Source organism: Bubalus kerabau, chromosome 15, assembly GCF_029407905.1.
Source record: "Bubalus kerabau isolate K-KA32 ecotype Philippines breed swamp buffalo chromosome 15, PCC_UOA_SB_1v2, whole genome shotgun sequence".
Lineage (NCBI taxonomy): Eukaryota > Metazoa > Chordata > Mammalia > Artiodactyla > Bovidae > Bubalus > Bubalus kerabau.
In genome coordinates, this window is record NC_073638.1 from 47,842,137 (window position 1) to 47,897,389 (window position 55,253).

General features: G+C 40.4%; 1 protein-coding gene and 2 pseudogenes across 2 annotated transcripts; all 3 read right to left on the reverse strand.

Annotated features, from left to right (window-relative positions):
• Positions 1-4,652: 4,652 nt before the first annotated feature.
• LOC129629057 (tripartite motif-containing protein 5-like) lies at positions 4,653-23,386 on the reverse strand (annotated as a pseudogene).
• LOC129629055 (tripartite motif-containing protein 5-like) lies at positions 21,104-40,511 on the reverse strand. 2 transcript variants are annotated; one of them, XM_055548838.1, is made up of 8 exons: positions 40,359-40,511; positions 30,397-30,880; positions 29,730-29,825; positions 28,546-28,776; positions 25,024-25,046; positions 23,708-23,808; positions 23,400-23,426; positions 21,104-23,184 (listed from the first exon to the last, which is right to left on the reverse strand). In XM_055548838.1, the coding sequence occupies exons 2-8, from the start codon at positions 30,817-30,819 to the stop codon at positions 22,541-22,543; spliced, it is 1,545 nt and encodes a 514-aa protein (XP_055404813.1). In that variant the 5' UTR covers positions 30,820-30,880; positions 40,359-40,511; the 3' UTR covers positions 21,104-22,540. The 2 variants fall into 2 exon arrangements, with proteins under 2 accessions (XP_055404813.1, XP_055404814.1); XM_055548839.1 differs by having other exon boundaries at positions 23,069-23,184; positions 23,332-23,426.
• Positions 40,512-45,275: 4,764 nt separating this feature from the next.
• LOC129629058 (tripartite motif-containing protein 5-like) lies at positions 45,276-48,710 on the reverse strand (annotated as a pseudogene).
• Positions 48,711-55,253: the final 6,543 nt, after the last annotated feature.

Sequence of the window (55,253 nt, forward strand, 5' to 3'; positions counted from 1 at the left end):
CATCGTGATTATATGGGTAGTGAAGATCCAGTAAAGTAATGTAAAGTAATGCTCAATATTCTCCAAGCCAGGCTTCAGCAATATGTGAACCGTGAACTTCCTGATGTTCAAGCTGGTTTTAGAAAAGGCAGAGGAACCAGAGAACAAATTGTCAACATCTGCTGGATCATGGAAAAAGCAAGAGAGTTCCATAAAAACATCTATTTCTGCTTTATTGACTATGCCAAAGCCTTTGACTGTGTGGATCACAATCAACTGTGGAAAATTCTGAAAGAGAAGGGAATACCAGACCACCAGATCTGCCTCTTGAAAAATTTATATGCAGGTCAGGAAGCAACAGTTAGAACTGGACATTGAACAACAGACTGGATCCAAATAGGAAAAGGAGTACGTCAGGGCTATATATTGTCGCCCTGCTTATTTAACTTCTATGCAGAGTACATCATGAGAAACGCTGGACTGGAAGAAGCACAAGCTGGAATCAAGATTGCCGGGAGAAATATCAATAACCTCAGATATGCAGATGACACCACCCTTATGGCAGAAAGTGAAGAGGAACTCAAAAGCCTCTTGATGAAAGTGAAAGTGGAGAGTGAAAAAGTTGGCTTAAAGCTCAACATTCAGAAAACGAAGATCATGGCATCCGGTCCCACCACTTCATGGGAAATAGATGGGGAAACAGTGGAAACAGTGTCAGACTTTATTTTGGGGGGCTCCAAAATCACTACAGATGGTGACTGCAGCCATGAAATTAAAAGACGCTTACTCCTTGGAAGGACAGTTATGACCAACCTAGATAGCATATTCAAAAGCAGAGACATTACTTTGCCAACAAAGGTTCGTATAGTCAAAGCTATGGTTTTTCCTATGGTCGTGTATGGATATGAGAGTTGGACTGTGAAGAAGGCTGAGCGCCAAAGAATTGATGCTTTTGAACTGTGGTGTTGGAGAAGACTCTTGAGGGTCCCTTGGACTGCAAGGAGACCCAACCAGTCCATCCTGAAGGAGATCAGCCCTGGGATTTCTTTGGAAGGAATGATGCTGAAGCTGAAACTCCAGTACTTTGGCCACCTCATGCGAAGAGTTGACTCATTGGAAAAGACTCTGATGCTGGGAGGGATTGGGGGCAGGAGGAGAAGGGGACGGCATAGGATGAGATGGCTGGATGGTATCACTGACTCGATGGACGTGAGTCTGAGTGAACTCCGGGAGTTGGTGATGGACAGGGAGGCCTGGCGTGCTGCGATTCATGGGGTCGAAAAGAGTCAGACATGACTGAGCGAATGATCTGAACTGAACTGATACGTAATATGATATTAGTTTCAGGTGTAAAACCTAATGATTTAGTATATTTGTAGAAATACTCCTTTTAAAGTTATTTCTAAGTAATGCTATATAATATATTCTTACAGCTTATTTATTTTATGCATAGAAGTTTGTTTCTTTTAAACTCATATGTATCTTGTTTCTCCTCACTTACTTTTCCCCAGTTGCAAGCACTAATTTGTTTCCTATATCTGTGAATCTGTTTCTGTTTTGTTTCATAACTTTGTTTTATTTTTTTAGATTCCACATGTAAGTATCAATCTAGGGTACTTGATTTCCTCTGTCTGACTTACTTCATTAAGCATAATGCATTTTAGATCCATACATTCATTGCAAGTGAAAGAATTTCTTTCTTTTTTTTGGGCTAATATTCCATTTTGTATACTTACCACAACTTTTTTACCCATTCATCTATATGGACACAGATCGCTTCCGTATCTTCTTTATGTAGATAATGCTCTCATGAATGTTGGGGTGCAGGTATCTTTTCAAATTTTTGTTTCTGTTTTGCTTTCTTCAGATATATACCTAAGAGTGAAATTGCTAAATCATATGCTATTTGTACTTTCAGTTTTTAGAGAATTTTTCATATTGTTTTCATAGTGACTGCACCAATCTAAAAATCTCACCCACACTATGCTAGAACTCCCTTTTCTCCATAAACTCACCAATATTTGTTATTTGTGGTCTTTTTGATGATAACAATTTTGAAAGGTGTGAGATGTTATCTCATGGCAGGTGTGATTTGCTTTTCTCTGATGATTAGCAATGCTGAACATTTTTTCATGTGCCTGTCAAACGCTGTGTATTCTTTGGCAGAAGATATATTTTCAGGGCTTCTTCTCATTTTTAAATTGTTTTGTTTGTTTGTTTGTTTATATTGAGTTGTATGAACTGTTTCTAAATTTTGGGCATTAATTCTTTATTGCTCATATCATTTGCAAAAAATTTCTCCCTTTCAGTTGGTTGCCTTTTTGCTTTGTGGATAGCTTCCTTTGCTGTGCAAAAGCTTTTAAGTTTCATTAGGTCTCTTTGGTTTGGTTTTGCTTCAATTTTTTTTTTTTGCCTTAGGAGACAGATCCAAAAATACATTGCTGTGCTTTCTGTCAAAGAGTGATCTGCTATGTTTTCTTCTAGGAGTTATATGGTTTTAGGACCACCTGACCTGCCTCTTGAGAAACCTATATACAGGTCAGGAAGCAACAGTTAGAACTGGACATGGAACAACAGACTGGTTCCAAATAGGAAAAGGAGTACATCAAGGCTGTATATTGTCACCCTGCTTATTTAACTTCTATGCAGAGTACATCATGAGAAACACTGGGCTGGAAGAAGCATAAGCTGGAATCAAGATTGCTGGGAGAAATATCAAGAACCTCAGATATGCAGATGACACCACCCTTATGGCAGAAAGTGAAGAGGAACTAAAAGGCCTCTTGATAAAAGTGAAAGAGGAGAGTGAAAAAGTTGGCTTAAAGCTCAACATTCAGAAAACAAAGATCATGGCATCTGGTCTCATCACTTCATGGGAAATAGATGGGGAAACAGTGGAAACAGTGTCAGACTTTATTTTTTGGGACTCCAAAATCACTGCAGATGGTGACTGCAGCCATGAAATTAAAAGAGGCTTACTCCTTGGAAGGAAAGTTATGACCAACCTAGATAGCATATTGAAAAGCAGAGACATTACTTTGCCAACAAAGGTCCATCTAGTCAAGGCTATGGTTTTCCCAGTGGTCATGTATGGATGTGAGAGTTGGACTATAAAGAAAGCTGAGTGCCAAAGAATTGATGCTTTTGAACTGTGGTGTTGGAGAAGACGCTTGAGGGTCCCTTGGACTGCAAGAAGATCCAACCAGTCCATGCTAAAAGAGATCAGTCCTTGATGTTCATTGGAAGGACTGATGTTGAAGCTGAAACTCCAGTACTTTGGCCACCTCATGCGAAGAGTTGACTCATTGGAAAAGACCCTGATGCTGGGAGGGATTGGGGGCAGGAGGAGAAGGGGACGACAGAGGATGAGAGGGCTGGATGGCATCACCGACTCAATGAACATGAGTTTGAGTGAACTCCGGAAGTTGGTGATGGACAGGGAGGCCTGGCATGCTGTGATTCATGGGGTTGCAAAGAGTCGGATACGACTAAGCGACTGGACTGAACTGCACTGAACTGAGGACATACATTTAGGTCTTTAATCTGTTCTGAGTTTACTTATGTATATGGTGTGTAGCTGTCCAGTTTTCACAGCACCAATATTTGAAGAGATTCCAAAAACATTATTAGTCCCTTTACTGAGAAGAGACCCTATAATTGAGAGCAATGTATAGATTTCACATTATATTCAGCAGAGAGCTTTACTTCTGGGACCAGGAACCCCCCTTAGAAAGTGAAAGTCTTTCAGTGTGCAGATATTTTCTATTTTACTTTATATAAAAATTTTAGTTTTCATACTCTCATAACTAGGTACTTCATCCTGAACTGGAGGATCAGCTATTCCAGTGAATAAAAAGATGTCAGTTTCCCTAGAGAGTCATGTGTCAACAAACCAAGAGTATGATTTTTACTAGTGAGTCAGAGCCTCAGTCATCATAGCAATGGGGTGACAGGAAGACAGAGGTCAAAGGAAAAAGTTAGAAGATCAGTTTCCTTCAGTTTCCATAAATAAGTCCCAAGACATAGATGTATGTGTGCACATACATGCAGAAACTGGAAAATCCTCCTTGGAAATCCTTGACTCACCAAAGGGCTTCCAAAGGTAAAGAAGTAGAGAATTCTTAGGAATAAGCAGGGATAAAGCAGATACTTCTTCACCAAAAACCCACATTTTATTTTAAAACTCTGACTCTGTTGAAAGAGGTAGGCATAAAAATTACAAAGGACATGGGGATCCCACCAAGCCCTGGATGGATATCCATTGCAGGAATAATCCCTCCTATCTCAATGAAAGAAAGCAACAGACTTTTTTTTCTGACAGCTTTCACCTTATTGCAATAGTAAGTCTGATCAGAGCAGACAACACTTAGCTACAAAACCGGTGACAAATCCCACAATTACACTTCTGAGTCTTAACATATCACTGGGAATGATAAATTTTAAAAATTGGCAAAGTGACAAATCAAAATTCAATTTCAATGAGACAGATTTACTGCAGAAAAGTTTTTAAAAATAAGAAAAGGTGGGACTTCCCTGGCAGTCCAATGATTAAGACTTGGCATTTCCACTTGTAGGGGGAGTGCCAGTTTGATTCCTGCTCGGGAAACAAAGATGCCATGTGTTTCTTGGTGTTGCCAAAAAAAAAAAAAAAAGAAAGAAAAAATGCTATTTATACAGAGAAAGATTTATTTAAAAATTAGGTAAGATTGAAAGAAAAGTCTAATGTCTTAATCAGTGCATTCTGTTTCTTAAAACATAGAAATGGAAATAATTTTGAAAGTAAACATATATTCTTATGATTTCAGTCACAGTGAAAGGGAACCAAAGAAAGAACAGACACCCTATGGGACTACTCCCTTATGTGCTAGAAATTACAGGTATTGTTTCAAACATTGTATTGTTTAACTTTCACAATACTAATCAGGTAAATTTTGTATAATTTTTTTCCCTTACAAATGAGATCCTGAGTATCACAGAATCTAGTTTACTTGCTAAGAGCCAGTGTGTAGAAACACAAAACCTATAATAAAATTCTAACAATCTTTGACAGGGAGAGCTGGTTGGAGTAGTCTGGACAGAGGCATAAAGGTGTCTAGGATATGGAAAAAGAGAGGTCGATAAAAAATAAAACAAAACAGTATGCCCTGAAAGCACAAACCTGTTTAATAGGACACTGATAAAGGTTTTATTTTTCATTAATTAATAGATCAAATATTTAAGCGGAGACACTTAGATGCTTTACATTTAGTATCATTTATCTTCTCACAATGATCTTATGTATGGTGCAATTTTTATATCAAGATTACTTTAAGAAAATAAGCACAGTGTTTAGGGATGTTATTCAAGATTATACTGCTAATGTGTAGAGAGACAGGTCTTGAACTCAAATACTCTGGATACAAAACTTCTTCTCTTAGTACATATCATTTATGATATTTTCTCCTTAATTCCTTGATGAATAAGGGACATCAAAGATAAACAGAGACACTGCTCAGCACTCATTCTTAAGAGAATGACTCCTAAACTAGGTGTTTGACGGTGTGCAAAAGTTGTTGAAAACCTTTCCTTCTTCTTAGCAGTCAGTGGCAGAGGAAATGAGATTGTAAAAATTTGGCAGAGACATCCTTTCAATACTACTCTTTTTTTATGAGGCATCAGTCATTTTTCCTTAGGATAAGGGAATGGTGAATTAAAATTTTCTCGTAATGCAAAAATGATATTGGGAAAATATGACAAAAACAAGTCTTACACCCTATTGATGAATTGTTGTTGTTATTTAGTCTCTAACTCATGTCTGACTCTGTGACCCCATGAACTGTAGCCCACCAGTCTCCTCTGTCCATGGGATTTCCCAGCCAAGAATACTGGGGTAGGTAGCCCTTTCATTCTCCAGGAGATCTACTCGACCCAGAGATTGAACCCACCTGTATTGAATGTCTCCTGCATTGGTAGGCAGATTCTTTACCAATGAGTCACCAAGGAAGCCTTTGATGAATTAAGGACATTTAAATTGAAGAAGATGGAGGGGTGGGGCAACAGTAGATAAGCAAAGGTGTCTTAGATGCACAAATATCAAGAGACACTACAAAGAAGTGAGTGTGAATCTAAGAAAGTTCAAGAGTTTGGCCATCACAGAGTTATGGGAGCATTACATTTCCCAGGATTGAAATATGGAAACATTTTCCGAGTAAAGGAACATGAAGAGAGTTTATAGATGAGAATTCCTTGGTTTGTGACATTGACAAATAAGACATCAGTATTACAGTCTAGGAAAACTGCAATACAATGGGGAGGAATACTCAGGGAGAGGGTTAAGATCAAGGGACCTGAGGAAGAAGACTCATCAAAAGCATCATATTCAAACTGAACATATTTTTTAACCCTCTAATCCAGTAGCTATATTTAGGTTGGTATCTCCAGTAAACATATTGACCATTTCCCTTGTTTTCAAATAGAAACTTCATCGTATATTCATTCTGTTTTCCACCATATACTCCCAGGATCCAGGCAGGTTTTTCTGACACATCTGCCTCCCAGTGATATTTCTGTGATGCGATAACTGGGGATCCCAGGACACCATGATCTTCAAAATCATCATTCTTATATATATTGTTTGGTTCCAAATCGCTCATATATCTCAATTGCTTCTGGTCCTCAGAAATGGCAAGGTCCTAGCAAGAAGATTCAGGAACATGTGAACTGTGGAAAAATTACAGAGTTGGATTAGGGCTATGATGTAGGTTTATTTGTAACACTGTAAAAGGGATCTTTAAACTAACTTGAATGGAAAGGTAGTGTGTGCGTGTGTATTGGGAGCGGAAACGGACATCTTAAAATATGAGACATAATAGAAAATGAAAAAGTCTAAAAGATGATGAAAATAGGGTGGCTTGATAACATTGTGATGTTTCCTTACCCCAGTAGCGTTGCACATCTGTCAGCCCTGAAATAATGATAATAAACCTTAATGTTACATATAAACAAGGGAGTCAGCTCTGAAATCTATTTTTTCCAGATTAGGGGAAGGGCTGTGGTGAGGTACTGAACTGATGAAAGAGAAATGAACAAACACTTGGTCACTTCCCATAAATATGACCACATTGTCAGCACAGAGTATCTGGGCTTTGCTGTCTCTATCCACATCTAGAAATTGGAGGCTGCTCCCCATTTTACCCCATCACAAGAATTCCATAGACACCCACTTTGGTAGCACTCCTCACCATTATACACTCGCTGTACGTCTGTCAGATCAAGAGCTGAACACATTCTCCTTTGTCCCTTGGGGAGTGTTCTGGGCTTCTTCAGGGTTAAGGTTTCACTCCTAGGGAAGGAAAAGATTGACTCCCACACGATTGACTCCCACACGATTGACTTCTTGTTCCTCTAAAACCACTGACTTTCACTCCACTGATGCACTTGAACTGTCTTGGGAAAGGAGAGACTGGACACCTGACTTTGGCGCCAGAAGGAATGTGCTGATGTCCACCTTCCTAGTTACCCTCCATGTGACCTGGGACTCTACTGACCTGTCAGAGGACAGTTTCTTCCTTCTTTAGTGAAATCATTAACTTCTCCCTCTCTAGCTCCTAGAAAGCATATGAAATTATTTGAAATAATATTTTGGTACCATAAAAAATTAATTTGTGGAAAGATCCCTGCATAGATACATGTTCCAGGGAGGTGTCAGAAAGTTAGGTAGCAGGACCTGGCTCCCAGGTGTTTGAGACATACCAGGTATGAGAACACTGTCTAGAGAGTCCCCAGATCTTCAAAGTCTGCTCCCCAATACACAGGCTCTCAGAATACCCCGAGATCTCAGGTTCTCTGGGAATAACGACAAACCCTTGAGAAACAGGACATTAGGTATACTCAAGTAACAGTGGCTTAAATTTCATGTGTTTGTAAAAATCTTGATGCTACCATGTACATGTGGAAATTCAAACACAAGGATGCTAACTTTCCATTCTGCCTTGTAGAGTATATGAGCAAGATGGGCCAATTGTTTGCAGAACAGCCATAATAGTCTTTGATATTCAAGTCTGTTTTTGGAAATCTAATCAGAAAGGTATAGAAGGGCCAAGTCTCTTCTATACTCAAGGCAAAATTCAAATATAAAGGAGTTCTCTCCAATTTGGGTGCTTGGCCAAGAAAGAAAACATGACTCTCCCAAGGTAATTCAAGCACCTACTAAATATGAAAGCTGAGTTGCATAAAGACACCAAGTGTGAATTAAATATTTGGGGTCACAGAAGTCTGTCATTGCAACGTCTTATTCCTATTATGGCTACTGACTAAACTCTGTGACTTTCAATGACCGCAATTATCTATGGTAGAAGTTGGTCCATTCTTAATCATTAGGAAAAATTTAGCCTTGATTTGTGAACAGAAATTGAAGGCAAATCTATATAACGTTTTTTCTGCCTTGAGCATTATTTCCCTCTAATTGGCCACCAGATAAATCTAGTCAGTGATTTTAATTATTTTTATTCCATAAATGGACTATCTCTGGTCTCCCACACGTACCTTTTCATGATGTTGTTCACATCCTAGTGAGGAAAAAAACATGAGTCAAGGAGTAATAGGTCCTCCCACCTAGACATCTTCATTACATCCCCACCACCCCTGATTGTGTGAATAGGATTGTCTCAATGTGAGAGCAAAAGTAAAGACAAGAGCAAGGCCAATCATTCTAGAAGACTCTTGTGACGCTGTCACATTTTCAACAAAGGTGAAATAGCTTTGACACTTGTAAAAGCAGGAGGCTTTTAGTATGTGCTGATGAGAGAACATAAAAAACCAACATATTCACTTTCCTCCAAAGGCATAAAATGCCCCATGAGGCTATTTGAATATTTAATGGTTCTTTAATTTAGTCAACAAAAGTATCAAGTGTTATACTATTATTTGCCAAGCTTGAAGTCAAGCTTTGGAGAATCATCAAGGAATACATAATCCTAATATTCCTCAAGCTGTTTACATGGCTTTTATGAGGCTGGAAGTAAAAAATGTATTAATGTATGTGTTTTTCATGTCTCTCTAGCCTCATTTTACACACTATCAGTAATCTCTTTCACTCCCTTAAGTTCAGCATACACACGGGCAGTTGATTTCCAAATCTTTACTTTTACTCAGTTTTGTCTTTTCAGTTCAGTTCAGTCGCTCAGTCGTGTCCAACTCTTTGCAACCCCATGAATCAAGGCATGCCATGCCTCCCTGTCCATCACAAATTCCCAGTGTTCACTCAAACTCATATCCGTAGGGACGATGATGCCATCAAGCCATCTCATCCTCTTTTGTCCCCATCTCCTCCTGCCCCCAATCCCTCCCAGCATCAGAGACTTTTCCAATGAATCAACTCTTCACATGAGGTGGCCAAAGTACTGGAGTTTCAGCTTTAGCATCAGTCCTTCCAAAGAACACCCAGGACTGATCTCCTTTAGAATGGATTGGTTGGATCTCCTTGCAATCCAAGGGACCCTCAAGAGTCTTTTCCAACACCACACTTCAAAAGCATCAATTCTTTGGCACTCAGCTTTCTTCACAGTCCAACTCTCACATCCATACATGACCACTGGAAAAACCATAGCCTTGACTAGATGGGCCTTTGTTGGCAAAGTAATGTCTCTGCTTTTGAATATGCTATCTAGGTTGGTCATAACTTTGCTTCCAAGGAGCAAGCATCTTTTAATTTCATGGCTGCAATCACCCTCTGCAGTGATTTTGGAGCCCCAAAAAAGAAAGTCTGACACTGTTTCCACTGTTTCAGCATCTATTTTCCATGAAGTGATGGGACCAGATGCCATGATCTAGTTTTCTGAATGTAGAGCTTTAAGCCAATTTTTCACTCTCCACTTTCACTTTCAACAAGAGGATTTTTAGTTTCTCTTCACTTTCTGCCATAAGGGTGGTGTCATCTGCATATCTGAGGTTATTGCTATTTTTCCCAGCAATCTTTGTCTCTTAAATGCTTATTAATCTATTCAGTAAAAAATGAGTCACAAGAATCAGTAATACAGGATGTCTAATATGTAACTTACTATTCATCAACTAAACTGTCTCCTCTCTTGTATCCCATTTTCATAATGTTACCAATAAGGATTCAGTCACTGTCCAAAAACTAGAGCATTTATCTGCACTTTAGTTTGTGCTGAATCAGTTTTGTTCAAGTCCTTAAAAGTTTGTAGCCATCTAATCTTCTTAATCATCAGAGATGTTGTTTTCTTTGAGCAGATATTTATCAGTATATTTGCTGTCTTTAGTATTAGACTTATTTCCATGTTACCAAAAACTAGTACAACAGCTGGGTCCACACCCAAAAAAACAAAAAACAAAGTCTCTCTGTTGTTTTCTTTTATATGACAAAAATCAAAGAAAACTGCAATAAGTAGAAAATTTTGTGAATACAGTTACAACTTTAATCAATGCTTAATTTTGAAGCTCCAAACTCGTCATCAGAATCTGGTCTATGTCTTTCTGCAATTCTATTTACTCCATCTATGTTGACTTTTGGAGAAGGAAATGACATCCCACTCCAGTATTCTTGCCTGGAGAATTCCATGGACAGAGGAGTCTGTTGGGGTATAGTCCACGGGTTGCAAAGAGTCAGACACAACTGAGCAACTATCATTCATATTGACTTTATTCTCAGTTAATGAAGAAAACAAAAATCTCCTGACATAAACTCCAGAAGAAAAGAGAATTTTTCTTCCCATTATTCTGAAAAGTTCAGATGCTTGCAGGCATTAGCCTGTAGGATTGGGTGCAATATTAAAAGCATCATTGTGCTGTTGCTAGAACGAAATGAAGCAGTGGTACAGGAAGTTTCTGTTTTTACTGAAATGCACTTGGTGTTAGGAGTAGATCATGATGGGATAGGAAACATTCTAATCATTAGAGAAACTATTAGGAAAAAAGAAAAAATATACATAGTTAGAAAATAACAAAACAATATTTTATACCAGACATATTTAACACAAAAGAAGCAAGTTGAAGTGAAAGAGAAGAATGAAAACTAGCCGTACGATATGCAAATAAAAAATGATAAATTTAACCAGGTCAATGATTGCATTATTAAATGGCATTATATTAATACCCCCATTAAAAGGAAGATTTTTTGACTTGATAAAAAGCTACTATTGCTATCTATAAGACATATATTTTGCATTCAATGATACAAGAATGGTGAAGTTAAAAACATAGAAAGCTATATATCATACGAACAGTAATGTTCAAGTGTTCATATCACAGATTCTGGGGTTTCTTGCCCAGTGTTACCTGCAGCATTTCCATTGTTGACCCTTTCAAACGATGTTCCACATCTGAGATGAGATTTCTCACCAGCTGGCTCTGCTGAATCAGCACATGCTCAGAGTCTGCCAGGTTACGTAGACCAACTTCCTCCTTCCTCTTCAGTTTTTGCAGTTCCTTCCCCTTCTCATATTTAAGGTTCTTTCTCAGTTTCTGAAACACTGCCTTGACATTTTGTCTCTCACGTTGCATTTGATCCTTCAGGAGTATGAGAAAGAGAGAGAGGAAGACAGAGAGAGAGAAAGGAGGGAAGCAATGATTAGGGAAGCTCACATGACATTTCTTTTTTCTCTACATCACAATTCAAAATAATAGTTCCAAGTCTGCATTGTTGAAGACAACTCACAGCCAAATGGGACCCCTGGCTGTGACTCAGTCTTCACACAGATGTCCAGGATGCTCGTGCCTTCCTGTATTACTCTTGACTCCCTCCCACCACCTTCTGCTAAGGTTGAAAGCTGAGGACAGGTGTAAGTTGCTCAGTTATGTCTGACTGAACTATGAAAGTGTAAGTGAAAGTCACTCAGTTGTGTCCAACTCTTTGTGACCCCATGGACTATATAGTCCATGGAATTCTCCAGGCCAGAATACTGGAGTGGGTAGCCTATCCTTCTCCAGGGGATCTTCCCAACCAAGGAATCAAACCGGGGTCTCCTGCATTGAAGGCAGACTCTTGAACAGCTCAGCTACCAGGGAAGCCAGGACAGAGCTATGAGCCATTGCCAAATGTCTCAATCAGAAGAGTCAAGGACAAAAACATACAACAGGAATGGAATCTGAAGTTCCCTTGTTATCCTCATGAGAGATGCCCTCTGTATAAATACCTCCCTTCCAGGATCTATGTTCATCTGTGATATGTTCCCTTTTTAGCACCACCCCCTCAGGGATAGGATGAAGGAAAAGACTAATCAAATGACAACTGTCAGGGAACAAAGAGGAAGGCCGCTACTTGTGACCACCCAAGGTCCTGTCCAAGATATCTGTTTAAATCCCTCAGGAAGTGCCTTCTCCTACCTTCCAGGCAGCAATGTCTCCTCTGACTTTAACTTCCAACTCCTCGGCTTCCAGCTGCTTCTCCCTCAGCTTCTCTAGAGCTTCTTGGAGTTTCTTCTGTGAGAAAAGAACCACACAGAGTCAAGCTATGGGCTTTCTCAGCATCACTGTAGAGGATAAATGAGAGAGAAATGAGGCAGATTTCCAAAGAGAATCCACTTTACAAAAACTGTAGAGAACAGCTATTAGAATCTATGACCTGGGAGAAAACCTGAGGAGGGGAATGTATTCTTAAGACTCAAGAGATAGGAGCCAGCATTCTCTTTCCAAAGAAGAGTGGTCCTCTTTGTTCTAGAGAAACCTGATCCTGCAGCAGGGAAACAACACACCTCAATCCACCCAGTGTCCTCATTACCCTCCTGACCAAAATTATCATGAGAGCTTCTTTGGGCATCAGATCTCCACCTACTTCTGACTAAAAGTCTGTGTGTAGGATCATTACTTTGTAATTGGGGGAATTCACAGAAACATCCCTCACACATCAGAAGGTGGGCATAGGATGAAAAGAGATCACAGGCCTCAAGTCCATGGTGACCAGGTAAACAAAGTCCAATGCAAAGTGGAGATTTCCCCTCAAGTAACACTTTATGATCTGTCTTTCCTCCATTCTGCTCTCTTACCTGATAGTCCTGGGCAACCTCTTCCATGAGGAATGTGTGGTGACCATGGTGCTCCTGGGACCGCTCACAAAGCCAGCAAATGACTTCCCTGTCCTCCTCACAGAAGAGCATGAGTTTCTCTCCATGGCGCAGACAGAGATTTCTCTCTTGCTCCACCTCTGGGCTCAACTTGACCTCTCTGAGCCTCTGTACTATGTTGGCCACATGCCTATTAGGCCGCAGGTTTCGAGGCTCATAACTAATTCTGCACACAGGGCACCTTCTGTCCTCGTCTTGGTCATTCATGGACACCATGTTGTTTGCAGTGATGCAGGCTTGGCAGAAGCTGTGGCCACAGTCAAGGCTCAGGGGTTCTGTCAGAAGCTCCAGGCAAATGGGGCAGGTCACCTCCTGCTGTAGGTTCACCACAATTCCTGAAGCCATGAGAGTTGCTCAACTGCTCCAACTTGTCCTGACTTCTGAGGATTCTCTTTCTCAGAGATCCCTGAGTGTTGGAAAGTTTAAAAGGGGACTGAGTTAGAAAGATAGAAATGCAATATATTAGTTGTGAATAAATCAAGTATAGTCCAAGACCAGATTATTGAGGAACAAAAGTGAACCATGAAGATACAAGATAAGAAGCTTGGTGACCTGGCAAAAAGACATTTCATAATACTTTTAATTTATTTATTTATTTTTTTAATTGAAAGGGAATTTGCTGTATGACTCAGGGAACTCAAACCAGGACTCTATACCAACTAGAGGGGCGGGATGAGGAGGGTGGTGGGAGAGAGGTTCAAGAGGGAATGGACATATGTATATCTATAGCTGATTTAAGTTGATATTTGCTAGAAACCAAAGATCCATCTAGTCAAGGCTATGGTTTTTTCAGTGGTCCTGTATGGATGTGAGAGTTGGACTGTGAAGAAAGTTGAGTGCCGAAGAATTGATGCTTTTGAACCGTGGTGTTGGAGAAGACTCTTTAGAGTTCCTTGGACTGCAAGAAGATCCAACCAGTCCATTCTGAAGGAGATCAGCCCTGGGATTTCTTTGGAAGGAATGATGCTAAAGCTGAAACTCCAGTACTTTGGCCACCTCATGTGAAGAGTTGACTCATTGGAAAAGACTGTGATGCGGGGAGGGATTGGGGGCAGGAGGAGATGGGGGCAAAAGAGGATGAGATGGCTGGATGGCATCACTGACTCGATGGATGTGAGTCTGAGTGAACTCCGGGAGTTGGTGATGGACAGCGAGGCCTGGCGTGCTGCAATTCATGGGATAGCAAAGTCGGACACGGCTGAGCAACTGAACTGAACTGAATACAATTCTGTAAAGATATTTCATAATAATTTTAAATACTTTACTCTTGATTCATGTCACATGACAAATTCCATCCTTATCTGTGGAATTATTTTCATTATTTAATTTTACTAAACAAAAGGATGACCTGACACTTTTTCCACTAAGATCCTTATGTGACCCACCATCTTTCCATACCCCAAATATCCTCAGTATCAAAATATCAGTATGACTGTCTCTTGTACTTCAGTAAACTCTCCTTAAGTGTTCTCTTATCACATAGACCTGCTCTGAAGACTTAACACAATGTAATCATTGTCATCATCTGTTGGATGTTTACAATGATTTCCCTCATTGTCATGACATTATTTTACTATATGACAAGGATTCCCAGGTGGCTTAGTGGTCAAGAATCTGCCGGCCAATACTGGCGATGCAGGTGACTCGGGTTCAATTCCTGGGTCAGGAAGATCCTCTGGAGGAGGAAATGGCAACCCACTCCAGTAATCTTGCTGGGAAAATCCCATGGACAGAAGAGTCTGGCAGGCTTCAGTCCATGAGGTTGCAAAGAGTCTATCACAACTGAGCACATACATACAATATTTGACTGTGTGTGTCTGTACATGGTGAAAGCAAACCCATTATCAGATATGTAAAGAGAGATGGTGACTCACAGAGATCACGTATCTTCAATACACAGAGTGGAACTAAACCTAATGTATTAGCGGTCCTCCTTTAGGGGCCTGTCTCCTACCCATTGAGCTAATCAAAGACAAAGGCAAATTAATGGACTCAATTAATATCCAACGCAGTGGGGGTGTGGAAGTGAAGAAGGGAAGAGATACAGATCACTTGGGAGGTACTGGGAAGTCTTAGTGGGTAAACAGTGATTTCACCTTGGCCTGAAAATAGGTCAAGGATATTGATAGGAGCCCAGAGATGTGTGTGTGTAAGAGGATTATAGGGAGGGAGGTAGTATCAATATACTCAACCAATCACACAAGTCAGGTATTTGAAAACACATAAACACAGGAGAAATAAATGTACGTCTTGAGAAAAAAAAAAACTCTCAATATATTGGGCAAGATCATTCGACTAATTATCACTAATAAGTAACATATGTTAACAACTAAATTAATATCCATAAAAAGAAATATGAGTCTAAACAGAAGATTTAAACCACTATTAACTTGATATTCACCTTGAAATTAATAGTAAATAAAAATTCAGTCTTAGGTGCATATATATATATACTTGTATACATACAAAAGAACAAATGTGGAAAACATTACCAAAAAGATGCAGATGTTGTTTAGAAATCAAATAATTGGAGAAAATAAGGGCTATCCAAGAATTTCAGCTTGAAAATACAACAGTGAAAGTGCAAACTGAAGAAGATAAAGGAAACATGGAATGAGAAAGAAGAAAAAACGTTCCAGGTAGAGGAAATGAGTTGTATGTAGAAGACACATCATCTTGTATGAGTTTGAAAAGGCCAGCGTGGCTGGTGTACAGAAGACTGCGGGGCTTTCTGCATCACAAGAGGCTGCAGTGCCATTAAACATGACACTTCCCAAATTATATAACTTTCAGGGACCCATCTCCAAGAGTCAGGAGAAGTTATCAATGTTTTCCCATCAGAGAGGAGTAGGGGCATGACCAGCTGTGCCCTTGGGCTGTGAGATGTTGGATGGACCCAGTGTGGAATAGGGAGGATTAGGTAGGATGCAGGCACAGTTGCTCAGTGGAGAGATGATGATAGCTCGAGGGACAGGGTGATGAAGGAAATGCTGGGCAGCAGGTGAGAGTGGGAGATAAGAAGAGGTATAAGGACAAGATTGGGAGTTGGACTATATATGTGGGGACAAGGGGTAACACCAGTTCTGGAATCTTTCTTCCTGTAAAGGTAATATTGGCTTACTCTTCTAAGTTTTGCTGTTATTGTTGTTGTTTGTTTTGTGTTGTGTGTGTATGTGTGTGTGTTTTGTTCTTCTGGGAAGCCTACTGGGTTACAGTAAAGTGAAAAGTCAGCAGACTTTTGAGAAGGTAACAGGCAGAAAGGCCAGGGATCTCCAAACGGAGGAAATAGGCTGCAAGTGTCAGACATCTTTTATGTCTCCCTTAAGCGGCAGGAGGAAACAAGCTACCAGCGTCAGAATGTTTTCCTTCTTTATACAAAGTTAAAAGAAGGTTTCTCTTAAAATTCTGTGTTGTCATGATGACACCTGGTTCTGCATGAACTTAACTTTTCTCAAACCTTGAGTTTTTCTTATGGAAATGTTTTTCATAAGCTATGTTAATGAAACTATGTATTTGCTTTGGAATTTGCATTTCTTCCCTGGCTCAGAAAAAGCATCTGCCTACAATGTGGGAGGCCCAGGTTCGATCCCTGGGTCAGGAAGATCCCCTGGAGAAGGAAATGGCACCCCACTTCAGTACTCTTGCCTGGAAAAGCCCATGGACAGAGAAGCCTGGTAGGCTACAGTCCGTGGGGTCACAAAGAGTCAGACACGACGGAGTGACTTCACTTTCACTTTCACCTTGCCTTTCTTCAAAGTGGTTCCACCTAAGACTAAATTTTTTTCCTTTTCTCAAATCTTGGGCAGATAATGGCTCAACAAACCAGTATTCATATCAATTGTTTGATGGCTGGGGGATGATATACCTCATGCCATCCTATCTCAAAAATGCATATTGTGGGAGAGGGGCCTGGTGAAACTCCCTCAGCCTTGAGGTGTCTCTCTTATCTGATTAATAGCTTTCTAACAGACATAAAACAGCTTGCTAAAACTAGCAAGGGGGGCACTATTTCTTCCCCTTTCTGATGTCTATGTCAGAAGCTTTGTCTATCTCTTTTATACTTTAATAAAAATTTGTTAAACAAAAGCTCTGAGCGATCAAGCCTTGTCACTCACCCCAGATTGAATTCCTGTCCTCTGGAGGCCAAGAATCCTGGTGTCTTTCATGGCTCAGCAGCAACCTTTCACTTTAAGGCCACATTTTTGACAGTAAAACTAGTTTAGATGTATCAAGTGCATTTTGGCCGGCGCATAAGATAACACGTTAATGAATATCAAGGTCAGGGGTAGACATTATATCATTTTATGGCAAAAATATGGTGAGGGGCCTCCAATTATTTCTCATCCTATTCAAGATCCAGCTACTGCTGAGATGCATCAAGAGCCTATAAAGAAGGGAGGCACAGAGCATGCATTCAGACGTGAAATGGCAAAATGAATTTTCCTTGCAGTGCTCCAAGGATCTAATATCAAAGCAGCTAGATCCACAAGAGACATGAAGGAACTAGTTCTCATTCCTGAAGGATGACACCCCCACCACTGTCTAAGCAGTGATACAGGCTTCCCTCGGCAACAGGAAGATAGATGTGGGAACATGAGTGGCATCTGCCTGATGAAACCTCAAGTCATTTGACTCCCATAATGTCAGAAGCTTGATCCTTACCTTTGATCTTTTAACTTGGAGCTCATGAAAATACAAACTGAGAACACCTCAGTTACAACAGCCAAAGACAAGCATCAGTTCAGTCAGTTCAGTCAGTTCCGTCAGTTAAGTCGTTCAGTCATGTCCGACTCTTTGCAACCCCCTGAATTGCAGCACGCCAGGCCTCCCCGCTGCTTGTAATAGTTCCCCTCCCCAGACATATCTTCAGTCAGCACTCTCAGCAGGAAGTCTGCAAGTTGGGCTTTTCCCCCTTTAGAACAGCTTCCACACAACAAATAAAACTCACCCAAGAAGATTTAATTTTTTCTACTGTGTCTCTCAAACTCTGTCTTCTACAAACCACTCAGCTATCCTCAGACACCAGTGGAGAAGCTGTGATTCCTTGGAGAAGAGTGAAGGCAGGACCTGGGCAGATGTTTTCAGGATTCAGTCACCACATCAAAGGCCTGACCACCCCTGAAAAGATTCCTAGTAGAAGGTGAGGGGAAATGAAAGTTAAATTCAAGGGTGTGGAGTAAGGGCAGGAAAGGACAAGATAAACTGCAGACCAATAGAAGCTCTCCGTATAGGTTCTATGGGCAATGACAAGGCTTTTGTGCCTGAGCCTGGTGGGTCAGTGATAGTTATTTTCTATCTCAGCTCTTCTCCGGGAAACTGTTCGCCTGTCTATTCTCCTTTGGAAAACTAACCTTACAGAGCAAGTTAATTTCACAGACACCCAACTTGTCTTGTTTCCTTACTAATAAGCTGTCTGGAGGAAAGAGTAAAGTACCCCCCTTTACCCCAGTGAACACCCACACTGAGGATTTCCCTGAGGCAGCAACACTGCTGTGCTCTCCCCCGGCCCGTGTCCATAAGCGGAAGTAAGTGAATCTGGCCGGTCTATCCTGTTAGGTCATGTTAGAGGAAATGGCTCAACAAATCTCAAATCACTCAGATGGTCGGTCAGAGGGGCGATCACAGAGCAGTTGTTCACTGATGCCGACTTTCGGGAGATGGATGTCATATGACCAAATTGACACTTTTCCTAAATAGGCTGAAAAAAATGAAACTGTAGGAGTGTCATTTATTGGGCAATGTCATCTAATATTATTTAACATATAATCCTTATGATCTTAATATAATAATGATAAAGAAGGAAAATTAGTGAGATGGTTAATTTTATGTGTCAACAAGGGGCTTCCCAGGTAGCTCAGTGGTAAAGAATCTGTCTACCTATTCAGGAGACCCAGGAGACATAGGTTCAATCCCTGTATTGGGAAGATCCTCTGGAGTAGGAAATGGCAACCCACTCCAGTATTCTTGCCTGGAAAATTTCATGGACAGAAAAGTCTGGCAGGCTACCATCGAAGGGGTGGCAAAGAGTCAGACACAACTGAGCACACACGTCAGCAAGACTAGTCACTGGGTGCCCAGATTAGATACTCTTTCTGGGGTGTCTGTGAGTGTGTTGTTTACAGATGAGATGAGAAGTGCAGCTGAAGACTCAGTAGTTTGCTTTCCCCAAGTTGGTTGGACATCATCTAATTTGTTGAAGGAGTGAGAGCTAAGATATGAGTATGTGCATACACATACAGACACAGAAACCGGAAAAAAATCCTCCTGAGAATCTCTTGTCAAATCAAAGGTTGTCCAAAGTTAACAAAACTGGGAATTCTGGGGAACAAGTAGGGATGAGAGCAGATATTCCTGATCCACTTTATTTTTTTTTTAAACTTTGATTCTGTTGGAGTGTTTAAATATTAAGAAGAACCTCTGTAATGTTTCTATAAGGCCTACACCAATTAAAATTTTCATCAATACTGTACCAGTGTTCCGTTTTTCCTTCCTCCTCACCAACATTTGGTATTTGTGCTATTTATTTTCTCTTTGTATTTGTGCTGTTTTTGACGACAGTCATTTTGACAGATGTTAGGTGATATTTCTTTGTGGGTTTGATGAAAATCAAACCTGATGATTGGCAATGTTAAGAAATTTTTCATGTGCCTGTTAGAAATCTATGTCTTTTTTAGAAAAATGTCTATTCCAGGCTTCTATTGATTTGTTACTGGGGTCTTTGTTTTTTTGATGTTGAGTTCTATGAGCTATTCATAAATTTTGATATTAACCCCTAGTGGTCATATCATTTGCAAATATTTTCTCCCTTTCCATATGTTGTCTTTTCATTTGGCCAATTGTTTTGCTTGTTGTGCAGAAGCTTTTAATTAGGTCTCATTCTTTTTTTGTTTTTGTTTTTGCTTCTATTTCTTTTGCCTTAGGAGACAGATTCAAAAACATATTGCAATGATTTGTTATAAAAAACTGTCTCACCTACATTCTCTTTTAGGAGTTTTATGGTTTCAGGGCTTACATTTAGGGCTTTAATCCATTTTTAATTTACTTTTGTATGCGGTCTGAGGAGATGTTCAACTCTATTCTCTTACATATAACTGTCCAGTTTTCTCAGCATCAGTCATTGATGAAATTCCACGACACTTTCTTTAGTCTTTTCCTGAGAAGAGAATCTGTAACTGGGAGAAACATATAGATTTCTATTCTTTTCAGCAGGAGGTGGCTTCATTTCTGTGGTCAGGAACCTCTGTGAGAAAGTGAGTGCCACACGGTGAACCGATCTTTTCTTTTGTATGTAGATATTCAGATCTTCATTTTCTCATAACTAGGCACTTGATCCTGAACTGGAGAACGGAGCATTCCAGTAAAAGAAAAGGCATCAATGTCCCTGGACAGTCATTTGTCAATAATTCAAGAGTACAAAATTTTCCTAGTAAGTCCGAATTTTAGTCATAGTAGCAGTGGGCAGACAGGAAGGCAGAGGTCAAAGGGAAAATTTTAAAGCCCAATTATTTTCTGTTTTCAAGAATCAGTACTAAGATATTGAGTGTGCATACAAACACACACACACAAAGAGAAACACTGGAAAAGTCCTCCTTGATAACCCTTCTCTCATCAAAGGTCTTCCTAAAATGAGAAAGTTGAGAATTCCTGAGAACAAACAGGAATAAAAGCAGTGATAGCTTAAACAGATAATCCATTTTATTTCTTGAGAAAGAAAAAATGAACTATGATTTGGTTGGAGGAAGACTGGGGAAAAAATTCCAAAAGACATGGGGATTCCATCAGTCCCTGAAAGAATATTCATTTCAGAAATAATTCTTTCACTAATCTCACTGAAGGAAGATAGCAGACTTTTCTCTTCCTTCTTGTGGACTTTCACCTCAATGCAAAAGTCTGACCAGGGCTCAGAAAACATTTATCTGCACCACTGTTAAGAGATCCCATGACTACACTTTAGAGTATTAATGTACCACTGGGAATGTAATCACTGTGAATTTTTTAAAGCTGGATAAACAGACCATGGGTTTCTCTGGTGGCTCAGACAGAAAAGAATCAGCCTACAATGCAGGAGACCTGGGTTCGATCCCTGAGTCAAGAAGATCCCCTGGAGAAGGGCATGGCTACCCACTCCAGTATTCATTCCATGGTCAGAGGAGCCTGGCAGGCTATAGTCCATGGGGTCGCAAAGAGTTACATATAACTGAGCAACTTGCACTTTCAAACAGACCACAAAGTAAAAATCAACTTCAGTGAAATAACATTAATACAGAAAATGTTTAAAATGTGAGATAATGTGGCTATCCAAAAACATTTATTTAGCAATTAGGTAAGAATGAGAAAAAATTGCAATTCGTCAATCAATTTATTCTGTTTCTTAAAACAAAGAAATAATGTTGAAAATAAAGTAACATGCATTCTGAAATTGATTTATTTCAATCACAGTGAGAACGAAACAAAAAGGAATAGACATTTATACTGGGCTTCCCCTTATGGGCTTGAAACTACAGAAGTTATTGCAAATGTTGTATTGTTTAATTTTCACAATATTAATCAGGTGATTTTTTTATATGAGAAACTGAACTCCATAGAGTTTAGTTTACTTGATAAAAGCTATTATGTAGAAACATAAGAATTATAATAAAATTCTGTGATCACACACACACACACTTTTCTATGGCAGGAAGAGCTAGAGTAGTCTTGACGCAGCACAAAGGAATCTAGGATCTGAAAAATGAGACTTCAGTGAAAAGAACCATAGTATTCCTGAAGGAACAAATCTATTTAATGAGACACTGACATAGGTTCTTTGTTTAGTAATTAATAGATAAAATATTTATTATTGAGACAGTTAAATGCAACTTCACACTGAGTTGCATTTAATTTTTCACAATGATCTTGTGTATGGTACAATTTTATAAAAAGATTATTTTAAGAAAATAAATGTATCACTTAAATATGCTATTTAAGTTTACACTTCTAATATGTAGAGACAGGGCTTGAACTTAGACACTCTGAACACAAAACTTTCATTCTTAGTACATATCATGTATGATATTGTTTTCTCAATTTCTTAATGAACATGGGCATCATGGATAAACTGAGACACAGCTCAGCACTCACTCTTTAGTGAAGGACTCCTATACTAGGTCTAATATACAAACATTGTTGAAAAGCTTTCTTTCATTTTCTCAGTCAGTGGCAGAGCAAATGAGATTGTAAAATTTGGCAAAGGTGTTACATCAATACTGCTCTTTCTTTATGGGGCATCCATCATTTTACCATGGATTATGGAAAATTAATTAAGATTTCCTAACACATACATGATATTGGGGAAAATATGACACAAGGGAAGTTGTTCACCCTCCTAATGAATGAAGGATGTTCAAATGGAAAAAAAAGAGAGGCAGCAAGGAAAAAGGGTAAGAATGTTGCAGATAAGCACAGGTGTGTCAGATGCACTTACAGTAAGAGGCACTATAGAGGAGTGAGTGTGAATGTAAGAAGACTCAACAGCTTGGTGAGCACAGAGTCATGGGGGCATCACAGTTCATAGGATTGAAATATGGAACTATGTTCTGAGGAAAGGAGCATGAAGAGAATTTATAAATGGGAAACCCATGGTTGGTGACATTGAGAAATAAGACAGTGCGAGCCTCATAGTCTAGGAAAACCCCAACACGATGGGGAGAAACACTCAGGGAGAGGATTAAAATCTCAGGACCTGAGAAGAAAGACTCAAAGGCATTATATACAGAACCATGTTTTAACCCTATGACCCAATAGCCATTTTTAGGTTGATATCTTGAATAAACATTTTGAGAATTCCCACAATTTATATTTATAGGATTACCGAATGAAAAAACATTTGTATAACTTTTATTTTCATAATTTCCAAATTTTGATGATAGTATCATGGTATTTTCACATTCTTCACCACATACCCCCAGGATCCAGGCACTTTTCTTTGACACGTCTACCTCCCAGTAATGTCTCCCTGATGTGATAACTGGGGAGCCCAGGACACCAAAATATTCATAATTATCATTCCAATACGCATTAGAGCATTGGTCACTGGATGCATATCTCACTTGTCTCTGATCCGGAGAAATGACAACATTTGCACTCTTGGGAGAATTCAGGGTCACCTGAACTGTTGAAAAATATAGGCTTGGGTTAGGGTAATGATGTAGTTTTCTTGTGACATTTTGAAAGGGATCTTTAGAATGACTTGACTGGAAAAGTAATATGTTTGCATGTGTTGGGAGGGAAAACATGGGTCTTAAAACATGAGACCTACTAGAAAATGAAAACTTCTAAAAGATGATGAGAACAGGGTGGCTTGATTATACTGTGGTGTCTCCTTACCCCAGTAGCGTTGCACATCTGTCAGCTCTGAAATGAGAAAAAAAAATCCACAATATTAAATATAAGCAATAGAGTCAGCCCTGAAATCTATTTTCTTCCAGATGAGGGAAATGGCCATGATGAGGTAGTGAACTGGCGAAAGACAGGATGAACCAAGCCTGCGGTCACCCCCCATAAATATGACCACATCATTAGCACATAGCGTCTAGGCTTTGCTGTCTCCATCCACACATAGAAATTGGAGCCCCCTACCTATTTTCCCTTCGTCAAAGAAGCCCTCCTACACCCACTTGGGTAGCATTCCTCACCATTAAACACACGCAGTATCTCTCTTAGATCAGGAGCTCGAAACACTCTCCTCTGTTCCTTGGGGAAAGATTTTGGCTTCTTCAGAGCCAAGGTTTCACTCCTAGGGAAGAGAAATTTGATGCTCAGAAATGTGATTGTTTTTTTCCCTCTAAACCACTGGCTTGCTATATGTTCACCTTGTTTATGGGCTTGAATTATCTTTCCTGGGGACCTTGGGAAAGAAGAGAGTGGATGCCTGATCTTGGAGCAAGAAACAACGTGTTCATGTCTACCTTCACAGGTACACTCTGTGTGATCTGGATGGTCTTAAAATGTCAGAAGGGGAGTTTCTTCCTTCTATAATGAAATCATTAACCCATCATACTCCACCTCCTAGGGATCATATGAAATTATATGAAGCAATGGATTTAACAAAACAAAACTTTGGTATCTAAAAAAAATAATTTGTGGAACATTCCCTGCATAGATATGTGTTTCCAGGAAGGAGTCAGAAAGTGAGGTTGCAGAATCTGGCTCCTGGGTATTTGAGACATACCAGGTATGAGAACACTCTCTAGAGTCCCAAGATCTTCAAAGACTGCTGTCCAATAGAGAGGCTCTCAGAATACCCTGAGATTTCATAATCACTAGGCATAATTACAAACCCTTGGAAAAGAAGACATTATGAATAATAAAGTAGTCTGACTTTCATGTGTTTGCAAAGATCTTGATGCTGCCATGTAGGTGTGCAAATTCAGACACAATGATGTTACCTTTCTGTTCTGGTTTCTAAAGGATGTGACCAAGATTGATCAATAGTTTGCTCCAGGGCCAAAATATCCCTTGAGATTCAAATCTGTTTTTGGAAACCTAAGCCGAAAACATACAAGGACTTTTATCTCTTCTGGGAGCAGAAATTAAAATATAAAGGAGTTGTCTCCAATTCTAGGTGTTTGGCGGGAAAAGAAGACTCAACCTTCACATGACAACTCAAGCACCTACTAAATATGGGAACCTGAGTTGCACATTGACACACAGTGTGAATTAATTTTATGAAGTTGTGGGGATCTGGTACTGTAATGCCTTATTCTTAATACTGGTACTGACCCAAACTCTGTAACTTCCCACAATCAATATTCTTTAACATAGAATCCAGTCCATTATCAGTGTTTATAAAACAATCTAGCCCTGATGTATGAATAGAAATTTAAAATAAGACTATCCTCCATTTTTCTGCCTTGAGCATTGTTTTATCCTAATTGGCTATCAGATAACTGTAAGGGATTTATTTTATTTTCACAGCATAAATGGACCATCTCTGGTTTCCCACACATACCTTTTCATGATAACATTCGCATCCTAGTGAGAAAAGAGAAAACATGAGTCAAAAAGTAATAAGTCTCCCCACTTCCCAAGCTTATTCACATCCCCATCAGCCATCGATTGTGGGATTAAAAATGGTCTCAATGTGAGAGCCAAAAAGTAGAGACAAGAGTGAAGCCAGTCATTCCAGAAGACACATGCGATGTTGTCATATTTCCCAAAAGGTAAAAGGCTTTGACCCTTGTAGAAGCATGAAGGAGACTTCTAGTGTCTGGAGATGAGACATATTTATGGGAAAACAAAAAGCTTGTAAGTTTGGTGACCCATGAGATGATTTGAATAATTCACAGTTCTTCCATTTATTCAACAAAAGTGCACAGTGATGTATTATTATTTGCCAAGCATTAAACCAGGCTTTGGAGAATCAAAGAAAATTCATAATCCTAATATTCCTCAAGCTATTTATACTGCACTTGTAAGTACAAGCAAACAAATGTATTATTGTAGGGGGTTTTTTGGTCTCTCTCTTCTCATTTTATACATGATAAGTGATCTCACACTCTCTTAAATCCAGCATACACACAAGTACAGTTGATTTCTAATGCCTTAGTTTTACTCAGCTTTGTCTCCTAAATGCTTGTTAATATATTCGGTTAAACATAAGCCACAGGAATCAGTAACTTAGGATGTCTAATATGTAACTTACTAATCATCAACCAGATTGTTTCCTCTCTTGTACCCCATTTTTATCATATTACCAATATGCATTCAGTCACTGTTCAAAAACTAGAGCGTTTATCTGTACTGTAGTCTATACTGAATCTGCTTAGTCCATGGCTTAACAGTTTTTAGCCATGTAATCTTCTTAATCATCATATATATTATTACTTTATTGGTTAGAATAGTTATACACCGTTTTATCTGATCTCTTTTTCATGAAGCTTTATTTCTTCCATGTCAACAACAACAAGAGCAACCAGTGGTTTTTGATAAAAATTCTCTGTGTTAAAGCTCTTTGTGTGTAGCACAAAAATTAAGTAAAATTAGAATAAGTAGAGAGAAAATAAATGATGATGGGGGGGTCAATTGCAAATTTAGTCAAAGTTGAATTCTTAAGCCCAAACTTTGTCATCAGAAGCTGGCTTGTGTCTTTTGCCAATTCTATTCATTCCACCTCTACTGACTTTATTCTCAGTTTAAAGAGAAGATGAATCTCCTGATATAAACCCCAGAAGAGAACTTTCCCTTCCAGTGTAAGCAAAAGTTCAGAAGCCTGCAGTGATTAGTTTACATAGAATCAGGTGTCCATAGTAAAATCATCATTGTGTTGTTGCTGGAAAGAAATAAAGCAATGTTACAGGAAGGTTCTGTATTTACTGAAAATAAGTTAGTTTTAGTGTGAAGTAGATCACTGTAATCACTAGAGCAACCACGGTGGGGGAGGGGGGATTTTTTTGAATACAGTTAGATAATAGGAAAGCTTAAAATTTTACAACAGGAATATTTGTTTAACACAAAAGCAGCTAGTTAAGAAGAAAGAGAAAACTGAAAACTACAATAGCCAAATAGAAAGCAAATAGTGAAGTTTAAATACAGCTATATCAGTATTTGTATTAAAGTTATCACCTTAATACACCAATTAAAAAGTTAGAGATTGTTGGATGGGATAACAAGGAAGAATTACTGATTGTCATTTATAAGAGATGTATTTTAGACTTAAAGATACAAATTGAAATCATTAGAGCTTGCATGATCTATAGTTTTTCTCTTTTTACTTTTGCCTAAAGATACAAATAGGCAAAAGTAAAAAGAGAAAAACTATAGATCATGCAAGCTCTAATGATTTCAAATTTTTATATTACTATTAGAAAAAAATTGACTTTAAAACAATAAAAATTATGAACGAATGAGAGGATAATTTTATAATGATAAAAGGTTTAGTATATCAAAAAGATAAACCAATTATACATTTGCATACACCTAACAACAGAGCTTTAAAATTCACCAAGCAAAATTAAAAGGAAAAATGCAGGATTTAACAATAGCAGTTGCAGATTTCAACTCACTCTCAATAATGAGAGAATAGTTTGTATGGAAACCACCCGATTATAGAAGACATGGACAATACAATCTACCAACTTGACCTTACATCTATAGACCATTTCACCCAATGAATGGAGAATATACAATCTTTTCATATGTAAATTTTTCTGGACATACAATATCTGAGGCCATAAAGAATCATCAGTGAATTTAAAAGTTTAAAGGAATAAAATATATATTCTCTGATGACAATTGAATTAAATTTGAAATCTACAGCAGAAGTAAAATTCAAAAATCACCAAGGATTAGTAATTAACAACACACCTTCAAATATCTACGTTTTAACAATAAGAAATTGCATAGGAAATAGGAAAATAAGTTTATCTGAATAAAAACAAACACTAAATCAAAATGAATGGAAAAAAACTAAGACACTGCTGCTTATATTATTAAGATGCACCCTAATCAAATGCACCCTAATCCCTAGGTTGGGAAGATCCCCTGGAGAAAGGAAAGGCTACCCAATCCAGTATTCTGGCCTAGAGAATTGCCCTAATCTCTAATCTACTAAGAAAGGTTATTAAAAAACTGTGCACACACACGCAAATTACACATGCACACATGCACATGCCTAAGTGTACAAACACACAAAGAAAACAATAAATGTGAGAGCAGAAATAAATGCATAAGAAAATCTACAAAATAAACAACATCAATGAAACAATGCTTTTGAAAAAAAATTAATATAATTGACAAAAATAACTAAAAGGAGTAGGGAAAAAAATGAAAGAGCAAAATCTGGAATACAAAAAGGGACTTCGCTCTGAGTACTATAGAAATTAAAGGACAATAAGCATTTGTTATAACTAACTTTATGTTTAGAAACCAGACAACTTAGGATAGACAAATTCCTACAAAAATATTCAATAAAGGACTAACGGATTGCAAAAATCTAAATAATCTTAATACAGGTAAAAAAGAAAGAAAAAAATGTATATTTTAAACTTTTCCAATAACAAAAACCCAGAGTGAAATGACGATGCTGGTAAATTATATTGAGTATTTAAAGATAAATAACAGTTCTTCATAAACTGTCTTCAAAAACAGAAAAAAAGGTAAAGAATCTCAATACATTGAGGAAAAAAACTTCTTGGAATCTGAAGTGAATTTGTCTGTGATAATCTGAATCATGAAAAGGTACTTGATAAATGTTTAGCACTGGCCCACAGAAAACAGGGACTTGTGGAAAATCACTGAACACAATAAATAATCTCTAGACGGTGAAATGTTTGCAATGAGCTTGATAACGATAAAAATAGAACTTTCCCTTGTTATTCTTACATTGAATAATTCAGTTATTCTTACAACCTCTGAAATAGATGCAGAGAAGGTATATTGCAGGGTCAAAGTAACCTCCGCGAGGGCATCAGAAGGATCACAAGAACATATTTCTCTCATGCCTCAGATGCTGGGGTTCCTTTCCAAGTCTTACCTGCAGCAGCTCCATTGTTGATCCCTGCAAATGGCGCTCCACATCTGAGATGAGATTGCTCACCAACAGCTTCTCTTGGACCAGATCATTCTCAGATTCTGCCAGCTCTTTGAGAATAACTCCCAACTCATCCTTCAGTTTACTCAGTTCCTTCATCTCCTCACTGTCCAGGATTTGTCTTAGTTGTGTAAACTTTCCTTGGACATTTTGTATCTCATTTTGTATTTGAATCTTCAGGAATGAGAAAAAGACAGAGAGAGGTACTGGGACCATTGGCCTGGGACTGGGAGCCAGAAAAATAACTATTCTGCTTGGGAAGTTCCCACAAGGATTAAGTCTCTCAGTCATATCTGACTCTTTGCAACACCATGGACTACAAGTCCATGGAATTCTCTAGGCCAGAATACTGGATTGGGTAGCCTTTCCTTTCTCCAGGGGATCTTCCCAACCTAGGGATTGAACCCAGGTCTCCCGCATTGCAGGTGGATTCTTTACCAGCTAAGCTATAAGAGAAACCCAAGAATACTGGAGTGGGTAGCCTATCCCTTCTCCAGGGGACCTTCCCAACCCAGGAATTGAACTGGGGTCTCCTGCATTGCAGGCGGATTCTTCACCAATTGAATTATCAGGGAGGCCCACAAGAGAGTGAAATAGAAAGAGGAAAGCAATACTGGGGGTAGCTGACTTTGTATATATATTTTTTCTCTACACCATATTTCAAAATAATGGTCCCAAGTCTGCACTGTTGAGGACAACTCAGAGCCAAATGGGATCTCTGGGTGTGGGCAGCCTTCACACATCTGTCCAGGATGCTCATGCCTCCCTCCGTTACTCCTGACCCCCTCCCACCACCCTCTCCCAAAAAGTTGAACACTAAGGACAGACTCATGAGCCATTGTCAGATATCTCCCTGAGAAGACTAATAAACTTGATAAGAATGGAATATAAAATTCCCTAGCCATCCTCATCAGAGAGGCCCTCTCTATAAATACTTCCCTCCAGTATTTATGTTTATTTGTGATATGGTCACTTTTTAATACCACACCGATTACGGGAAGGCTGAAGAAAAGGATGAGCCAAATGACTTAACTGTCATGGTACAAAGAAAAAGGCAGCTCCTTGTGACCAACCCAAGGTCCTGCATAGATACCTGTCTAACTTTCTAGGGAAGTCTCTCCTCATACCTTCCAAGTAGACATCTCTTCTCTGACTTTAGTTTCCAAATCCTCAGCTTCCTGTTTTTGCCCCTTCAGCCTCTGCAGACATGATTGGAGCTTTTTCTGTGAGAAAAGAATCACACCAGTGTCAAGATATGGGCTTTCTCAGCATCACTATAGTGGATAAATAAGGCTGATTTTCAAAGAGAATAGACTTTACAAAAAATGTGAAAGTGACTGGAATCTGTGATTTTGAAGAAGACCTTGATGTTGACTGTGTTCTTTGAGACTCAAGATATAGGAGTCACGGCCCCCTCTCCAAGAGAAGACTGGTTCTCTTTGTTCTGGAAGAAACTTGATTCTGTAAGAAAGAAAAACTTACAGCTCAACCCACCCAGTGTCCTAGTTACCTATCATGTTCAAAAGGGTAATGAGAGCTTCCCTTGGCCCCCGATGTGCCCGCACCAGCACAAGGAACATGAATGTCTACTTCTGCCTAAGAGTCCATTTGTTTACTTATACTTGGGTGGAATGCACAGAAATTTTCTTCACATGTCAGAAGGTAGGCATACGAAGAAAAGAGATCACAGGCCTCAAGTCCCTGGTAGCCAGGAAATTAAAGTCCAATGCAAAGTAGAGATTTCCCTCAAGTACCATTTCCTGCTCTGTTTTTTTCTCCATTCTGGTCTCTTACCTGGTACTCTGGTGCGATCTCCTCCATGAGGAATGTATTGTGACCTCGGTGCTCCTGAGATCGCTCGCAAAGCCAACAAATGACCTTCCCATCCTGCTCACAGAAGAGGTGGAGTTTCTCTCCATGGTGAGCACAGAGATTTCTCTCTTGCTCCACCTCTGGGCTCACCTTAACCTCTCGAAGCCTCTGCACTATATTGGCCACATGCCTGTTAGGCCGCAGGTTCCCAGGCTCAAAACTAACTCTGCACACAGGGCAGCTTCTCTTCCCCTCTTGGCCAATTAAAGATTCCTTGTTGTTTGCAGTGATACAGGCTTGACAGAAGCTGTGGCCACAGTCAAGGCTCAGGGGTTCTGTCAGAAGCTCCAGGCAAATGGGGCAGATCACCTCCTCCTGTATGTTCATCAGGATTCCTGAAGCCATGGCGGTGGCTCACCTGCTCCTTATTGTCTTGACTTCTGACAGTTCTCTCGTTCACAGATCCCTGAATGATTGGAAAGGTTAAAAGTGTAGAGTAAGAAAAGTAGAGGTAAAATGACACTAGTTATCTAGAAATCAAGGATGACCCGAGAACAAAATATTGAAGGATAAAAAATAAAAGGTGGAGACATAAAAAAAGAGCTTCTTGACATGGTAAAATGATTTTTTATAATAATTCTAAACATTTTATTTCCAGTTCACATCACATGACAAATTTCATCTATCCTTGTCTATGCATTGAGTGTTATTCTTCTTTACCAAAACAAAAACTAGTGAGCTTTTCTTACTAAGATCTGTGCATGACCCACCATCTACCCTGCTTTTCCTCCTCCATGCTAAAAGCACATCCTCAATGTAAAAAGCCCTAAACCACTTAAGTATTTGGGCTTTTATACCTGCTCTTCTCTCCTCATGGTGTATCAGTATTACTCACTTTTTTTTTTTAATTGAAGTATAGTTTATTTAGAATGTTGTGTTAGTATTAAGTGTACAGCAAAGTGATTTTATACATATATATGCTAAGTCGCTTCAGTCGTGTCCAACTCTGTGTGACCCTATAGACAGCAGCCCACCAGGCTCCCCTGTCCTTGGGATTCTCCAGGCAAGAACACTGGAGTGGGTTGCCATTTCCTTCTCCAATGCATGAAAGTGAAAAGTGAAAGTGAAGTTGCTCAGTCGTGTCCGACTCTTCGCAACCCCATGGACTTCAGCCTACCAGGCTCCTCCATCCATGGGATTTGCCAGTCAAGAATATTGGAGTGGGGTGCCATCGCCTTCTCCAATATATGTGTGTGCCATCTCCTTCTCCAATGCATGAAAGTGAAAAGTGAAAGTGAAGTTGCTCAGTCGTGTCCGACTCTTTGCAGCCCCATGGACTTCAGCCTACCAGGCTCCTCCATCCATGGGATTTGCCAGTCAAGAATATTGGAGTGGGGTGCCATCGCTTTCTCCAATATTCTGTGCTGTGCTGTGCTTAGTTCCTCAATTGTGTCTGACTCTGCGACCACATGGAGTGTAGCCTGCTAGGCTCCTCACTCCATGGAGATTCTCCAAGTAAGAATACTGGAATGGGTTGCCATGACCTCCTCCAGGAAATCTTCCCAACCCAGGAATTGAACCAGGGTCTCCTGCATTTCAGGCAGATTCTTTAACACCTGAACTACCGGGGAAGCCTATATATATATATAGTTCTGGGTTCAGTCCCTGGGTTGGGAAGATCCTCTGGAGGAGGGCATGGCAACCCATGCCATTATTCTTGTCTGGAGAATCCCACGGACAGAGAAAGTTGGAGGGCTATAATCCATAGTGTCTCAAAGAGTCAGACACAACTGAAGTGACTAAGCATGCACACACATGCACGTGTGTGTGTGTGTGTGTGTGTGTGTGTGTGTGTGTGTGTAGGGCTTTCCAAGTGGCACAGTGGTAAAGAATCTCCCTGCCAATGCAGGAGATATGGGTTTGATCTCTTGGTTAGGAACAATTCTGGGGTAGGAAGTGACAGCCCACTCCAGCATTCTTGCCTAGAGAATCCCATGGTCAGAGGAGCCTGAAAGGACAGTCCATGGAGTCTGAAAGATTTGGACACAACTGAGACTGGGCGGGCATGCATATGTATATATGTGTGTGTGTGTGTGTATATATATCAGATCAGATCAGATCAGTCACTCAGTCGTGTCTGACTCTTTGCAACCCCATGAATCGCAGCACACCAGGCCTCCCTGTCCATCACCAACTCCCGGAGTTCACTCAGACTCATGTCCATCGAGTCAGTGATGCCATCCAGCCATCTCATCCTCTGTCGTCCCCTTCTCCTCTTGCCCCCAATCCCTCCCAGCATCAGAGTCTTTTCCAATGAGTCAACTCTTCACATGAGGTGGCCAAAGTACTGGAGTTTCAGCTTTAGCATCATTCCCTCCAAAGAAATCCCAGGGCTGATCTCCTTCAGAATGGACTGGTTGGATCTCCTTGCAGTCCAAGGGACTCTCAAGAGTCTTCTCCAACACCACAGTTCAAAAGGATGAATTCTTCGGCGCTCAGCCTTCTTCACAGTCCAACTCTCACATCCATACATGACCACTGGAAAAACCATAGCCTTGACTAGATGAACCTTTGTTGGCAAAGTAATGTCTCTGCTTTTGAATATGCTATCTAGGTTGGTCATAACTTTCCTTCCAAGGAGTAAGCATCTTTTAATTTCATGGCTGCAGTCACCATCTGTAGTAATTTTGGAGCCCAGAAAAATAAAGTCTGACACCGTTTCCACTGTTTCCCCATCTATTTCCCATGAAGGGATGGGACTGGATGCCATGATCTTTGTTTTCTGAATGTTGAGCTTTAAGCCAACTTTTTCACTCTCCACTTTCACTTTCATCAAGAGGCTTTTGAGTTCCTCTTCACTTTCTGCCATAAGGGTGGTGTCATCTGCATATCTGAGGTTATTGATATTTCAGCCAGCAATCTTGATTCCAGCTTGTGTTTCTTCCAGTCCAGCGTTTCTCATGATGTATTCTGCATATAAGTTAAATAAACAGGGTGACAATATACAGCCTTGACGAACTCCTTTTCCTATTTGGAACCAGTTTCTTGTTCCATGTCCAGTTCTAACTGTTGCTTCCTGAACTGCATACACATTTCTCAAGAGGCAGATCAGGTGGTCTGGTACTCCCATCTCTTTCAGAATTTTCCACAGTTGATTGTGTTCCACACAGTCAAAGGCTTTGGCATAGTCAATAAAGCAGAAATAGATGTTTTTCTGGAACTCTCTTGCTTTTTCCATGATCCAGCGGATGTTGGCAATTTGATCTCTGGTTCCTCTGCCTTTTCTAAATCCAGCTTGAACATCTGGAAGTGCACAGTTCACATATCGCTGAAGCCTGGCTTGGAGAATTTTGAGCATTACTTTACTAGCCTGTGAGATGAGTGCAATTGTGTGGTAATTTGAGCATTCTTTGGCATTGCCTTTCTTTGGGATTGGAATGAAAACTGACCTTTTCCAGTCCTGTGGCCACTGCTGAGTTTTCCAAATTTGCTGGCATATTGAGTGCAGCACTTTCACAGCAGCATCTTTCAGGATTTGGAATAGCTCAACTGGAATTCTGTCACCTCCACTAGCTTTGTTCTTAGTGATGCTTTCTAAGGCCCACTTGACTTCACATTCCAGGATGTCTGTCTCTAGGTCAGTCATCACACCATCGTGATTATCTGGGTCATGAAGATCTTTTTTGTACAGTTCTTCTGTGTATTCTTGCCATCTCTTCTTAATATCTTCTGCTTCTGTGAGGTCCATACCATTTCTGTCCTTTATCGAGCTCATCTTTGCATGAAATGTTCCTTTGGTATCTCTGATTTTCTTGAAGAGATCCCTAGTCTTTCCCATTCTGTTGTTTTCCTCTATTTCTTTGCATTGATTGCTGAAGAAGGCTTTCTTATCTCTTCTTACTATTCTTTGGAACTCTGCATTCAGATGTTTATATCTTTCCTTTTCTCCTTTGCTTTTTGCTTCTCTTCTTTTTGCAGCTATTTGTAAGGCCTCCCCAGACAGCCATTTTGCTTTTTTTGCTTTTCTTTTCCATGGGGATGGTCTTGATCCCTGTCTCCTGTACAATGTCACGAACCTCAGTCCATAGTTCATCAGGCACTCTATCCATCAGATCTAGGCCCTTAAATCTATTTCTGTGTATATATATATATATATATATATATATACACACACACACACAGATACATGTATATATATTCTTTCTCATATTCTTTTCCCATTAAAGTTTATTATAAGACATTGAGTATAGTTACCTGTGCTATATAGGAAACCCTTGTTTACCCATTTTAAGTATCGTAGATTGTATATGCTAATTCCAAACTCCTAATTTGTTTCCCTTACCCATCCCCTTTGGTAACCATAAGTTTGTTTTCTATGTCTATGAGTCTATTCTGTTTTGTAAATAAATTTATTTGTATCATTTTTTTTAGATTCCAAATATAGGTGATATCACAATATTTCTTTCTTTCTTACTTCACTGGATATAATAATCTCTAGGTCCATCCCTGTTGCTGCAAATGACATTTCATCCTTTTTTATGATTACTATTCCATTGTATGTATTCTTTATTTATCTGTTGATGGACATTTAGGCTGCTTCCACGTCTAGGCTACTGTAAATACTGCTGCAATGAGTACTGGGGTGGTGCATGCATCTTTCTGAATTAGAATTTAATCTGGATATATATCTAGGAGTGGGATTATAGGATTATACAGTAACTCTAAAAAACCTCCGTAATTTTTTCCATAGTGGCTGCAAAAATGTACACTCCCACCAAGAGTCTAGAAGGATTCCTCTTCCTTTACACCCTCTCCAGCTTTATTATTGGTAGCCTTTTAAATGATGGCCATTCTGACTGGACTATGATTCTCTCATACTTCAGTACACTCTCTCTTTACATGTTCTTTTATGATGACTTATTATACTGTAACTCTTACCACCATTTGTTGGATATTTGCAATGATTTCCCTTATTATCATGCCATAATATATGACAATAGGTTTGTGTAGATAGTAAAAAAAAAATCCTTTATCAGATGTGAAAATAAAGATAGTGACCTACAAAAATCATATATCATCAATACACAGAATGGGAATTCGGGGTCTTCCTTGAGAGGCCTCCTAACCCACTGAGTTAGTCAAAGACAAACAGAGGTCACTTCATGGACCCAATTAATACAAGGCAATGAGGGTGTAGAAGTAAGGAGACCTAGACCAGCTAAGAAGTCCTGGGTAGTCTCAAGTGTGTAAATATTGATTTCATTTTGGTCTAGAAATATGCCAACCAAGGACATTGATAGGAGATTAATAACATGAAAGTATGAGGATGGCGAGGAGTGAGATGGTGCAAATAGATTCATAGGATCCCATGAGTCAGATACATAAGAAAATAGAAACACAGATGAAATTAATGTTGCTTTTGAGAAAAATATTCTCAAAATATTAGGCAAGATCATTCAACTAATTACTGTTGCCAAAAAATTGTGTATTGTCAATTGGACTAATATCCATACATAGAAAGTGGAAAAATAGGGTTTAAATAAAATGAATGGGCTTACTATTCACTTAGAAAGTAATAGCAAATTAAAATTCAGTTATATATATATATATATATATATATATACACACACACACACATATACCAGGCTTCCCTAGTGTCTCAGATGGTTAAGAATCTATGATCAGTGCAGTAGACCCAGTTTTGATCCCTGGGCCAGGAAGATCCCCTGGAGAAGAGAATGGCAACCCACTCCAGTGTCCTTGCCTGAAGAATTCCATGGACAGAGAAACTAGGCAGGTTGTAGTCCATGGGGATACAAAGAGTCAGACACAACTGAGCAGCTAACACTTGTATATATATAAAGAGATAGAGAAAACATTACTAGGGAGACATATGGTTGTTCAGAAATCAAAGACAGGGGCAAAATATGGAATTATCCAAAACTTCCAACTTAAAAACATAAGGATTGATCTGAAAACTGAAGAAGATGAAGGAGACATTAAAAGAGAAAGAGAAAAAGTGGTATTAGGTGAAGGAAATGATCTGTTTGTGGAAGACGTATCATCTTGTATGAGTTTAAAAGGCCAATGTGGCTGTATACAGAAGACTGCTAGTCTTGTATTCCAAGAGGCTGCAGTGACATTAAATATGACATTTCCCAAATGATGTAACATTTGGGGACCCATTTCTAAGAGTCAGGAGAAGCGATCAATGTTTTCCCATCAGAGAAGAGTAAGGGCATGACAAGCTGTGCCTTGGGTTGTGAGATGTTGAATGGACCCAGTGTGGAATTGAGAAGATCAGGTAGGATGCAGGCACAGCTGCTCAGGGGAGAGATGGTGATAGCTTGAGGGACAAGATGATGAAGGAAATTCTGGGCAGCAGGTGAGAATGAGAGAAGAGAGAAGGTAAAGGACAGAACTGGGAGTTGAATTAGATATGTGGGAAAAAGCATTAATATCAGTCCTGAACATTTTCCTCCTGTAAAGATCATATTGCCCTTTTTTTTATTCCTAAGGTTTTTGTTGTTGTTGTTGCTGTTTTTATTGCATGTGTTTTGTGTTTCTGGGAAACCTGTTGGATTACAACAAAGTGAAAAATCAGCAGCCTTTCATGACCACATAGCTGACAGCAAGACTAGCCTGATGTATGAAGTGCATTTGGGCTAGAAAGACTTTGCATGGAATTTAAATGATGATTGATGAACATACATCTCATTTTTCACAAGGGAATTGTGAGTCTTCTGTCAAATATGTCTGTTTTAGGTCCCTAGAAGTTGTGCTCATGGTCATTTACAAACAGTTCAGATCTTTACAGAACTAGGCTTATCTCACCTGTGGTGGATTCACACACATCCATCTAGCATGGTTCCTTCCCCTTCCAAAGTTGAGATGACAGGGATAATGTCCCTCCTGTAAGGAACATCTCTAAGAGCTCAACTAAAGCAGCTGTGCCCAATGCTATGTCTCCTGTCCTGTAACTCCCAGCTAAGCTTAGCCAACCTGGCAATTTATATCTTATGAGGTTATATGGGTAGGATTGGTGATTCCGATTGGAAACCACTGCTTGTGGTCAGTCGGTGGGGGTATCGCAGAGTGGTAGCCCTGTGATGCTCATTCCTCAACCTGGACTCACTATGGCCCTGTGGCCATAGTCTAAACTCAGAGGGTCTATCAGAGGTTCCAGGCAAAGGGGACAATGAAGCAACAAACAAGAAAGGGAAGCTCTCAAATGATATTCCTGTCTTAATGGTTGCCATAGTTTGATGACAAAAGAAAGATCTCCAGTGTGAGACAGCTAATAAGTCTCTGTTCACTCTGAACAAGGGAATGAAAGCTATACAGCTTGCACAGAGTTAAACTGAGACTTACTGAAACTCTCCAGCTATTCCATGTTCATCCTACATGAAGGATCCTGATAAAGATGAGGCTGAATCAAAGTCTACAAACCATAAATGCTGGAGAGGTGTGGAGAAAAGGGAACCCTCTTACACGGTTGGTGGGAATGCAAACTAGTATACACACTATGGAGAACAGTGTGGAGATTCCTTAAAAAACTGGAAATAGAACTGCCATATGACCCAGCAATCCCACTGCTGGGCATACACACCGTGGAAACCAGAATCGAAAGAAACACATGTACCCCAATGTTCATTGCAGCATTGTTTACAATAGCTAGGACATGGAAGCAACCTAGAATTCCATCAGCAGACGAATGGATAAGGAAGTTGTGGTACATATACACAATGGAATATCACTCAGCTATTAAAAAGAATGCATTTGAGTCAGTTCTAATGAGGTGGAGGAAACTGGAGCCTACTATACAGAGTGAAGTAAGTCAGAAAGAGAAACACTGATACAGTATATTAACACATATATATGGAATTTAGAAAGACAGTAACGACTCTATGTGTAAGACAGACAGCCCTCTGGATGGGGTGCGAGGCAGGTGGCAGGGGGGTTCAAAATGGCAGTGGACACATGTGCACCCGTGGCTGATTTATATTGATGTATGGCAAAATCCACCACAAAATTGTTAAGTAATTAGCCTCCAATGATTATATAAATAAATACATTAAAAAAAGATGAGGCTGAAACTGAACCAGAAATATAATCCAGCTAATATTACAGAGACTTAAAATATGCCCTTTGCGACTGACTGCAAAGTTCAAGTACCCCAGATCACTCTCTGCTGAATAAAATCAAAGGTCAACATTATTCAAATCTATGACTAAAACTGTGATCCAAATCTGGTGAGAGGCCTCCAGTTATATCTCAATGCATTCAAGATCCAACTGATGCTCAGCTGCATCGAGAACCTATAGAGAAGGGAGGATCAGGACATGCATTAATGTTCTGCCATTCAAATTCTGCCACATGGTGTGGCAGAATTTATTTTCTCAGCAGAGATAAGAGCTAATGTCAAAACAGTGATTGCCACAATAGACACAGAAGATACTACTTCTCACATATGAAGAATGATACCCCACCACTACCTAAACAGTGACCCAATGTCTCCCTGACAAGCAGGAAGACAGATGTGGGAACATGAGTCACATCTGCCTGAGAAAAACTTCAGGTGATTGCACCTTACAGGTTGGTCATCTGACACTTGAGCTCATGAGAATACAATCTCACAATATCTCAGAGGCACCAACTACAAATCCACAAAAAAGAACATAAAACTGCAATAATTATGTAAAAATCCAAACAGGAAATTTATAAGCAGAAATTTCTTCTTCTGTGACTACAGTAAAGCTGTTTCTCTAAATATGATAGAGCCACAAATTCCTGATGTTACATGGGAAACCATCATTTTTGTAAATCAAACTGGAAAGTGAAATTGTGCTTTGTTTTTTGTGCTAGACAGTTTTCTACTATTATATAGTATAAACTACTTACAACACTTGCAAAATAAAACCTGAAGCAGTAAAGTAACAAATCTATTTGAAAATCATGTAGTATTACCATGATAGAGGTTCACGGTGTGAATTCAGAAGATGTTTCACACTGACTGTGGCTGAGAGGGTGACAAGGAATTTGTAGCAGAAGTGATAATGTCCAAATAAGATTTGGTCAACAGAGAAGAAGTTATGGTGAGAAAAGAGATTTGACTTTCGTTTCTGTGCCTTGACTATAGTGAGTACAGCTGTACCTTCTATAGGAAAGAGGAAGGTAGATAAACACTTGGTTCCTCTAACTTAACTTCCCTCATAGGTCTCATGATGTGGTATAAGAATACTTCTCTAACATCTTTTGCTATCCTTAGTAACAATCAAGTAACAAGTCTTTAAAACTTAAAGTTAGATGTCACTGTTAATAGAAATTAGATCCTTCCAGATGGTACTTCTGGAAGCTTTTCCCACGTGCTCTACTTGCCCCAATCTTTCAGCTGAGCTGCTTCTGGGTGGCACATCCTGCTGAAGGAGAAGCATAAACAGGTTAGGGATGTAAGGAAGTGCAGCATTTCCCTGTGTCTGGACAAGAGAATTCATGGGAGGCTGCAGAGCTTACCAGATGTCACAGCATCCGACTCCTGAGCACAGGCAAGCCTAGATCATGAGAAATGATCTATACAGCCATGCAGAAATACTGTATTTCTACACTGATATAAATGAAAATATCAGGATGGGAAGAAAGACCCTTCGGCCTTTGACCTGTTATTGAGGAAAGGGGCTTTCTAACTCTGAAAGACCAAAGATTCTGGCTGTTCTCAATATGTTCGATTAGTACTTACAGAATACAAAGTCTCTGTGGGTAGATTCAGCCTACAGAAATAAACAGTCCCCCCAGGGAACAAACAAAGCCTTTCTTTTCTTCCAATCACCTTTCTCCTAAGAATTCCCCTCCCCCAGACTGATCTTCAGTCAGCAGTCTAACCCGGAAGCCTGCAAGCTGGGCCTTTCCCCGTTTAGAACAGCTTGCAGACAACAAATAAAACTCACCTAAGCAGATTCCGTTTTTTTCTTGTGTATCTTTCAAATTCTGCCCTCCACAAACCACTTAGGTATCCTCAGATATGAATGAAGAAATTGTTATTCCTTGGAGAAGAGTAAACACACGTCTTGGACATATGTGTTCAGGATTCCGGTGCCTCACCAGGGGCCTGAAGGAAACTGAAAGTAAAATTCTAGTGGGTGGAGTTTGGGCAGGAAAGGAGGAGAGAAACTATAGGCCAGTAAGAGGCATCCACAAGGGGCCTCTGGAAACTAAGGAGGCTTCTGTGCCTGTGCTTGGTGAGTCAGTGAGTGCTTTTTATTCCTATCTCAGCTCTTCTCTGAGAAGCTATTCTCAAGTCTGTTCAAAGTAATCAGTCCTTTGGAAAACTTAGGCTTCCTAAGCAATGCAATTTCACACACCCACCTTGTCTTGTTTCCTTACTAAAGAGCTGTCTGATGCAGGAGTAAAGTACCCCCTTTACCCCAGTGAAGACCCTCACTGAGGGTTCCCTTGAGGCAGCAGCATTGGCTTGCTCTTTACTGGCCTGCGTCCACCAGCTGAAGTAGGGAATCTGGCCAGTCTTTCCTCTTAGGTCATGTTAGATGAAATGGCTCAACAAACCTGAAATCACTCAGGTGGGCAGTTAGAGAGGTGATCACAGAGTGGTCGTTCACTGATGCTGACATTCAGAAGCTGGACACTATGTGGCAAAATGACACTTTTACTAAATAGCTTGAGAAAGAGTAAACTGTAGGAGGGTTATTTGTTGAACAATGACATCTAATACTGTTTAACATATAATCCTTAGGATCTTATAAAATGAAGCTGTAAAATTAGTTTTGTGTGTTAACACCAACTGGTCCTTTGTGTCAGACTGTTTCTAGATGTGTCTGTGTGGGTGTTGTTTCCAGATGCGATTAGATCTGTGGACTCAGTAAAGTAGTTTGCTTTTTCCAGGGTGGGTGAGCATCATCATTCAATTTGTTGAGGGATCCGGAAAGAACAAACATGTGGAAGAGGGAAGAATTTGTTCTTCCTGTTTCTGCCTGCCTACTGGAGCTAAGATGCAGCTCTTCTATTACGTTTGGACTAGACTGCACTGTGGCCCCAAGCTTCGGACTTGGACTGAGTTACATAGATTTCCAGCTTGCAGACGGCAGGAATGGAATTTCTCATGGTGTGTAATTATGTGAACCAATTCCTTACATTAAAGAATCTTCAAATAAATATTCATGATGACAATAAATATAGAAATAGGTATTCTGTTTCTCTGAAGTACCTTGAATAATACAGTAAAGAAAAAATGCTGTGTTTTTTCTGGGCAGAGGTGAACTATAATAAAGATAATGACACAGATAAGCAGCAATTACCAGAATGAGCCAAACAGTGATATTTTGGGTTGTTTTTTTTTTTAATATTGAGTTGTATGAACTGTTTAAAATTTTGGATATTAACCCGGTATTATTTATTTCATTTGCAAATTATCTCCCATTCAGTATATCTTCATTTTGTCAAATGTTTCTTTCACTGTGTGAATGCTTTTAATTCAGTTCTGTCTGTTTACTTCTGCTTTTATTCCTTTGCCTTTGGATATAAATCCAAAAATATATTGCTGTGATTTATGTGAAACAGTGTCTAATTATGTTCTCTTCTATGAGCTTTATGGTTTCAGGACTTACATTTAGGCCTTTAATCTATCTTGAGTTTACCTTTGTATATGGTGGGAGGAAGTGTTTGGTTCTCATCTCATGTGTGCAATTATACAGTTTTCCCAGCACCAGTGACTGAGGAGCTTCCAGGATACCTTCTTCAGTCTTTAACCAAGAAAAGAACATGTGACGGGTAAAAACTTATAGGTGTCATATTCTTTTCAGGAAAGGGCTTCACTTCTGGGGCCAAAGTCACTCATTCATGGCTGACTCTTTGCAACCTCATGGACTGTAGCCTGGCAGGCTTCTCTGTCCATGGAATTCTCCAGGTCAGAATACTGGAGTGGGTAGCCATTCCCTTCTCTGGGGCATCTTCCCAATTGAACCAAGGTCTCCTGCATTGCAGTTGGATTCTTTACCAGCTGAGTTACCAGGGAAACCCAGGAGTCCTTGTTAAAAGGGAATGCCCCTCTGTGTGCAGATCTTTTCTGTTGTATACAAAAATCCAGCTCCACAGTTTCTCATAACTAGGTACTTCCTCCTGAACTGGAGAACTGAGCATTCCAGTAAATGAAACAACATCAGTCGCCTTGGAGGGTCATTTGTCAATAATTCAAGAGTACAGAATTTTCCTAGTGAGTCAGAATCCCAGTTATTGTAGCAATGGGAAGATAGGAAGGCAGAGATCAAAGGAAGTATTTAAAAGACCGATTTTCCCTTGTTTCCCAGGGTGAGTGCTAAGACATGGATGTGTGCATACACACACAGACACAAAAACTGGGAAAATTCCTCTTTGGAAACCTTGTCAAATCAAAGTTCATCCAAAGGTAGGAAGTTGAGAATTCTTTGGGACAAATATGGATAAGAGAAAATACACTGGATCTACTTTTTAAAGAAAATAACTTTGACTCCATAGGGATTAAAGATTCCAAAAGACGTGGGGATTCCACCAAGCCCTGAATGAACATCCAGTGCAGAAGTGATTCCCTTCTTCTCTTACTGAAGGAAGATATCATACTTTTTCCTTCATTCCCAAGAACTTTTAACTCATTAAAAAAGTAAGGCTGACCAGGACACACAAAAACCTGCCCAAATCAGTGTTAAGAAATCTCACAATTATACTTCTGAGTCTTAATGTATCACTGTGAATGGTAACTTTGGCCAAACAGAGCCTAAATTGAAATTTGAATTCAAAGAAATAGAATTATGGTACAATTTTTTGAAAAAAATAAAATAAGGCATTATCCAGAAATATTTATTTTACAATTAGGTAAGATTTAAATAAAGCTGTAATTCTTTCATCAGTGTGTTCTGTTTCTAAAACATAGAAAGGGTTATCATGTTGAATATAAGCTAATATTTATTCTGAAAATGACTTATTTTAGTCACAATGAGAGGGAAGCAGAAAATGAATAAACATTATATAGAGTACCACTTTTGAGCTAGAAGTTACAGAAGTTATTACAACTGTTGTATTGTTTAGTACACATTAATGATAACTCGGTAAATTCTGTATATATATATTTTTTGCAAATAAGATCCTGGATCTCATAGAATCTAGTTTACTTAGGTTTTCTCTAGTGGCTCAGTTGGTAAAAATCTGTTTACTGAATAAGAGCAAGTATGTAGCAATTCTGAAATTATTATAAAACTGTAATCCCACAAACACAAAGAGACACACACGCCTAGGCACACATGCTTTTCCATGACAGGCAGAGCTGGAATAGTCTTGACAGCAGCACAAAGGCGATCTAGGATCTGGAAAATGATGCATCAGTGCAAAGAATCCTTGTGTCCCTAAAGCACAAACCTGTTTAATGAGACACTGACACAGGTTATATTTTTTGGTATTCAATAGGTCAAATACTTGTTATTGAGACACTTAGATGCTTCTCACTTAGTATCGTTTTGTTGTCGTTCAGTTGTTCAATCATGTCTGACTCCACGATTCTATGGACTGCAGCATACCAGGCTTCCCTGTCCTTCAGCATCTCCCAGAGTTTGCTCAAATTCATGTCCATCGAGTCAGTGATGACATCCAGCCATCTCATCTTCTGTCGTCCCCTTCTCCTCCCGCCCTCAATCTTTCCCACTATTAGGGTCTTTCCAAGGAGAAAATATCATTTATCATCTGACAATAATATTATGTATGGTGCAGTTTTTATATCGTGATTACATTAATAAAATAAACACAGCAGTTAAGGATGTTATTCTAGGTCACACTGCTAATATGTGAAGACAGTTCTTGAAATAAGATACTCCAGACATAAAACTTCCACTCAGGTTTGCAGAACCTGACTCCTGGGCGTTTGAGACATATTAGTGTGTGTCAAGAGTCCCCATGCCTTCAATGTCTACTCCCTAAAAGGGTGGGTGTCAAAATACCCTGAGATTTCATGATACCTGGGAATAATTACAAACTCCGGGAAAAGATGACATTATGAATACTAAATGAAGAGTGGTCTGAATTTCATGTGCTTGTAAAGATCTTAATGCTGCCATATAGGTGTGCAAATACAAACACAAAGATGTTGTCTTTCCATTCTGGCTTCTTGAGTATGTGACCGAATGGATCAATGATTTGCAGCTAGGCAAAAATATTCCTTAAAATTCAAGTCTGTTTCTGAAAATTTATACAAAAAGATACCGGCTCTCTTCTATACTCAGGGGGAAATTGAAATGTAAGGGAATTGTCTCCAATTCTAGGTCTCTGGCAGGTAAAGAAGATTCAGCTTTCCCATAAGTCAAGCATCTACTAAATACGGGAACCTGAGTTGCATGAGAGTAAGAGTGAAAGTCGCTCAGTCGTGTCTGACTCTCTGCAACCCCATGGGCTACACAGTCCGTGGAATTCTCCAGGCCAGAATACTGGAGTGGGTAGCCTTTCCATTCTCCAGTGGATCTTCCCGACCCAGGGATTGAACCCAGGACTCTCGCATTGCAGGCAGATTCTTTACCAGCTGAGCCACAAGGGAAGCCCAAGAATACTGGAGTGGGTATCCTCCAGAGAGTACCCTCCCTTCTGCAGCAGATCTTCCCAACCCGGAAATTGAACTGGGTTCTTCTGCATTGCAAGACGATCCTTTACCAATGGAGCTATGAGGGAAGGGGGCTGTGGGGCACAAAGCAACCTTAGTGACAACACCAGAAAAAGCACAGTAACACAGAAGAGATGGAAACTTTGTCTTCATTTTTCTCAGGTCTCAAATGCAGGTCTCAGTTTTACCTGCAGCATCTCGTTTTTTGGTTCCTGCAAATGATGCTCCACATCTGAGATGAGATCTCTCACCAACTGGCTCTGCTGGACCAGCTCATTCTCAGAATCAGCCCGATTACATAGACCAACCTCCTCCTCAGTCTTCAGATTTTGCCATTCCTTCAACTCCTCACTGTTCAGGATCTCTCTCAGGTTTTAAAAATCTGCCTGGATATTTTCTCTCTCATGTTGTATTTCATTCTTCAGGACTGAGAGAAAAAGGAGGAGGAAAGCAATGTTTGAGGAAAACTGACTTCCTGTTTTTTTTCTGTCACTTTTCAAAGGTTTCCCAGTAGCTCAGTTGGTAAAGAATCAGCCTACAATGCAGGAGACCCGGATTCGATTCCTGGGTCAGGAAGATCCCCTGGAGAAGGAAATGCCACCCTACTGGGGTCCAGCCCGGGTTAGATCCAGGGATTCCCTCAGGATGATGGCTTTGGCGATTTAAAGGGATAGCATCAGTGGAGAGAATCAGAGGCCTAATTATATTTGGTTTACTTGGGAAATCAATATACCCCCACGCTCCAATTACTTTAGCCTGAAGAAAGAGTAGAGACAAAAGGAAAGAAGAGGAGACGAGAAAGAACGACAGGGGGAGACCAAGCTTAGTGAGCAGGGTCCGTAGCTTTATTTTTAGCAGGGACTTTTATACCTCAAGTTGTACATAGAAGATAATGGGGGATGCAAAGTCATGTAAGGTCAGCAGACCTTAATCATTATCGCAAATACAAAGGCTTTGGGTGATTTACATCATCCTCTTGTCAGGAGACCTGCTAACATTTTTCTTTTGATAAGAATTAGTCCACCAGAAAAACTTATTTTCTCCAAAGGTGACTTTTCTTAGAGTTTAGTACCACTCCCCGAAAGCACTAAACAGAGTTGCATTCCTATAGGGCAAGAGTGTCGTGGGGGTAATTAAGGAAAGAATTTATTAGCTTAGGGGTCCAAGGTTATTATTAACATTAAAGCTTCTACTTATATTTCTTATATATCAACTATATTAATCAATACACTCCCAGGAACACAGTGGGTAAGAAATTTGGAAACTTGGCAGCAGGCATTAACTCAACAAAGAAATCTTCTATCAGTTCTATTTTAACAATTTTATAACTCCCTGAGAGGCTCTGCATTGTTAGAATAACTAAGTCTCCTTGTGCCTCATATGGTTGGGAGGCCGTAAACAATCATATGCATAGCTGTAGGAGTCCAGAAACCTGTTAGTCAGGTTAGAAAGCTTTCTGAGGGAAACACAATTGGAACGCACCTTATTATACCCTGGAGACTTATTAACTAGAACTTTAAGTTGCTTTTCTTACAGAGAAAAGTGGTTAGGGATAGCCCCTCTTGACTGTCAGAGGAGTTGGTGAAAGTCATGAAGCAGTAAAACAGACAGGCTCAGGTTTTGGGGTAGCTCAGGCAGGCCCAGAAGGGCACCCCTCGAGTTCTGGCTCGCCTTGCCCACCAGATCTCTCCCACATGACCTTGTCATGGGGTGGGGACTCCCGTGCTGGCTCCCGGCACCACCCCACTCCAGTATTCTCGCCTGGAGAATCCCACGGACAGATGAGCCGGGTCTCAAGAGTCAGACACGACTTAGCGACTAAACCACTACCACCATCACATTTCAAATTAATGGCCTCAAGTCTGCATTACCGAGGCTAACCCTCAGCCAAAATGGGATCCTCATGAGTATAGCTCGGCCATCACACATCTGTCCAGGTTACTCATGCCTCCCTGCATTACTCCTGAACCCCTCCCTCCTTCCTCTGCCAAAAAGTTGAACACTGAGGACAGAGCCATGAGCCATTGCCAGATGGATTCCAAGAAGAGTTAAAGGCTAATAAACATGGCAGGAATGGAATGTCAAATTCACCAGTTATCCTCACCAGAAAGTCCCTCTGTATGAATACCTCCCTTCCAATATCTGTATTCATTTGTGATATCAGCACCCACTCCTATCAGGGAAATGGTGAAGAAGAGGACTAGTCAAATGACTATCTGTCAGGGAACAAAGAAGTAGTCAGCTACTTGTGATCAACTCATGGTCTGCTCAGATATCTAACTCCTTCAGGAAGTGCCTCCTCCTACCTTCCGGGTATTAATCTCTCCTCTGATTTGAGCTTTCAGTTTCTCAGCTTCCTGCTGCTCCCTCCTTAGCCTCTTCAAAAATTCCTGGAGTTTCCACTGTGAATAAAGAATCACGTCAGAGTCAAGCTATGGTTTTCTCAACATCAATGTAGAAAATAAATGGTGGAGAAATGAAGATGTTTTCCAAAGAGAATAGACTTTACAGAACTGAGAACAGCAATTAGAATCCATGACTTTGGGGGAAAAAAATGAGGTAGGGTATGTGTTCTTTACAACTCAAGCAATAGAAGTCACCATACACTTGCCAAGAGAAGACCGGTGCTCTTTGTTCTAGGAGAAACCTGATCCTGTAGCAAGGAAACAATTTCTATCTCTTCCACCTAGTGTCCTAGTTACCCTCCTGTTGAAAGGGGTAATGTTCTCTTGAACATCAGATCTCCACCTATTAGCACAAGGTATATGAATGTCTACTTCTGGCTAAGTGTCTGTGTGTAGGGTTGAAGTGTCTAAGTGTTGGTCACTCTCAGACATGTCCGACTCTTTGCAACCCCATGGACTATAGCCTGCCAGGCTTGTCTGTCCATGGAATTATCCAGGCAAGAATACTGAAGAGGGTAGCCAATCCCTTCTCCAGAGGATCTTCCCAACACAGGGATGGAATCCAGTTTCCTGCATCTCAGGCAGATTCCTTACTGTCTGAGCCGTGTATAGGGTTATTACTCTATAATTGGAGGAATGCACTGAAATGTCCCTCAGACATCAGAAAGTGAGCATATGAAGAAAAGAGATCACAAGCCCCAGGTTCATGGTGAGCAGGTAATAAAAGTCCAGTGCAAAGTAGACATTTCCCCTCAAGTACCATTTCTGACTTGTCTTTCCTCCATTCTGGTCTCTTACCTGGTACTTCTGGGCAACCTCTTCCATGAGGAATGTGTGGTGACCATGGTGTTCCTGTGACCACTTGCAAAGCCAGCAAATGACCTTGCCATCCTCCTCACAGAAGAACAGGACTTTCTCTCCATGGCACAGATAGATTTCTCTCTTGCTCCTCCAGGTTCACCTTGACCTCCCTGAGCCACTCCACTATGCTGGCCAGGTGCCAATGAGGCCGCAGGTTCACAGGTTCATACTTGATTCTGAATACAGGGCACCTTCTCTCCCCTTCTAGGCCAATCACGGACTCCTTGTTGTTTGCAGTGTTGCAGGCTTGACAGAAGCTGTGGCCACAGTCAAGGCTCAAGGGTTCTGTCAGAAGCTCCAGGCAAATGGGGCAGGTGAACTTCTCCTGTAAGTTCACTGATTTTCCTGAAGCCATGGCAACTTGTCCCCTCCTCCTACCTGTCCTGAATTCTGAGGATTCTCTTGTTCACAGATCTTTGCATTGGGAAAGATAAAAGAGGCAGAGTAAAAAAAGGTAGAAATACATGATAATAATTGCTTATAAATTTAATACAGGCCAAGTGGAGGACCTAAAAGAAACTATAGAGAAACACGGGAAAGGGGAAACAAGGGAAACAAGGGACCTGACCAAAATGACATTTTGTCATAATTTTAAGCACTTTACTATCAGTTCTTGATTCATATCATATCAAATTCCATCCTTATCTGTGCAGTGATTCTTGCTATTTAAATTTTACCAAAGGAAAGTTGCCTTGATACTTTTTCTACTAAGATACTTGTATGATGCACCATCCATCCTGCTTTTTCTTTCCAGTGCCCAGGAAGCATTCTTAATATCAAAAGACTGAAACCACTTAAAGCCATTGGGCTTTTATATTCACTCTTCTCTCAGCACCAGATGCTGCCACTGACATCCATATGACTCTCTCTTATAGTTCAGTAAACTGTCTTCTGACAGTCTCTCATTATAAAGACCTGCTCTGTCTAAATTATTTACAGTGTAACCATGCCATCATTTGCTCTGCACTGACAATGATTTCCCATATCATCATGACCTAATATATGACAATGTGTTTGTATATAAGAACAAACGCTTCATCTGATGTGTAAATGGAGACAATGACTTACAAAGATCATGTGTATTCAATACACAGAATGAGGTTGAACTTAATATGTTAGGGGTCCTCCTTCAGAGACCTGTCTCCTATCCCACTGAGTGAAATGAAAGAAAAGAAACTTCACGGACCCAGTTAATACTCAGAGCAATCAGTGAACTCGGCTAGGTTTTGTCTATATAAATAGTGATTTCACCTTGGCCTAAAAAAATTCATTGAATTATACAAGTCTGATATTTAAAAGCATATAAACTTAGATGAAATGAATATCAGTCTTGAGAAAAAAATCTCAAAATATTAGTCCAGGTCATTAAACTAATTATCATTGATGAATTATGTGTTGGTAGTAGGGCTAATATCTGTATGAAGTAAGATGAGTATAAAAGGAGGACTTAAATCCAAGATGACAGAGGAATAGGTGGATGCGAAGCACATCTCTCTCCATGGATACATCAGGAATACACCTCCAGACACAGAAGATCTTGCAGAACACCAGCTAAGAATGGACAGGAATACCTGACCACCAGAAAAGAATATTTAAAACCATGCAAAACTCGATAGTACAAAGGAAGAAGTGTGAAAAAGAGGAGAGTAGGGCTGGATTTACCTCTGGAGGGTGAAGGAACTGAAGCAGGGGTCAGATCCACACACTGGGACAACTGTTTTGAGTAGAGGTGAAGCAGTTTGGGTTGAGGCTGTTGGAGAGTGAAGCAGCTGATCTGTGGCAGTCTGAATGGAATGATAATCACACAGACAACCCTTGCTGCAGACCTATATACTCCGGAGAGGGAACAAGTCCCCTAGGAAGTGCAGCAGTTGGGAGCTGGAACATAGAGATTGGAGAGCAATCCCAGGGCAAGGTTTGCTGTTGACTGCAGGGAGACAGCCCAAGTAGACTGGTGGGAGGAGATGCCATGGGAAATGTTTGTGAAGGAAAGCCAAGCCAACATGGAGTCAGGGTAATACTGCTGAGTCACACACAGGAGATAGAGCCATGCCCATAGCCGGTCTCTCCCCACACATCATCAATGGACAGCGGGGACCTGTCCAGAGAGAGACAAAGACAGAAAGACCCCAGAGAGAGTGGCCCTTTAAGTGCCTGATGCACCAAGCAGCAGAGAAGGACCCCAGTTAGGGTGGCCCTTTAAGTGCTTGATGTGCTGAGAAACAGAAAAGGCCTCCAAAGTGGGGGAGGGTGCTGTAAGTGCCTGAGGTACTAAGAAAGAGAGAAGGACCCCAACTGGAGCCGGGGGGAGTCCTGTAAATGCTTGAATAGGTCAAGCAGCAGAGAAGGCCTAGCCAAAGAGGCCCTCTAATTACCAGCTGCCAGAGGCTTCCCTGGTGGCTCAGACGGTAGTGTCTGCCTGCAATGTCGGAGATCTGGGTGCAATCCCTGGGTCAGGAAGATCCCCTGGAGAAGGAAATGCCAACCCACTGCAGTACTCTTGCCTGGAAAATCCCATGGATGGAGGAACCTGATAGGCTACGGTCCATGGGGTTGCAAAGAGCAGGACACGACTGAGCGACTTCTCTTAGAGGCTAGGAAAACACTCTAATAGGACTGTAGCTCTTGCAGCTGAGGCAGTTGGTGTCCCTGCGCACTTGATGCCACCAGAGTTCCCACAATCCAAGCAGCCATGTCGCCTCCATGCTCAATCCTCACCGGGGCAGAGCTGCCAGAAGCAAGTTGTGGGCCTCCCTGGTGGCTCAGAGAGTAAAAAATCTGCCTGTATTGCAGGAAACATGGGTTTGATCCCTGGTTCAGGAAGATCCCCTGGAGAAGGGAATGGCAACTCACTCCAGTATTCTTGCCTGGAGAACTCCGTGGAGAGAGGAACCCGGCAAAACCCTAATAGCACCATATTTTCTGCGACAGTTGCCACTGGCACCTCTATGTTTCCAGCATCTCCCTGGGTCCAAGCTCTTGTGCCACCCCCTCGAATGATCCCCACTTGGACAGAGCAGCCAGAGGCTAGGAAAAACCCTAAGGGCCCCTTATTCCCTGTTGTCCTTGCCACTGGTTCCTCTTAGTACCTGGGACTGCCAGGGCCCCTGTGATCCAAGCAGCTGCACTGCCTCCATACCAGGTCCTCCCTGGGGCAAACCCAAGTCCTCCAGAGCAGCCTCAGGAGCAATGCCCTATAGACCACTCACATGCAGAGGTGCAGATAAAACCACCATTGAAATCCAGGGGTAGTGTGGCTAAGGAAGAGAACCCAAAACCTTCCCACCAGTGGTACAAGCTGCAGATTAAATTCACGTAATCAACTAGGCAGACTTAGTGTCTATGGAATATATATAAGGACAATGAGAGGTTCTGAAAAAGAAAAGGCGCTAGCACAGGCCGATGCAGACATTAGAGACAAGAAAATGCAGGAGCAGGGCCAGATTAGAATCAGGTCTAGAGACTATCCCAGTATTGGAGGGCATCCTAGGGAGGTGAGGTGGACTATGACTCATAGCGAGGGAAAAGACGCTGCAGGTGATATCCAAGAAAAGCATTTATTATTCTTATATTTTAACTTGTTCTATCATTGTTTCTGGATTTTTTTCTCTTCTCCTTTTTTTCCCTCTGTTGCTATAGTTGTTGATTTTATTAATGCTAATAAATCTATGTACACATTGGAGAATTTTTGTTGTCGTTGTTAATCAGACTTCTTATTTCCTTTAAATATGTCTGCCTCTACAATGGCAACCCACTCCAGTACTCTTGCCTGGAAAATCCCATGGATGGAGGAGCTTGGTAGGCTGCAGTCCATGGGGTCGCCAAGAGTCGGACGCAACTGAGTGACTTCACTGTCACTTTTCACTTTCATGCATTGGAGAAGGAAATGGCAACCCACTCCAGTATTCTTGCCTGGAGAATCCCAGGGACGGGGGAGCCTGGTGGGCTGCTTGCTGTCTGTGGGGTCGCACAGAGTCGGACACGACTGAAGCCACTTAGCAGCAGCAGCAGCCTCTACATTGGCCTTTTGCTGTTGTGAAGGTTTTTCCTCCCATTTTTTTAATTTAAAAAATGTATTATTATTATTTTTCTACATATATTTTTTGTTTGCTTTTCTTATTTTCCTGTTGTAGTTATTCTTTAGTATATATTAATCTCCTTTGCTGCTAAGTCACTTCAGTTGTGTCCGACTCTGTGCCACCCCATAGACGGCAGCCCACCAGGCTCCCCTGTCCCTGGGATTCTCCAGGCAAGAGTACTGGAGTGGGTTGCCATTGCCTTCTTCATTAATCTCCTTTACCTACTTCTATTTAAGTTTTCTTTTCTTTCTTTCTTTCTTTTCTCTCTTTTTCTCACCATGTTTATTAGTCTGTTTTGCTTTCATTGCTTTATTCCCCAGCAGGCATATTGCTTAATTTTGTTTTCCAGATTATGTTTTGTTTTTAACTGGTTGATATCATTTTTGCTTTCCTTTGCTCACCAGATGAATCTCTGCTACTTTCTTCTTCTTTTTTTTTTTTGACCGTTTTGGTTTTGGTTATGTGTGTATGTCAGTGTACACATATAAAGTTCAAACAGGAAATTTATAGACCAAATTTTCTTCTTTTGTGATTGCAGTAAAACTGTTTCTGCTAAGTACGATAAAACCATAAAGTATGGATACTGTATGGAAAGAGTCTTTTTTTCCTAAATAGAACTGTAAAGTGAAATTGTGCTTTATTTCCAAGGTAGTCATCTACTATTATTTAATATAAATTCCTTGCAATGCTAGTAAAATTAAACCTGAAACAGTAAACTAACAAATTGTTTCTAAGACCCTATAGTAACTGGCCTGACAGAGGTGAACTGTATGAGCTCAGAAGACAAGGGTCTAAAACTGACTATGGCAGAGAGGGAACAAGGAATACATAGCAGAGATAATAATCTCCAAAGTCAGCCTTGATGAAGAAAGATTTAGTTAGAAAGGGGAAACTCCTGGTGAGGAAAGAGATTTGACTTGTGTCTGTATTTGAGTCACTGAGTCTGGAAGATCCCTTGCGAAGGGAATGGCAACACACTCTAGTATTCTTCCCTGAAGAATTCCATGGACAGAGGAGCCTGGTGGGCTACAGTCCATAGAATCGCAAAGAACTGGACTTGACTAAGTGACTGACACTTTCCAATTTCACATTCTGTGCCTGAGTACAGTGGGTACAGCTGGACATTCTATAAGGAGGAAGGGAAATAAATGTGGAGGCTGTTCTAACTTATTTCCATTTTGGGTCTAATGATGTGGATATAATAATACTTCTCTGACATCTTTTTATATCACGAACACCAATCAAGTAAGAAGATTTTAAAAGTGAAAGTTAGATGTCACTGTTACTAGAAGTTAGATGCTTCCAGATGTCACTTTTAGAAATTGTTTCCAGGTGCTCATCTTGCTCCTGATCTCTCAGCTGAGCTGGTTCTGAATGGCAAATCCAGCTCATAGAGAAGCTTGAGCAGGATAGGGATGCAAGAAAGTGCAGTAGTTCCATGTCTGGACCAGTGAATACCACAGAGGAGAGCCTGCCAGTTGTCACATCATCAGGCTCCTGAGCATGGACAAGCCTATGGAATGAGAATTTATTGATATAGTCATGCAGAAATACTACAGTGATACCCTGATAGAAATTAAAATAACAGGACTCAAGACCCCTTGGCCTTTGTTCTTGTTGATAGAAGGGATTTTCTACCTCTTGAAAAATCAGGGATCCTGACTGACCTCAGCAAGGTGCAATTGAAACTTAACAGAATGGGAAGTAGTTGTGGGTAGATTTTAGTCTTGAGAAATAAATAGACCCTCCAAAGAACAAACCAAGCCTTTCTCTTCTTCCAACCCCCTTCTCCTAAGACTTCCCCTCCCCCAGACTGCTCTTCAGTCAGCACTCTCAGCAGGAGGCCTGCAGGCTAGGCCATTTCCCCCTTTAGAACAGCTTCCAGACATCTAATTAAACTCACTCAAGCAGATTTCATGTTTTTCTTCTGTGTCTCTCAGACTCTGCCCTCTAGAAACCACTCGACTAGCCTCACATCCTAACGGAGAAGTTGTGATTCCTTGGAGAAGGGTGAAGACAGGCCCTGGGCAGGTGTGTTCAGGATTCACTCACCTCACCAGAGGCCTGACCTCCATTATGATGATCCGAAGTAGAAGATGAGGGGAAATGAAAATTAAATTCCAGGAGGTGGAGTTTGGACAGGAAAGGAGGAGAGAAATTATAGACCAATAAGGGGTGTCCACATAGAGCTTTTGGGAAGTGACAAGGCTTTTGTGCCTGAGTTTGCTGGGTCAGTGAGTGCATTTTATTCCTATCTCAGCTCTTCTCCTGGAAGCTGTTCTCATGTTTCTTCAAACTAACCCATCCTTTGGAAAACTAGGCTTCCTGAGCAATGTAATTTTACAGACCCACCTTACCTCATTTCCTTACAAATGTGCTATCAAGAGGAGGGAATAAAGTACCCCCTTTTCCCCAGTGAGGACCCACACTAAGGGCTCCCTTGAGGCAGCAACACTGGCATGCTCTCCCCTGGCCTGTGTCCACCAGCTGAAGTAAGTGAATGTGGACAGTCTGTCCTATTAGGTCATGTTAGAGGAAACGGCTCAACAAATCTGAAATCACGGAGGTGGTCAGTCAGAGGGGTGATCACAGAGTGGTAGTTCACTGATGCTGACTTTCAGAAGTTGGGTGCAATATGGCCAAAATGACACTTTTCTAATAGACTAAGAAGATGAAAGTATATGAAGTATCATTTATTGCACAGTCATCTAATACTATATAGATGACATATAGTAGATGACATATAATTCCTAATTAGAAAAATTAGTGAGATGGTTAATTTTATGTGTCAACTTGACTGGTCACTAGGTGACCAGATTAGGCATTCTTTCTGGGTGTGTCTGTGTGGGTGTTGTCTCCAGATGAGAT

Excerpts from the sequence above, each read along its gene's own strand:
- LOC129629055 (XM_055548838.1), bottom strand. The coding sequence starts at position 30,819 with ATGGCTTCAGGAATCCTGATGAACATACAGGAGGAGGTGATCTGCCCC. Across the intron at positions 23,809-25,023 it reads GCGAATGTTATCATGAAAAG|GAGTGAAACCTTGGCTCTGA; the intron begins GTATGTGTGGGA and ends TCTCTTCCCTAG. Across the intron at positions 23,185-23,399 it reads AGATGTGCAACGCTACTGGG|TTCAGGTGACCCTGAATTCT; the intron begins GTAAGGAGACAC and ends ATTTTTCAACAG.